We start from the raw sequence: 72,089 nt of genomic DNA, 5'->3' as shown, positions 1-72,089 counted from the left end.
TCTTTTTCCGTGGCTTCTTTCACGACGCCCTATTTACTCAGCTAGAAACTTATGGCGGCTAAACAAAAGCGGCCTAACAGACGAGGAACTACAGCATGGGGTGATATCACTATGGCAAAAGTACGTTTATTCCCGCCCAAGATACATAAGCGGAACTGAGTGGTGGATCAACGGTGCCAAGCCGAAAATCACTCAATTTTTAAAGGATTATATTTCGGCGAAGGTTCGATAGAGACGATCTGCTCAAAAGTATTATTTTTCAGCGCTCAGACAACTGTGTCAAGATTCTGACACACTGCAACAAAAGCAAGCACTTGTCACAAGATACAAGACTGCTGTTCTCCGTTTTTTTTTCTTTTTTCCTTTTTTTTGTCATCAGTCTTCCAACTGGTTTGATGCGGCCCGCCACGAATGTCTCTCCTGTGCCCCAGCCTCTTCACCTCAGAGTAACTCTTGTAACATACGTCCTCACTTATTTGCTGGATGCATTCCAATCTCTGTCTTCCTCTACGGTTTTTGCTCTCTGCAGCTCTCTCTAGTACGATGGAAGTCATTCCCTGATGTCTTAACAAATGTCCTATCATCCTATCCCTTCTCCTTGTCAGTGTTTTGCACATTTTCCTCTCCTCTCCGATTCTGCACGGAACCTCGTCATTCCTTGCCTTATCAGTCCACCCAGTTTTCAGAATTCGTCTGTAGCACCACACCTCTCTTGTGTTCTGATTTTCCCACAGTCCAGGTTTCATTACGATATGATGCTGCTCACCTTCTCAGAAATTTCTCCCTTAAATTAAGGTCTGTGTTTGATACTAGTACACTTCTCTTGGCCATGAATTCCCTTTTTGTCAGTTTTAGTCTGCTTTTGATGTTCTCCTTGCTCCGTCAATCATTGGTTGTTTTGTTGCCTAGGTAGTAGAATTCCTGAACTTCATCTACTTCGTGACCATCAATCCTGATGTTAAGTTTCTCGCTGTTCTCATTTCTGCTACTTCTTATGACTTTCGTCTTTCTTCGATTTACTTTGAATCCGTATTCTGTACTCATTAGACTGTTCATTCCATTCAGAAGATCTGTAATTCCTCTTCACTTTCACTCAGGATAGCAATGTCATCAGCGAATCGTACCGTTGGTATCCTTTCACCCTGAATTTTATTTCCACTCCTGAACCTTTCTTTTATTTACATCACTGCTTCTTCGATGTACAGATTGAACAGTAGGGTCGAAAACCACATCCATGTCTTACACCCTTTTTAATCCGAGCACTTCGTTCTTGATCGTCCACTCTTATTATTCCCTCTGGCTCTTGTACATGTTGTATATTACCCGTCTCTCCCTATAGCTTGCCCCTGTTTTTCTCAGAATTTCGAATATCATGCACAATTTTACAATGTCGAACGCTTTTTCCAGGTCGACAAATACTATGAACATGTCTTGATTTTTCTTTGGTCTTGCTTCCATTATCAACCGCAACGTCAGAATTGCCTCCCTGGTGCCTTTACTTTTCCTTAAGCCAAACTGATCGTCATATAACGCATCCTCAACTTTCCTTTCCATTCTTCTGTATATTAGTCTTCTCAACAACTTGGATGCATGAGTTGTTAAGCTGATAGTGCGATGATTGTCGCACTTGTCAGCTCTTACGATGTTCGTAATTGTATTGATGATATTTTTTTTTGAAAGCCTGATGGTCTGTCGCCAGACTCATTAATTCTACGCACTGCGTAGGTTAAGTTTGGTGATGGTGCTGCTGCATGGTGTAATGTTGCTATTGCAGATAACATTGAAAGTCCAATATGCCCAGAGTGGCTTCGGTAATCGAGTACTTAATAAATTGAGTCACGCACAAAGCGTACTGCGGTGTTTGGTTCCTGGGAACACGTGCCAGTCAAGCTAGAAAATGGCATTCAGCTATATAGTTATAATTAAAACCAATTTATTTCCTGCATTCGACCAACTTCTATTTTGGTCTCCGCAAATTAATCCTTGCCCGAGGGTCTCAGTAGAGAGCTCTGTAGAGAGAGTCTGGTGTTATAATGATGCTGCACAGCTTCCTATAGATCCAAGTGGATTTGACATCTGGAGACAGGAATTTTTGATGAACATTTCGCCAAACCCAGCTCCAGTCTATCGATGGGTAATGCGTGCAAAGGTGGTGTACTAGTTAGTCCTTGACAGCTTATAAGTACGTAAAAGCTGTGGAACGATGGAGGAATTCCTCGTCATTGCAACATGCCGTAATGAAATGCGACGGCACAGAAAGCGGCTGGGGTTCTATTTCAGGCATGAATATTGGCGGTGACGTGTTGACTAGCCTAAAGGTGACGAGCAGGGAATCAGACACAGAATTTCTACTGACTGATAAGAAACTGAAAATAGTTCTGGCGTAAGAGCATTGCGCAAACCCAAACCGCCTTCGGTAATGGATGTGGCTGTCGTTAGATGGAGTAACTTCAAGATGCTAGGCGACCAGATTGGCCGAGCAGTGGCTGCCATAATTGTTTTCGCTGTGTTGGCCGCAATGGGGTAAACTGATGAGACGTGGTTCAGCTTACGGAAAGTAATGGTATTAATGAAAAAGGGACCTTCGAAGTCTGTAAAATACCGTAGTCTGTGCTCTTGTAGTGGTATCCAAAATGACTGCATTTCATTCATCCAGCTTTTGCTTGACTGAGATGCTTATCCCCAGTTGGTTACGGAGCGTGACGTGTGGGAGACACTGCTATTGAGCATGGCTTGTTCGCTGCCCACCTGTAGCATAGCGGAATTAGCCTACAGCGGACAGCGCAGCTACCTTGTTTATATTTCTGCACGAATTGTTGTGCGAGGCGAAGATATTTTTCGCCAATAAGGATAGTTTGTTTATGCCTGCACTCCATATTTATGCTAGAGTACTGTGAAGCACTGGACGTTTGAAGGGAGGCATTGCATAAGTGGTTCAATGTTGCTGATAGCATCGATCACTATCGTAGACCTCTATGGAAGGTTATGTGAGATGCGTGGCACTCATAAATACTAATTCTTGTTTTGGTTTGTGAATAAAGGGCTGTAAGGCGTAAGGCTAGGACCCATCTACCATCATGTGTCATGTCCTCTTATTACCTTATTGAAATAAATATCTCTGAAACAGGTAGGCGTCTGGAAATCACAATTTCAGTTAATTACAACACAGACTGCGTAACATATTATATCTCAATTATACGGCAATAAAAACCTCCAAAACGAATATAATTAACAGAGCGATGTCATATGCAATGTTAACAAATCGCAGTGATCGCAACAGATCTATAAATATCAATGAGAAAATAACAGTTACAACGTCAAAATGCAAAACTTAACTGAAGTCCACGAATCGAAGATGAAGCCCGCCGTTTCCAAAGGGGCCCCAGAACACAGCACAGTGAAACTGGCTTCAACTCTCTCATCGCTGTGCCACGCCCTGAGCTGGCTCGCCAAGCTATGCACGAAGACGACATTCGAGGCCAGCCATAGATTCAAATCGGCTCACAAATTTGTCCAGCAACCACGCACTGGATTCCGTGCCCAAGACGCTTGCGCAAATGCCCGTCTTATTCGTGGGGCGGACCTCTCATACCGTCCTCCTCGCTTCGATACCACACGCCAACTCGCCACGCCACAACACACCCGGCACCATCAACAAACTTGGGCAAACATCTTAGTGGCCTCAAACCAGACGGACATTACACCACAGATCGAGCTATTGGCTCCAGTAACTCGAAAGACAACACCACAACCCCGCTACGGCTGAATCTGCAACATGTGTCTCATGACAGTCCGAACGAAATTGAACTAGAAGCTGTAATTCAGTAGACAGTGTCTCGATGCGATACTGTGGCCTAAAAATGCGAAAAGCAAGGAAGTGTTCGCATGCCGTGCAACTGATGCAACTCCTCTATGTAGTGTTAGACCCTCTCCCATGAATCGATCCGGTATCGCTAGATTGATCCTCTCCCATTGTTAGGTGGGGTAACTATCCGCATTTGTCCTTTAAGTTTCCGGGTAAACGGCTTGAAGTCAGCGTGTAAATAGGTGATGGCTAGATAATTCTATAAGATTCTCGGAGTGCTTTGCTTGGTTCTAAGGAAGGTGATTCCCCAGTGAATGTCTCCGTTAGGGGTACACCATTTGAAATTCGATTGGAGATCGGCAGGAGTTGTGGTCCAGTAAGTTCCAAAACCTCTTATGAAAGATCGTGGGAATACTCCTCCAGGTGCTTATTAGTTGGATCAAAATGGTTCAAATGGCTCTGAGCACTATGGGACTCAACTGCTGAGGTCATTAGTCCCCTAGAACTTAGAACTAGTTAAACCTAACTAACCTAAGGACATCACAAACATCCATGCCCGAGGCAGGATTCGAACCTGCGACCGTAGCGGTCTTGCGGTTCCAGACTGCAGCGCCTTTAACCGCACGGCCACTTCGGCCGGCTATTAGTTGGAGCGTGATGTAAAATTTGCGATCGTTCTTCTAGGTCTATGGGCTTGATAGTCTAGAGTTTGCGTCCTCCATAGTCTACATATGTTCAGAGGTTCGAGCAAGGGGCAACTGCCCTGGAGTACAGGTTTTTTACTGCTGCATTATGCATTCTTTAATTCCCTTTTGTGTGTTATGAATTTGAATCGCCAAGGGTGCGATGAATTGTTGTATGCCTGGATTGCATTACGTGGTATATGGTTTGGTTTGCTTAAACTATAACGCTGTGTTCCCTGATGTAATTGTATATCGTTCTGTAGGTGGAGAAGGAATGGGAGAGAGGAGAAAGACTAATTGAGTTCTGTAATAAATTTCAGCTTGTAACAGCGAATACTCTGTTCAGGAGTCACAGCAGGGGAGGTACACATGGAGGGCGTGAAACTGAATGAAATCTGGATTCCGGTGCTGAAGAGATGTGAACCAGTCTTCCACCATGGGATGATTACAGCGGACGACGACAGTCAATAACGGCCAGTTGCGCTCGGCTATTCAAAACATGTGGCTTCACGCGTTACTGCGCGGAAGCTCGCAGAAGTGGAATATTGCTGTAGACAGTAGTGAGCCAGTGTGTGAGTCGGACATTCAACAAAGCCACGATCCCCCTTGAAAATGTCCTCCGCAGATGGGGACGAAACGTCGGGTTTTGAAGCGAAATGCCTTAGACCACGGTATCAGCCCGGAACATTTTATTAGTTGTGACAACATACTAATCCCGGGGAACGGACGTTTTTCTTTTTTCCGTTTCAAACATCAAGAATTTTAATTTCAAGAATTAAGATTAAAAAAAGGAAATGAAGAACAGAAAAAAGGGAACAAATAATAAACAAATGGTAAACATTGTACAGCGTAAATCCAGAGCCCAGATATCGAATCAATTCCTTCATTTATTTTGTAAACTGCCTTTCGTCTGTCTGCTAAAATTATGGGACTAATGAAAGCTCAAAAATAATATATTTTAGTTTTTAACCCTACAGTAATAGCAAAATCTTCCATAAATATTTTCCTCGAAAGGACTCCCGACTGCCTGTCCTGATCATAGCAGTTTAGTATACTAGAGTGTTTCTCTCAATGCGATAAACATTGACTAAAATAGTCCTACTTACCTTCTCCTATGCTTAACTAGTTAAGACGGTTAAATTTTAATAAGCTCGACTACCTTTGCGTTATCTCAGACTGTGGCTTGTAGCAACTGATAATATCAACTAATCAAATGGCCATCATCTCACTGTCTATAATAAACTTGGTGTTATATATGGTTCGTGTGGAAGTACCTCTCAGTACTAAAATCGATGCACACTTACACAAAATAACAACTAAAATACAATATGCATAGTTATACAGGGTGAACCAGAACTCCATCGACTAACATTCAGCGACTGTTCAGGTTTACCTTCTGAGTGTTTTCATAAAAGGGGCCCACAGTTTCCGGCGACTTGTTACAGCGTATTACTGTAGTTGTGGATTACCCAGTTTGTTACCCCAGCTACCATTTTCCCTGGGTAATACTTACACAACACAAAAAAAGGCCTGCAGTATGATTTCACCAAAATGTCCGACCAAACAAACAAGATTAAGTTCTCATAGGCGACTACGTACAGTCGGTGAGAGAATTTGTGGGACTCCTCGTCTCATCGTTATGTTGAGTCGCACAACTTTACTGTCTATTAACACAGCATAGCGTGCAAGCAGACGAAGTGCTGCCAACATATTGTCTATAGACGTGAAGTCGAAAAACTATCCGAACACTGTCAGACTGTTTTAGATAATGTGGGAGACTGTAATCATGCTGATCATTTATCTCTTACGTTTATCTGATGTGTTTAATAAACTGACGAAAAGCCGCTGTTGTATGCACTGTCATAATACAAACGAATTACAACTTATCATGATAAGGGTGCAAAAGAAGTCTTTTTTGATAAAACAACCAATCCCAAACTGACACGAATTGGCTGGATAATACGCACTTTCGCTTCCCAACGGTCTGTCCCCATGTTCAGTCCACAGTCATACTGAAGTAGCGTTACTAGACTCCAAATGCAGCAGCAGTGACACATTCACAGCAAAATACAATTAACCAATGATTCATTGCCATAATTAACTCAACACAGTTGACAGAAGCAGGATAAGCAGGCACTAACCAGCGTGCAATTCAACTAGTTTTTCACCCTTAGATCTACAGGGTACAGCATCAAGGTAACGATAAAACTTCTGAAGGAGACTTTGTCTTGCGATTTCTTTAATGATTTTCGATCTGCTTGCTATTGGCTCTTTCACAGAAGAGGTAAAAATCTTGTCTCCAGTGAGATTACAGCCTGAAACTGACGCACTCTTTCACTTGAAGGTTGAATCCTTAATCACTAAACTAGCATACAGCTGCATCAAACTGCGCTATCTTGTTGCCCGAAGAATGGAAAAAAAACGGAGAATTCACGACTTAAATGGCGAAATAAGCATCAGTTTCTGTTGCAACGAGGTTTTTCGTGAAGTCAAAACCATAAATTTGCGACCACTATGTCATACGTTAAGTGAGAAAAATTCAGAATATTTAATCTAAACGACAAGAAAATATTCAGTGAATATACATGTATAATTCTGAACCAAATCAGCAAGTAAATCGGTCACATAATTGCCAAACGTATTCTACAACCGAGCGAGGTGGCGCAGTGGTTAGCACACTGGACTCGCATTCGGGAGGACGACGGTTCAATCCCGTCTCTGGCCATCCTGATTTAGGTTTTCCGTGATTTCCCTAAATCGTTTCAGGCAAATGCCGGGATGGTTCTATTGAAAGGGCACGGCCGATTTCCTTCCCAATCCTTCACTAACCCGAGCTTGCGCTCCGTCTCTAATGACCTCGTTGTCGACGGGACGTTAAACACTAACCACCACCACCGTATTCTACAACTCGTTGCCTTATAGAGGAATGGCAGCATCGTAGAAGTAAATCGGTCACATAGTTGGCAAACGTATCCTACGATGTTGCCTTTTCTCTATAAGACAACGAGTTGTAGAATACGTTTGGCAATTATGAGACTGATTTACTTCCTGGTTTGCTTCAAAATCATCCATGTATATTCATTCAATATTTTCTTGTCGTTTAGATTAAATATTCTGATTTATTCTCACTTAACTAATCGCTGTTTTACCAACTTGGCAGCCATTTTATACGCCGATATCTTGGATGCAGCTTGTAACTTTGAAATGGCAAGAAATAATGTAATGTATCAAACATAGAGAATTGCACGGGAAAACAATATGGCGTATCACACATAGAGGGAAAACAAAGGTGCCTTACATATAAGCATAACTTTATTCACACTCTAGATATGACTGAAATTTGTTCTGTGTATGTTACATAAAATCTGATGGATTCAGCACATGTCGAATGCATTGAGATCATCCTGATGTCAGGAGAGAGGAGCATCCATACTACCGCAGAGGATTACAGTCAATGCCAGCTTGACGGTGCGGTCGTGAAACTTCTCGGATATTCCGTAGAACTGACTGTGTCTCAGACGAACAGAGAGGTAGTCGATCGGAAACGGCTCTCGATGAAGCGACGTCACCGGTAACCCTGACACCGTCCAGTTCCCGCCGCATACTGTGATCAGCCGTACATTAGTAATGAGAATTTTGACCACCCATAAATTGCACCCCCAAAAATTGAAAATGTTACGATGTATCTCCGAGGACGATTTAGACCATCGGGATCAATTTGAACAAGTGGCGACTCGAATATTCTGTGGTAACCATCGTTTCAAATGGTTCAAATGGCTCTAAGCACTATGGGACTTAACATCTGAGGTCATCAGTCCCGTAGACTTAGAACTACTTAAACCTAACTAACCTAAGGACATCACGCACATCCATTCCCGAGGCAGGATTCGAACCTCAGACCGTAGCAGCAGCGCGGTACCGCACTGAAGCGCCTAGAACCGCTCGGTCACAACGATGGGCTACCAAATTTTTCTCCTCAGATCCGCGGTTTGCAGACGACGCAAAGGATCAGTAAACAGAATCATCTGAGGTCATCAGTCCCGTAGACTTAGAACTACTTAAACCTAATTAACCTAAGGACATCACGCACATCCATTCCCGAGGCAGAATTCGAACCTCAGACCGTAGCAGCAGCGAGGTACCGCAGTCTCATAATTGCCAAACGTATTCTACAACTCGTTGCCTTATAGAGGAATGGCAGCATCGTAGAAGTAAATCGGTCACATAGTTGGCAAACGTATCCTACGATGTTGCCTTTTCTCTATAAGACAACGAGTTGTAGAATACGTTTGGCAATTATGAGACTGATTTACTTCCTGGTTTGCTTCAAAATCATCCATGTATATTTATTCAATATTTTCTTGTCGTTTAGATTAAATATTCTGATTTATTCTCACTTAACTAATCGCTGTTTTACCAACTTGGCAGCCATTTTATACGCCGATATCTTGGATGCAGCTTGTAACTTTGAAATGGCAAGAAATAATGTAATGTATCAAACATAGAGAATTGCACGGGAAAACAATATGGCGTATCACACATAGAGGGAAAACAAAGGTGCCTTACATATAAGCATAACTTTATTCACACTCTAGATATGACTGAAATTTGTTCTGTGTATGTTACATAAAATCTGATGGATTCAGCACATGTCGAATGCATTGAGATCATCCTGATGTCAGGAGAGAGGAGCATCCATACTACCGCAGAGGATTACAGTCAATGCCAGCTTGACGGTGCGGTCGTGAAACTTCTCGGATATTCCGTAGAACTGACTGTGTCTCAGACGAACAGAGAGGTAGTCGATCGGAAACGGCTCTCGATGAAGCGACGTCACCGGTAACCCTGACACCGTCCAGTTCCCGCCGCATACTGTGATCAGCCGTACATTAGTAATGAGAATTTTGACCACCCATAAATTGCACCCCCAAAAATTGAAAATGTTACGATGTATCTCCGAGGACGATTTAGACCATCGGGATCAATTTGAACAAGTGGCGACTCGAATATTCTGTGGTAACCATCGTTTCAAATGGTTCAAATGGCTCTAAGCACTATGGGACTTAACATCTGAGGTCATCAGTCCCGTAGACTTAGAACTACTTAAACCTAACTAACCTAAGGACATCACGCACATCCATTCCCGAGGCAGGATTCGAACCTCAGACCGTAGCAGCAGCGCGGTACCGCACTGAAGCGCCTAGAACCGCTCGGTCACAACGATGGGCTACCAAATTTTTCTCCTCAGATCCGCGGTTTGCGGACGACGCAAAGGATCAGTAAACAGAATCATCTGAGGTCATCAGTCCCGTAGACTTAGAACTACTTAAACCTAATTAACCTAAGGACATCACGCACATCCATTCCCGAGGCAGAATTCGAACCTCAGACCGTAGCAGCAGCGAGGTACCGCACTGAAGCGCCTAGAACCGCTCGGTCACAACGATTGGCTACCAAATTTTTCTCCTCAGATCCGCGGTTTGCGGACGACGCAAAGGATCAGTAAACAGAATCATCTGAGGTCATCAGTTCCGTAGACTTAGAACTACTTAAACCTAATTAACCTAAGGACATCACGCACATCCATTCCCGAGGCAGGATTCGAACCTCAGACCGTAGCAGCAGCGCGGTACCGCACTGAAGCGCCTAGAACCGCTCGGTCACAACGATTGGCTACCAAATTTTTCTCCTCAGATCCGCGGTTTGCGGACGACGCAAAGGATCAGTAAACAGAATCATTGATTCTGGTCAGATGTCAAGCCTCACTGGAAGGATCCATCGAGGGTAACTGATAAGAGACAGTGCTGTACCTTAGAACACTTTTAGACAGTCGCCTTTAGCCAGCCCTGTAATGGAGGTTTAATATATTTTCTTATTCCACTTTGAAGCTATAGCATTACCGCTTGTAATAACGTGACATTTTCTTTATATTATGAATGTGATATCAAGACATTAAACGTTTTTTGAAAATATTTATTGGACCGTGCCTTTGGCAGTAACGTTACAAGAAAATTGAAACCTATTTTTACTTTTTTTTAAAGTCATTTACTTTCGTGAAAATCAAGAATGACAATAGCACTGTTAACTTTTACTAGAACTACAAAATAGCTACAGCTCACATTATCTTGGAACTAGTTCGTTTGGTATGCTAATGACCATGAAAATAAATGTTTACTACCGCAACAATTGCTCTCAGAAAAAGTATGGGACTTGGGGAAAAATAAATGACTGTACGTTCTAATGAATGTAATATGAAAATAGTAATTACATTCAGAATGGCTTTTGAAATAATCATGAACGAAACGAAAAGCTTCCGCATTTAATTTCCTCACTTTTTATGCATAAAATCTATTTTTTTCTTTTTATCCAAAATGAAAGAGGTTCTTCAAATAACACAACCGTGATATACACTTTATTTCTTATACTTTGATGAACATTCAATCTACACACGTAAATATAACTCACTTATAATAATACAGCTCAGCGACAGCGATCGAGAGAAAGCTAATTCCCAAAAAGACCAAACTGTAAGAGAACAAGATAGCAAGAGAGAGCTAAAGTACAAGAGAGCTTTTAACACTCGTACATGTCTGTTTATAATATTTTAACGGTGTTATCTTTGCATGATTCTTTCCACAGTATCAGTTTTTTTTTTTTTTTTTTTTTTGGTCATCAGTCTACTGACTGGTTTGATGCGGCCCGCCACGAATTCCTTTCTTGTGCTAATCTCTTCATCTCAGAGTAGCACTTGCAACCGACGTCCTCAATTATTTGCTTGACGTATTCCAATCTCTGTCTTCCTCTACAGTTTTTGCCCTCTACAGCTCCCTCTAGTACCATGGAAGTCATTCCCTCATGTCTTAGCAGATGTCCTATCATCCTGTCCCTTCTCCTTATCAGTGTTTTCCACATATTCCTTTCCTCTCCGATTCTGCGTAGAACCTCCTCATTCCTTACCTTATCAGTCCACCTAATTTTCAACATTCGTCTATAGCACCACATCTCAAATGCTTCGATTCTCTTCTGTTCCGGTTTTCCCACAGTCCATGTTTCACTACCATACAATGCTGTACTCCAGACGTACATCCTCAGAAATTTCTTCCTCAAATTAAGGCCGGTAGTTGATATTAGTAGACTTCTCTTGGCCAGAAATACCTTTTTTGCCATAGCGAGTCTGCTTTTGATGTCCTCCTTGCTCCGTCCGTCATTGGTTATTTTACTGCCTAGGTAGCAGAATTCCTTAACTTCATTGACTTCGTGACCATCAATCCTGATGTTAAGTTTCTCGCTGTTCTCATTTCTACTACTTCTCATTACCTTCGTCTTTCTCCGATTTACTCTCAAACCATACTGTGTACTCATCAGACTGTTCATTCCGTTCAGCAGATCTTCTTCACTTTCACTCAGGATAGCAATGTCATCAGCGAATCGTATCATTGATATCCTTTCACCTTGTATTTTAATTCCACTCCTGAACCTTTCTTTTATTTCCATCATTGCTTCCTCGATGTACAGATTGAAGAGTAGGGGCGAAAGGCTACAGCCTTGTCTTACACCCTTCTTAATACGAGCACTTCGTTCTTGATCGTCCACTCTTATTATACCCTCTTGGTTGTTGTACATGTTGTATATGACCCGTCTCTCCCTATAGCTTACCCCTACTTTTTTCAGAATCTCGAACAGCTTGCACCATTTTATATTGTCGAACGCTTTTTCCAGGTCGACAAATCCTATGAAAGTGTCTTGATTTTTCTTTAGTCTTGCTTCCATTATTAGCTGTAACGTCAGAATTGCCTCTCTCGTCCCTTTACTTCTCCTAAAGCCAAACTGATCGTCACCTAGCGCATTCTCAATTTTCTTTTCCATTCTTCTGTATATTATTCTTGTAAGCAGCTTCGATGCATGAGCTGTTAAGCTGATTGTCCGATGATTCTCGCACTTGTCAGCTCTTGCCGTCTTCGGAATTGTGTGGATGCTGCTTTTCCGAAAGTCAGATGGTATATCGCCACACTCATATATTCTACACACCAACGTGAATAGTCGTTTTGTTGCCACTTCCCCCAAGTATCAGTTACAAGGTTCATGCAGCGCTGTATTGCATAGATGTTTCAATTAGTAAAATTAAATAGTCTTTCACTTAAGCAGTCATTTAGTAATTATTTCTCTTGATATAGGGGAAAATTCGTTAAGTCTGGCTATGACGCCACAATGCGATGGCATTCACTTTGTGTGTGCTCCAGTGATTTTCTGAAATTATAAAAATACTCAAGAAAAGTAAGGATTTTCCAAATGTGAAAAACTGTTCCAAAGTACTAAATGATCGATTCAAATTTAAAAGTACTGCAGTCTAGAAAATTTTTCAGTACTGTATTTAATACTCTATGTGTTACATTGTTACTAACGGCTTTGCCACAGTGCTGGAGTGCACACAGAATAACATGGCCAGTAGACGTGCAGTTGGCAGGACATGCGTGGTGAGGGGGTGAGAGTGGCAGTGGTGGGGGTTGTGGGCAGGTGCTGTAGGGGAAAGGCCGAGTGCTGGAGGGAAAGTGTCATTCTAGACTGATTTCTACACTCACTGTTTTGGTAAATATTGATTGGAGCTCCTCCATACCCAAACTTGCAAGGTGACCATTCAAAAAGATCTACTGTCGCCTCTGCTTTGCTTAGTATCAAAACAATTTAGCAGAAAACGCAACAAAAGCAGCGATTTGTTATCGTCTGGCCTATTAACCATTTGTAGCTTTCAGAGAAGCGTCATAAGTGGCGAATTATGAGTAGAACCAACATTTCTCTTGTAGCCATGTTAACATTTGCTTCCCTTGCCAAAACTCTGTGGAGATTACACAACACCAACTCCCAAAAATTTTTTGCAAACGCAGTTGCGACAGGATTCTGAAACAGTGGTTTATTCAGTGAGGAACTAAGGAAAAGTAAGGTCAATGGCTTATGAAAAAGCACATCCTCAGTATAAAAAAATACTTGTAATATCTTCAGTCATGCTGTTCCAGAACCGACAGCATTTCTTGTTTCACCAGCTGTAGATGGCGCTCAAAAATTACATTCTTTCATCGAAAAAGTCTTTAGTGAGTGGAATAACACGGTAGATAACGAAATTGAGCATAATAACATTATGGCACAAGGTGCTATCATTAGCCAAAATCTTATTTCGACGTCTGAAAGATGAGGAATGTTGTGAATATTTCATTCTGGCTTTATCGCTGGTGCACGCGTTCGCAAATGAGTCTGCTACACAACATTAATTTTCTCTAAATTGATGACAGACAAAGATCTCCAATCAAGTCAAAAGAAAAATTCAATTCGCTAGCTAAATTTCATACACAGCAACATATTACAAGGTAATATGTACCAAGCGCAAAGTCATGGCCACACCTATTTTTCATTGCAAACTTTTTCGAATTTCGGGCAGTGTATTACTTGAATGCAAATATATAACTTTAACCATTAACGAAGTGATGGGCACGTCATCATGAAGCTGACATATAAAGCTATAAGTAACGCATAAACGAAATGTTTTTGCCAAATACACACATGCTCAAAGGATAATTGCAGAATGTGGTGCCACACAACGTGGCACTAGAAAAACTGGCGCTAATAGCATAGACACATAGAGGACACACATGACACAGAGATCTGTGTCATGTGTGTCCTCTATGTGTCTATGCTATTAGCGCCAGTTTTTCTAGTGCCACGTTGTGTGGCACCACATTCTGCAATTATCCTTTGAGCATGTGTGTATTTGGCAAAAACATTTCGTTTATGCGTTACTTATAGCTTTATATGTCAGCTTCATGATGACGTTGTAAGTAGGCTGTTTAGGTTTTTTTATTGATAACGCCACCTCAGTATGAAAATCACCGGCTGTGCCGTGTGCAGTCTGTGGCTGCTTTGCATTGTTGTAATACTCAACCATTGTAGTGTTAGGCAGCTGGCTGTGAACAGCGCGTAGCGTTGGGCAGTTGGAGGTGAGCCGCCAGCAGTGGTGGATGTGGGGAGAGAGATGGTGGAGTTTTGTAATTTGTCATATCAAGGTAAATACATTGTTTGTTCTCAATTAATATCTTTCATTTGCTAACTATCCCTATCAGTAGTTAGTGCCTTCCATAGTTTGAATCTTTTATTTAGCTGGCAGTAGTGGCGCTCGCTGTATTGCAGTAGCTTGAGCAGCGAAGATTTTTGGTGAGGTAAGTGATTTGTGAGACGTATAGTTTAATGTTAGTCAGGGCCATTCTCTTGTAGAGAATTTTGAAAGTCAGATTGCGTTGCGCTAACAAAATATTGTGTGTTGAAAGTCAGATTGCGTTGCGCTAAAAAATATTGTGCGTCAGTTTAAGCACAGTAGTGTAAAAATTGTTAGAAAGGGGACGTTTCATATGTCGACCCTTAGCCGAGGATACCTCACTGGAATCTTCTGATTTTTTTTCTTGTAGTTTGTGTAATTAGTGTAGATTTTGTTTATTGCTAGCGCGTAATTATAGAGAGAATTTCCATTGTAGTTGTAGTTTTTCATTGTTGTACAGTAAAACAGTTGTGGCATGCATGTAGATTTGCACCAAGTATTTCGCAGCTGCAATTAACTAGATATTATTTTCAGTGTTATGTTAATGTGTTCTCTTATTTTTGCTCTTCAAATTGTGTTTTTCTGTGTTGTCGTGTGAAATACTGTGACAATAATGGCGTGTGAAAAACGTAACACTAGGCTCCAAAATAAATTGAGAAATGACAGCGAAGACGAAAGCAGTATGTTAGCGCCGCAGAATAATGAATTAACTAATGTTAAAAGTAGTAATTTGGTAATTGCGCAATATACAAAAAAAAAAAAAAGAAAAAAAAACAAAAATTTAAAAAAAAAAAAAAAAAAAAGAAAGGGGGCAGAATAACTTCAGACGCAACAGTTCGGCGCGCACTTACGATTCCGGGAGAAATTCTCCACCACATGACCGACAAACAAGAAATTATGTAAACTACCGATATAACGACAGACCTGAATTTCATCAGAACTGGCGGGATTATAACAGAGCTGGGCCCTCTCGGCAAGGCGAATTTCTAGAGGTTCGGTCTCCGAATCCCATTAACGACGCGCGCCAACAGACAATGACCCGCACCGCAGGGAACCGCGTGCGCCGGCTGGCTCCGAGAAAAATATCATAGACGCTAACCTTGAGAAAAATTCCAGTATTCTTTACCGACGTATACCACACGATAATTGCATTCAAGTTCACACTCTGAGTACTAGGAAGAGTAAAGGTTTACACCACATTTCACACGTAAAACCGTTTATTGAGAGATAGTGTGCTTTTTTAACTTGAGATTTTAATGCAACATTTTGGTTTATTTGAAAATACATTCTGAAATTAAAGTACTTTCTGTGAGATACCAGATGACACAGAGGTTAGTTTATGTGACAGCTACACGATGTTATCACGACGCTACTGATGAGAGACAGTTTACAATGTTGCTTTTGCGCTGTTATCTGTTTTATATCTGCACAGCTTTCTGAATTCTTCTGGAAAGAAAAACATGTTTTAGTAGTAACTTTTGTGGTATAGCAACAATGAGACAGCCTTTTCCGTAGCACAACAATACGTTACAGTACAGTACTTTCTTCATCACAACAATAAGCGTAATAACTACGATATCTATACGCAAAGCATTTCACTTTTGTTTATCATGAGGTAAGTACATTGACTTCTGCAGAACTTAGCTTTCGGAGGACGATAAATACGAGACTTCCACAGAGATTATCTTACAACATGACGCACAGTTTAGCGCTACAGGACACGTATTTGAGTGATTAATTTTGTACTTAAAACATTTATTTTTCAAGATTTTTGAATTACAAAGAAAGTTTTCCGTGATACATTTCATTCCATTGCTGTAATCTGTAACTCCTGAGGGTATAATTACATTAATCCTCAGGGGGGTACACGCTTACTTTGTGTACCATGTGTTTGGCACGCACAAGGAGCCCTAGCTAATATGGTATTTGCTTATACAACTTTACACATCGGTACCATATTTCTCTAACACATAAATTACACAGCTATCTGATTATTTGACAGAGAAACAAACATTCTTTTTACTACATCAGTGACAGATGTTTACGTAATTACACAGTTGGATACCTTCACACTTACGAAATTGTATTTTGTCTATACTTTGTGAACTGTTCATATTTTTTTGGACCCATTGTGATACTATGAGAGCTTTGAATGATATATTTGGTAAGGGAGCATGATTTTAAAGTACGTTTGAGGTAGATGACACTACTGAAATGAGCAGAGAATTTTTCTAGGTTTTGAAATTATTGGAGGAAGCTACGACGATTTTGAGATTTGACTGAGGTGTTATGATGTTATTTTTTTACGACGACGATGTGTATTATGTTGTTGAGGTATGTTTATGATTAGTAAGCTAATGTTATATGAAGAATTTGATTATGCTATGTATCTAATGATGAAGTATTGAAGAAGTGTCGACGAATTTGTATATGTGTAATAAGGTAAGGAGTAATGAGTAGCGGTTAGGAACTCTGCCTTGTGAAGACGTATGTTGGAAACCGAGAATCGTACTTTTAGAATTATAAAATGTGTGTAAATGCGTGAATGTATCACAATGCCGACGAAAATTTTTTGGACACTGTTATATTCATGGGATTTTGTTTTTACAGGTTTGCAACGCTAATTCTTGACCTGTGAAATATTTTTATTTAAGACTGCCATTGTAGCGGAAACTGCTGTCGTAAATATTTCCGTACGAAAGTTAAGTGACCACCTGCACGTAATACGTCGTGGGCACACAGCTGTGTCAGACACCTGGGCGACAGCCGCCCGAACAAAAAAAAACCATTAGCCTTCCAGCGGCACAGGTAGAAGAAAAAAGAGGCCATTATAATCGCTATTGACGTTCCTTTGTAGAAAGCATCGCAACATTTCACGGCTATTGTCGTTCTAATTGAGAGAAATGCCATATGGCTAGTGAATGACGTTTCACGCCTTGCTTTGCCCATTTTGTTTAATATCTAGTTTCTAGCTGCACTGCAGCACTGGTTAAAATAAAATTTTATAGATGTACTAATATAAATATTTTCTGTCTGCAGATCTATTAAATAATAATTTTGTAATCCACATTCTTCGAAAAAGGAGCTCTTGGAATGGAAAGAACAATAAGAAGGGACTAATACCAGGAACTGCATACATAATTTTCTTTTCAACTACTGAGTAATTTTTTGTAGAATTAGTTTTTGTGGTGCACCACTTTAATTACTTAGACATTAAGATGTGAATATACATTTCCCTTGTCTGCATTGTTGTCTTTACTGTAATATTTTTTCTGCTTGAGCGTTGTCATGTTTAGATATAATTTATTGCTTTTGCTTCTGCTGTTTGCCAGGCATAGTGTTATTGAATTTGACTTTGTATTATTCTGTTAAGCCAGTTTTACTAATGATTTCTTGTTATTATTTGCTGCACAGTGCCTTATATTAGTTGTAATATTGCTGCTTGCTTTGCGAATTTGAATATTTTGTCATTGCTGTTTGTGTTAATTGTTTTCTGCTGCTGCATTGCCTCGTCCCTTGGTATATATATCTGAGCTCAGTAGATTTAAGTTAGCTTAAGAGGGGGTAGACTATATAAGAAACTAACTATGATGAATTGGAAGAAATGCATTGAGAAGCCGCAAGAAACAGATAGGGCCAACATGAGTATTGTACAATGAGCCATATTTATTTTGAAAGAATTATGGTTGGAATACAGAAAAGAGGTACAGATAGGACTTTTGGAAATAATGAGGAACGAAGGGAGATCTCCAAGAACAAAAAAAGTTTTGTTCGCAAGATACTGCAGTAAAAGAAACCCTGTCCTTTCCTTGTGTTTTCCCACTATGTGTTTGTGTTCCCTTGTGTATTTGTGTACTTCCTGTCTTTAGTTGTTTATCTGATAAGACCTATGTTGTAGAATTTTTCTAATACCATCTTATTTTCTTTGTAAACATGTTTAAACAGTATTTGTTCTGTTTTGTTTTAATGCTCATGTGGAAGTTGATATTCCAAAAGTTATTCTGATCTTTATGTATGTACTTATGTCGTTTTTTTGTAACACTGATGTATATGTTTATTTCTATTCTTTTGTAAAGCCCCTATTACCGCAACTGTTATTTGTATTGTTATGTTCTTGAATGATGTGTTTTGTACCTTTGTTATTGTGTTCTTATGTTATAAAATTGTAATTGACACCAGGTCATCAAATTAAGCAACTTGTAAGTTACATTTCACTGCACACGTTTTTGTTGGTCATAGTATATGGACAATATGTGACAAGTAGGGACTGTTAGTGTTTGCACGTGTGTTAATAATTCAGCAAGGGACTGGATAACAGCATTGCTTGTTCTAAGGACAATTCCAACAACTTTGTGAGTGCACAAGTGGTGGTTATGGACTTGTTATATTATCCGCAAGACTCTTCAATGGTGATTGTGTACCTGCACAGTCACAACAGATGGCTTCTGGCCATCTCTACAAGGACTACAGTGGGTCTGCGCCTCTGGTGGCCCACCAGTACCATTATATCTCTACAAGGACTGCAGTGGGTCTGCACCTTTGATGACTCACCAATACCATTATTTCTACAAGGACTGCAGTGGGTCTGCACCTCTGGTGGCCCACCAATACCATAATCTCTACCAGGACTACAGTGGGTCTGCTCTGTGATGACCTACCAAACGATATTCTTCAAAACTTCGATAGACTACGCTGTGGGTTTGCTCTGTTGTGGCCCATTACGTGTCAGCATGTCAAGAGTCAGCACTGTCTTTCCGTTGGAAGGACAACGATACTTCTTCAAGACTGCATGGAAATCCACTACGTCTATGTGCATTTTCTTCTACTGCTCAGACTTTGAGAAAAACACGGCAATTTTAGTGTGATCAACGATCAGGACTGTCTTTATGGACTGTGAGAAAATTTTAGCTTTTGACCAACATTGTATCAATAAGTGTGTGTATTTGATTTCTTTGTTATTGTAATTATGAAAAATTTTTTCAAATCTGTATTGGGCACTGCCCAACCCAATTTGTAAAATTTTTTGTGGGGAGCATGGGGGCTATGTAAGTAGGCTGTTTATGTTTTCTTATTGGCAACGTTACGTAGCGCTCTGTATGAAAATCACTGGCTGTGCTGTTTTATGTTTTCTTATTGGCAACGTTACGTAGCGCTCTGTATGAAAATCACTGGCTGTGCTGTGTGCAGTCTGTGGCTAGTTTGCATTGTGGTCTGCCGTTGTAGTGTTGGGCAGCTGGGTGCGAACAGCGCATAGCGTTGCGCAGTTGGAGGTGAGCCGCCAGCAGTGGTGGATGTGGGGAGAGAGATGGCGGAGTTTTGAAATTTGTAAGACTGGATGTCATGAACTGCCTCCGCCATCCGGTACGCCCTCTCGCGGGGTTTGTCTGTCAGCGCCCAGGATGTCGTTGCTACCCCACTCTCCATGCTCACTCCACTGAAGAGTCCTGCAGAGAAATTTCACCAAAGATAGAACACTCCCACAATGAAACAGTAACGAATTAAGGTAATACTATACTGCTCTGTATTAACTGCTCGGAATATTTTTAAAGGGCTAGACTGTGTTTGTCAGGCTATTATATCAGAACAGATACCTACCTTTTGAGAACAACAGTCTCTTGAGATCGGCCTCCCTCGGAAAATAGGAACATACTCTAATTTGTCCGAAATTTAAAAATAGAGACGGAGCACAAATCTCTTGATGTAAGAGGAAGTGGGTGTTAGTGAAAGCACCCACCCCAGCATTAACCACAAATGATTTAGGGAAATCGTCAATAGCCTAAATCAGACTGATCAGAAGGGGTATGATCTACTGCACGTCTAGGCCCTATACGAGTCCAGCTGCGGTGTCCACACTCCAAACCCAGTTTACTCGATATGGCAGTTCATGTTGAGTGAGGAGGGGCTAATGCTGTTTTCAAAAAAATTTCTGGATGTCGTAACGAAAACGTCTTGTCATAACATGAGTCACTTATTTTATAGCATTGATTGTAATTGCTCATTTAATGCAAAAGATTGTGTTTTATATTTAATAGAAATAACAGTTTTGATGTCTTTGAGGATGTAGTGAAATATAGTTAAGAAGGAGAAGTTCAAGAGCCTACTAGCTCAATCAGAAGCGACGCTCCTACTCGTTGTCGTTATAGATTGCGATAGCGTCGCGTTGAGGGGGACGTACATGAAATTCAGTTTTCAGTTTATTTTTTATTTATTATTAGAACTCATGGACAGTAAGTTCCCAAAGTTCCAATGCTGAAATCGCACCCGAATGCCCGAAAAATAATTAAATCTGTGACGCGACCTTCCTAACACGCCCACTTTTTGAAGCAACAACGATTCTGTGGATTACTTTCAAGCAAAATTGGACAGCTTACATCTAGACGGCTGTGATATTTACTCTTTGGTTTTATAGGTCATCTGTGACAGTGTTCTGTATGTTAGAAACAGTGACAGACCAACTCCTTTGCTTATGAAGAAGCTATTTTTGTTTTGCTCCTTGATACTGACGGAGATTTATGTACGTGTATCATGGTAAGGCTGTCAGGCAGAACCTATCCATTGTAAGTGACATGAAAAGTGCAGTATGGGCTACATATTTCCGCATGGTGTCAACAGATGAACATCCCAGTCTTCATCGGTGCCACGTTAGTTGGTGTAAATACACTACTGGCCATTAAAATTGCTACACCACGATGATGACGTGCTACAGACGCGAAATTTAACCGACAGGAAGAAGATGCTGTGATACGCAAATGATTAGCTTTTCAGAGCATTCACGCAAGGTTGGCGCAGGTGGTGAAACCTACAACGTGCTGACATGAGGAAAGTTTCCAACCGATTTCTCATACACAAACAGCAGTTGACAGCGTTGCCTGGTGAAACGTTGTTGTGATGCCTCGTGTAAGGAGGAGAAATGTGTACCATCTCGTTTCCGATTTTGATAAAGGTCGGATTGTAGCCTATCGCGATTGCTGTTTATCGTATCACGACATTGCTGCTCGCGTTGGTCGAGATCCAATGACTGTTAGCAGAATATGGAATCGGTGGGTTCAGGAGGGTAATACGGAACGCCGTGCTGGATCCCGACGGCCTCGTATCACTAGCAGTCGAGATGACAGGCATCTTACCGGCATGACTGTAACGAATCGTGCAGCCACGTCTCGATCCCTGAGCCAACTGATGGGGACGTTTGCAAGACAACAACCATCTGCACGAACAGTTCCACGACGTTTGCAGCAGCATGGACTATCAGGTCGGAGACCATGGCTGCGGTTATCCTTGACACTGCATCACAGACAGTAGCGCCTGCGATGGTGTACTCAACGACGAACCTGGGCTCCTTACTTAGCTTGCATTTATCGCGAATCTCTTGCCCAACGTAAAGTCCCGAGCAACTGGAAAAAAGCGCAGGTGACGCCTGTATATAAGAAGGGTAGAAGGACGGATCCTTAAAATTACAGACCAATATCCTTAACATCGGTTTGTTGCAGGATTCTCGAACATATTCTCAATTCGAATATAAAGAATTTCATTGAGACAGAGAAGTTGCTGTCCCTGAATCAGCACGGCTTTAGAAAGCATCGGTTCTGCGAAACGCAACTCGCCCTATTTTCACACGATATCTTGCGAACCATGGATGAAGTGTGTCAGACGGATGCCATATTCCTTGACTTCCGGAAAGAGTTTGACTCGTGCCCCACTGCAGACTCCTAACTAAGGTACGAGCGTATGAGATTGGTTCCCAAATATGTGAGTGGCTCGAAGACTTCTTAAGTAATAGAACCCAATACGTTGTCCTCGATGGTGAGTGTTCATCGGAGGTGAGAGTATCATCTGGAGTGCCCCAGGGAAGTGTGGTAGGTCCGCTGTTGTTTTCTATCTACATAAATGATCTTTTGAATAGCGTGGATAGCAATGTGCGGCTGTTTGCTGATGATGCTGTGGTGTACAGGAAGGTGTCGTCGTTGACTATAGGAGGATACAAGATGACTTGGACAGGATTTGTGATTGGTGGAGAGAATGGCAGCTAAGTCTAAATATACACTCCTGGAAATTGAAATAAGAACACCGTGAATTCATTGTCCCAGGAAGGGGAAACTTTATTGACACATTCCTGGGGTCAGATACATCACATGATCACACTGACAGAACCACAGGCACATAGACACAGGCAACAGAGCATGCACAATGTCGGCACTAGTACAGTGTATATCCACCTTTCGCAGCAATGCAGGCTGCTATTCTCCCATGGAGACGATCGTAGAGATGCTGGATGTAGTCCTGTGGAACGGCTTGCCATGCCATTTCCACCTGGCGCCTCAGTTGGACCAGCGTTCGTGCTGGACGTGCAGACCGCGTGAGACGACGCTTCATCCAGTCCCAAACATGCTCAATGGGGGACAGATCCGGAGATCTTGCTGGCCAGGGTAGTTGACTTACACCTTCTAGAGCACGTTGGGTGGCACGGGATACATGCGGACGTGCATTGTCCTGTTGGAACAGCAAGTTCCCTTGCCGGTCTAGGAATGGTAGAACGATGGGTTCGATGACGGTTTGGATGTACCGTGCACTATTCAGTGTCCCCTCGACGATCACCAGTGGTGTACGGCCAGTGTAGGAGATCGCTCCCCACACCATGATGCCGGGTGTTGGCCCTGTGTGCCTCGGTCGTATGCAGTCCTGATTGTGGCGCTCACCTGCACGGCGCCAAACACGCATACGACCATCATTGGCACCAAGGCAGAAGCGACTCTCATCGCTGAAGACGACACGTCTCCATTCGTCCCTCCATTCACGCCTGTCGCGACACCACTGGAGGCGGGCTGCACGATGTTGGGGCGTGAGCGGAAGACGGCCTAACGGTGTGCGGGACCGTAGCCCAGCTTGATGGAGACGGTTGCGAATGGTCCTCGCCGATACCCCAGGAGCAACAGTGTCCCTAATTTGCTGGGAAGTGGCGGTGCGGTCCCCTACGGCACTGCGTAGGATCCTACGGTCTTGGCGTGCATCCGTGCGTCGCTGCGGTTCGGTCCCAGGTCGACGGGCACGTGCACCTTCCGCCGACCACTGGCGACAACATCGATGTACTGTGGAGACCTCACGCCCCACGTGTTGAGCAATTCGGCGGTACGTCCACCCGGCCTCCCGCATGCCCACTATACGCCCTCGCTCAAAGTCCGTCAACTGCACATACGGTTCACGTCCACGCTGTCGCGGCATGCTACCAGTGTTAAAGACTGCGATGGAGCTCCGTATGCCACGGCAAACTGGCTGACACTGACGGCGGCGGTGCACAAATGCTGCGCAGCTAGCGCCATTCGACGGCCAACACCGCGGTTCCTGGTGTGTCCGCTGTGCCGTGCGTGTGATCATTGCTTGTACAGCCCTCTCGCAGTGTCCGGAGCAAGTATGGTGGGTCTGACACACCGGTGTCAATGTGTTCTTTTTTCCATTTCCAGGAGTGTAGATAAATGTAAATTAATGCAGATGAATAGGAAAAAGAATCCCGTAATGTTTGAATACTCCATTAGTAGTGTAGCGCTTGACACAGTCACGTCGATTAAATATTTGGGCGTAACATTGCAGAGCGATATGAAGTGGGACAAGCATGTAATGGCAGTTGTGGGGAAGGCGGATAGTCATCTTCGGTTCATTGGTAGAATTTTGGGAAGATGTGGTTCATCTGTAAAGGTGACCGCTTATAAAACACTAATACGACCTATTCTTGAGTACTGCTCGAGCGTTTGGGATCCCTATCAGGTCGGATTGAGGGAGGACATAGAAGCAATTCAGAGGCGGGCTGCTAGATTTGTTACTGGTAGGTTTGATCATCACGCGAGTGTTACGGAAATGCTTCAGGAACTCGGGTGGGATTCTCTAGAGGAAAGGAGGCGTTCTTTTCGTGAATCGCTACTGAGGGAATTTGGGGAACCAGCATTTTGAGGCTGACTGCAGTATAATTTAACTGCCGCCAACTTACATTGAGCGGAAAGACCACAAAGATAAGAGAGATTAGGGCTCGTACAGAGGCATATAGGCAGTCATTTTTCGCTCGTTCTGTTTGGGAGTGGAACAGGGAGACAAAATGCTAGTTGTGGTACGAGTACCCTCCGCCACGCACCGTATGGTGGATTGCGGAGTATGTATGTAGATGTAGAAAACAATCAAAAATGAAACTAGATAAATATACAACTTTCGACACTATGAATATAAAATAAAAAAAATTATTTTTGGAATCTGTTTGCACATTTCATTTATTAAACGCAGCACAGCAGTAATGTTTACAAAGTGTAATTAACTGTACCTGAAAGAATTGTCATAGTGATGTTCACTAAAGATCACTGTGATTTGCGTTAGAATCAAGATGATGATGATGATCATTTGTCATTATCGCTTGAGGGCATGGTATTGATGATAGCTTTATCGATGGCTGTTTCCATTATTCCATCGCGTGTTCAGCGCTCTTGATCCAACTGCTCCACTCTCCTGCAGTTGCCTTGTCAGTCCTGTGCATTAACTGAAGGGAAAGCAGCATTAACAAGAGTCTGCAATCTTTCCTTCGACATGTCACCAGCGACGTTGTTCTTCCTGAAACTGTGTTTTATTTTGGCCAATGCCAATTCTATCGGGTTTACGTCACAATTACACTGCTTTGTGGTGCCTGCTCTCAGCGATTTTATCCGCAATGTACACTTTCACAGCTAGTTTGTTTTCGTTTATTGTAGGTAACAATTCAGCCTTCCTCTCTGAGTCGTTGCAGTTTATTTGCCCGTCTTGCAACCGTCCTAACACCGTAATTCTGAGCTCGTATTTATTAGGCATTCTGTCGAAATTACTTCTGCGATATGGCGCATTATCCATACGGTCGCAGAATTATATGGAATATTACGAACGACCATATCTGTTAACCCGCCACCCTCCCGCCGACGTAGGCTAGTTTCATTAAATTCAGGAGGTTCGCAAGTTAGTGGAAACAATTACTTGCATAAAACTTCCTGACAAATTAAAACTCTGCTCCAGATCGCTTCCCAGGTTCGAGTCTCGGTCCGGCACACAGTTTTAATTCGTAAGGAAGTCCCAAATCAGCGTGCACTCCGTTGGAGGCGACAATTCATTTTAGTTTCTTGTATCTTGCTTGCAAGTACTTGCCGAATTTGCCTTTTGTCGAGGTTTTTCTCAAACTTACAAAAATTGTGACTGTTCTGTACCGGCGCGAAAATATTATTGTCGAAAAGGAGAATGGCACAAAGACAGATGGCCCAAAACAAACGTACCGTTGGAACCCCTAAAGACACATAATTGGTCCTACCAGTCAAGGAACTGCGAAATGAGTTTATCATTCAATTTGTTTCATCAGAATGGATAGTGGAATTTGTAAATACTGCTTGTAAAAATCGAATAGTAATCAGCAGGGAGTCTCTTGGTGAGATACTGAGCCGCATTTTTGTTTTCTGTTATCGAATACTTGATGATACAATAGACAAGACATGTTCGAAATTTACGTACGACTTCTCCAAAGTTTTTAATCTATGTGAAGTCCTCTGATTTTAGTTAACTGGAATAGCGTTGATTGGTGACAACAATATTTACTCCTCTTATATGTTTTTAAATTTTTTATTTTTGGATTTCGTCATGATTTTTATTCATTAATAATAATGTGACAACAGTGGCGACTGCTCTGGTTTTTAAGAATAGCTGCACTTCTGTAACAAGTACTTGCGGCGAGTCCCTGAATTAAACTTGTCCCAGTGACCTGAAGAAGTGAACTTGTGTAAGTTTTTGTTCCAATGTAAACGCCTCAGCAAGTGCTTAAGGAAGTTAGTTGCTAGTGGACGCAAGCCTTTTGTAATACTTCGCATCTACGGGCAGCCTGACGTTTGAAGCGCTAGGAGCAAATGAATATCTTTCAAGTAGCGCCGATTTTCTCCGCTTCTGGTAGCGCTAGCGAGATCGTCAAGTTATCGTGGCCATTAGAGAGAACAGACTCTAAGATAGGAAATTTCACTTAAGACATATTGAGAAGCACAGATTTACAACTTCTGTTTGCAGGTGAAAAGTCAATAGAAGATCTGCTAAAGGAAAGAAGACAGCAAACAAGAAATCAGAAGAGAAGCATTGAAGGGAAAGACGACCCTCAGTAAAAATCTGGGAACTTCTGAAGAGATGACATAAGAGAAAAGTTAGGTTGAACTTTGAATTGCATTTCCTGAAAATCATGTTTTTTGAGCTTTATGTACCCCTTTCTCAGAATATATTAAGGTTAGAGTTATGAAATGTTGTACACTTATTTCTATAAACGCAGTAAATGATGTCTCAAGAGCAAATTTTGCGATCTGTGTGTAGGCTAAGATAGGGGGCAAGGTGTTTGGAATTTTGCATGACTTTTATATTATAGTTATGAAATTATAATTAAAAATATTAAAATTCTCCTATTCGATATGCTCAAAAAAACCTCGTAAGTGAAGCTTACTACATGCAAAGAGCTGAAACAGAGAACCAGAGAACATTATGTAAAAATCTCTTCAAAATAGCCGGCCGCGGTGGCCGTGCGGTTCTAGGCACTTCAGTCCGGAACCGCGTGATTGCTACGGTCGCAGTTTCGAATCCTGCCTCGGGCATGGATATGTGTGATGTCCTTAGGTTAGTTGGGTTTAAGTAGTTCTAAGTTATAGGGGACTGATGACCTCAGATGTTGAGTACCATAGTGCTCAGAGCCATTTGAACCATTTTTTCTCTTCAATTGTTTCTGAGAAAAAAGTACATACCTTATTTTTTGAAAATTGTAGATTTGATTCGTCTTTTAAATAGTGCGTGCGTCTTTCATGAATGTCCCCCCTTTAACTGGTCAGTAAGCTACACTGTTGAATACGATATCTGATGCATGTGAAGAGCTTCATTTATATTGTTTTGTAGCACGGTATTTTTAAGGAAAGAGGGCGTATGTAGCACAATAACGTGAAGTTTTGTTCACTACACTTCGAGCCAAATCATTCTATAAATTCGAAAAATAGGAACCTGATATTAAATGCAGTGCGTGCATTATTTAATATACCAATAAGCCACCACAAACATCGACGAAGAGGAGGAGGAGGAGGAGGAGATTAGGGTTTAACGTCCTGTCGACAACGAGGTCATTAGAGACGGGACACAAGCCCGGGTTAGGGCTTTCAACGGAACCATCCCGGAATTCGCCTTAAGCGATTTAGGGAAATCACGGAAAACCAAAATCAAGACGGCCGGACGCCGGTCTGAACTGTCGTCCTCCCGAATGGGGAGTCCAGCGTGCTAACCGCTGCGCCAACTCGCTCGGTACGAAGAGGAAACTACTACATAAACAATGAAACTCTTTCCCGACACAGAGGTAACAAAACAGTATGGGGCGAGGGTTGCAGTAATTCATTCAAGTTTCACGGTGAACGAAGATATAGTTTTGAGATTTCACGACAATTGCCTCTAGTTGCTTTCGCTATTAGTCAGCACCCATTAGACGTTATAATTTTCCTGAAACTGATAACTGAATTGGTAGTTCCATAGTGAGTTAGGACACGAGTTCGGTTTGTAAAGAATTTTCTCTGCTACGGGCGGGGGCAGCCGCCATACGCTGTCACTCGTGGGCTAACGGTTCAAGAGAAATTGGACAGAAACCAGGTAATCTGGAAAACAAGATAATATGAGTTAATGATGGAATATTTTTGTATGGGAGTAAATGTACAGTGTAGTGCTGAAAAAGTCAAACACCGTCCTCTTATTACGGTTCGCCATTACGTTAAGTTTCGAGTTTAGATAAGAAATCACTCAAAAAAGTCCACTTGGCTGGTTTCTTAGTAAAATGCGGGGACTTTTTGTGTTCTTATGTTGCATACTGTAAGTTGGTATTGCCGCTATGAACCAAAAATAGACAACTATGTTCATAATTTTGTGGTAACTAATCGAAAAGAGTTTTGTGGTTAGCACAGTGTTAGGAATAAAAACAATAAACCTCCATCACAGTGGGACGTCTGCAAGTTCAGAAGACGTACCTCAGCCAAAAAATAAATGAATAAACCTGCGAACGTTTTAGTATTCGCAATGCAGGGAAATGCGCCAGGAGTATGAAAGTAACATTATCACGTCTAAATAAAACAGAAAATGTTATTTAAATATTATGGAAGACGTCATAAATAAAACGTAGAGATATTCTCAGTTTTTGGTTGAAGATGCTGAAATTAAGCGAAGATAGAGGAAATAAGATCGAGACCAAGAGCGAGGCAAAGAAAGAGATACACGTAATGGAGGTAATTCTACATTTGTGTGGCCATACTGTCCGTAGCTTGAAACGCGTATGTACTCGGTAGCAGCGATGGCGAGGCATGACAGAATCTCTGACCAGAGAGTTATTTATCGTTGCTAGTCTGCGCTTGACCGCGCGAGAGTTCAGTGCAGTTGCATGTAGGGAGTCGGTAGTTGCAGTTGCGAGGCAGTTGTACGTAGCGAGTCGCGAGAACATGTAGTAGCGCGCGAGAGTCAGTCGCAGTTGTGTGTGAGGAGTCGGCGGGCGTCGACATGGGGCTCTGGTCAAGGTTCGGAACGAGGTATATTTTTTAAATAAGGTAATGAAGCAGCATTGCGCTCATCTGATAATGTAATGTATCTTAACAGCAATTAATTTGTTCAAGAATCGCCCCAATAATAATTTGTTCTGAAAGCAATTTTTTAAGAAAATAATCATTACAATTGAAACAATACTTCCTATGCTTTTCCTGCCAGAATCAATTTATCAGATTTGCACAGGGCCTAAGGTCATCGCAGATGACCTTATAAAATTTATCAGGTTGATCATAACGTTAATTTTGTGGGAACTTAATATTTTTGCACATTGTTATTATCATTGAGTTTTACTACTGTGGGAAGCTAACATTTGGTACTATTTGCAATTCTTATTCAATTCTTTTCATTTTCATATTTTTGTGGGAAGGTTACACTAGGTTCTATTCCCATTAACATTTAATTATTGTCTTTTCAAAATTCTCCAAAGAAATTACATTAACATTATATTATTGTCCTTTTTTTCAAAATTCTCCGGTGAAATTAAACTAATATATATCTTATTTTCAAAAAGTTACAATTGGCGACATCCGGTCCAGGATCGTATTTCTTTGAGAATCTTCTGAAAAATAGTCAGATATTTGCTCTTATTTACTTAATATAATTAGCATTTGGCGCAACGCTTTTACTAATTTTATGACTTTCTTTCCTCAGATTATCGGCAATTCGTTGCTCTGTTGTATTTGTGTTTGTTGCTTTTTGCATTGTGCTTATTTCTTTTGTGAATAATTGTGACTATTGTAAAAATTCCGCGAAAGACTGTGAATAGTATATCACGAGGTATTATGAATGAAATTACCGACTTCAGCAACTTCACCGATAGTACTTGTGACACGCAGTGTAATGATGACAATCTTGCGTTCACTGACAATCAGTGCGTTCCAACCTCCAATAATGATGTAGACCTTAATGATGAACAAGCAAACTTAATTGTATCCTCTGTTAATTTGACGACAATTGAACTCGGGGAGCTCTATTGTAATGACCGCTGCCCAGCTTAACACACCCGGTTTGGAAAATTCAAATAACGTACAGACAAATTTTTTTAATGAAAATGGACAGGGTACTGAAAGTACGACGGATCCATTTAATTCCGAAATAGTGACCGACAGTGTACATTCGACTGGTAAACCTTTTTGTAAATCTCAGAATAACCAAATGGTTACAGAAAGCGAGACAACTCCAGATCCACCATTAAACAGCACAGTGAATAGAGTAGGTAATAATGGCTTGGATCAAATTATGGCAATATTGCTACAACAACTTAATGAAAATTTCAAACAACAGAATGAAAGACAAGACAAAAATCACAGACAACTTAGAGAACAGAACAAACAAGATAACGAAAATCTCAAACAACACTTTAATAAAAAATTAGACAACCTTAATGAAGATAACAAACAATTCAAAGAAGATTTCAAACAACTTAGTGAACAGAACAAACACCTTAATGAAAAATTAGACAACAATTCGAGACAGCTTAGTGAACAAATTAGAGCCGTTGCTGCGAAGTGCCATGATACTAAGGAACAATTACGCGAGGAAATTGAGGCTTGTTCAAGAAAAAGTAGCGAAGAAATTAGGTCTGTTGCTCAGGAATTAAGGGAAATGCAAACAGCTACAACAGAAACACTTAGAGAAGAAATTAGCGGAGTCGCTAAACAATGCTCTGAAAAGGCTACAGAATTACGCGACGAGTTTAAAGCAATGACGGCGGAACTTTCGCGCACAATGGATGCAAAGATAGACGCGAAATTCGACCAACAGAACACGCAGATTGACGAACGTTTTAATCACTACATACAAAACAGTGATACGCGTTTCCGCAAATTTATTCAGGATCAAAATAAAGTAAAACGACAAGTAATGGAAACAATCACAGCACAAAGACAAGAAGACAAACGTAAATTGTTCGCGAAAGCAAAGACATATGTGGACAGCAATATTGCTGCAGTGTCCGATGAAATTAATACCATCAAACAGTCGAACACAGAATTACGTGACGAAATTTCCGATCTTAAATCGAAAACAGACACATACACAACAGATTTTCAAACAGTGACCGACAGACTCGAACAATTAGAACTAACACAGGATTCCGATGTCGTCAAAGCTGATGTTAAAAAATTGAACGAAACCACACGTAAATTACAAAAACAGATTAATGCTTCTGACATTAAAACCGATGATCAGGTAAAAATACTGACTGAAAAATATGATGAATTGGCCAGTCGTATTGATGTTATTGAAAGTAATAATGACAACAAATCATACGATACTGCACCGATTTCATTTAACCAAACACCTGAATTCCAAAATTTACAGCAGACAATTAATGAGATCGATTCCTCTAATAACACGTTGCGTAGAAAATTGTCATGTTTACAGCAAGAGGTGACAGAGATAAAAAATGTTTCTGGGTTTAACACATCACAGCAGACGCCATTTGGCGAACATTTGTCAGACTCACGCAGCGCGTATAATTTGAGTAATCTACAGAGAGTACGGGACTTAGATTCAGAACAGATACAGACAAACAGATTCTCACACAAACCTGAACGTGTTCTCAAATTCAGTGACGAGAACGTTGATTATAAGCAATTTGCATTTGTAAAAAGATCTAAGGAATTTAATAATGACAGAGCACAGATACACGATTTGAACTGGATACGTCGATTTATTTTTGTATTTTTAATAGCATTGCCTGTAATGAAGAAACAATTAGCATGGATACAGCAATTTATTTCTGAATTTTTACCGCCATTGCCTATAACACGAAAGCTGAAATTTATTTGCAGCGCGTAAATGACCTCAGGGGATTCATTACGCTTTAATGAATATGTGCCGTAGCGTGCATAGGGCCCCGAGCTGTAGTAGTGCTGTTTCATCTTTAGTTTTCTGCACTGCTGCCGTCTCTTCTACTATCCTTTATATCTATCAAAACAGCTCTTTAACTATTGCTCTATCTAGGATTAAGAATGTATAATGAAAACCCGATAAGACAAGTTATACCGAAAGTGACGATTTTTCATTAGACGCTCAAGAAATGACAACCACGAGAATTTTAGTATCAGACAAAAATTTTATCATCAGTATGTGTAAAATTAACAGCAAACGCATTTTTTGGTAACAATAGACATTTTTCACCACAACAGCATGAAAGTCAGCCGCCTAGCATACCTAACCAACAATGGAATGCACAAGGTCAACCAGGCTTTAATGTTTCGCCGCGTGCACGTATAGTCCCTGGTACAGCAAATACACTCCTGGAAATGGAAAAAAGAACACATTGACACCGGTGTGTCAGACCCACCATACTTGCTCCGGACACTGCGAGAGGGCTGTACAAGCAATGATCACACGCACGGCACAGCGGACACACCAGGAACCGCGGTGTTGGCCGTCGAATGGCGCTAGCTGCGCAGCATTTGTGCACCGCCGCCGTCAGTGTCAGCCAGTTTGCTGTGGCATACGGAGCTCCATCGCAGTCTCTAACACTGGTAGCATGCCGCGACAGCGTGGACGTGAACCGTATGTGCAGTTGACGGACTTTGAGCGAGGGCGTATAGTGGGTATGCGGGAGGCCGGGTGGACGTACCGCCGAATTGCTCAACACGTGGGGCGTGAGGTCTCCACAGTACATCGATGTTGTCGCCAGTGGTCGGCGGAAGGTGCACGTGCCCGTCGACCTGGGACCGGACCGCAGCGACGCACGGATGCACGCCAAGACCGTAGGATCCTACGCAGTGCCGTAGGGGACCGCACCGCCACTTCCCAGCAAATTAGGGACACTGTTGCTCCTGGGGTATCGGCGAGGACCATTCGCAACCGTCTCCATCAAGCTGGGCTACGGTCCCGCACACCGTTAGGCCGTCTTCCGCTCACGCCCCAACATCGTGCAGCCCGCCTCCAGTGGTGTCGCGACAGGCGTGAATGGAGGGACGAATGGAGACGTGTCGTCTTCAGCGATGAGAGTCGCTTCTGCCTTGGTGCCAATGATGGTCGTATGCGTGTTTGGCGCCGTGCAGGTGAGCGCCACAATCAGGACTGCATACGACCGAGGCACACAGGGCCAACACCCGGCATCATGGTGTGGGGAGCGATCTCCTACACTGGCCGTACACCACTGGTGATCGTCGAGGGGACACTGAATAGTGCACGGTACATCCAAACCGTCATCGAACCCATCGTTCTACCATTCCTAGACCGGCAAGGGAACTTGCTGTTCCAACAGGACAATGCACGTCCGCATGTATCCCGTGCCACCCAACGTGCTCTAGAAGGTGTAAGTCAACTACCCTGGCCAGCAAGATCTCCGGATCTGTCCCCCATTGAGCATGTTTGGGACTGGATGAAGCGTCGTCTCACGCGGTCTGCACGTCCAGCACGAACGCTGGTCCAACTGAGGCGCCAGGTGGAAATGGCATGGCAAGCCGTTCCACAGGACTACATCCAGCATCTCTACGATCGTCTCCATGGGAGAATAGCAGCCTGCATTGCTGCGAAAGGTGGATATACACTGTACTAGTGCCGACATTGTGCATGCTCTGTTGCCTGTGTTTATGTGCCTGTGGTTCTGTCAGTGTGATCATGTGATGTATCTGACCCCAGGAATGTGTCAATAAAGTTTCCCCTTCCTGGGACAATGAATTCACGGTGTTCTTATTTCAATTTCCAGGAGTGTAGTAACGCACGGTAGCAAAGAAGCAACTACGTAGAGAAAACACAGTATTTTAATTCCTATCGCAATGCACCGTATAGGAATGACTATCACGACAGACATAAAAACAATGAGCACAATTATCAGCGTACGTATAATAACAGTCGGTCTTACCAGCAACAAAATGATCAGCAACAACATATTCTCGTGAATGAACCCGACAGCAGGTATCATCCAGAACGTAATACATCTGGAAGAAGTAATAGAACAGTTCAAGTAGTAGAAATGCCACAACATCCTCCTGATAATAATAACACGTCAGATAGAATTTGACTAGATACTGTACAGGTCGCATCTTCCCATAACACAAGCACTGGTTTAGACACGCAAAATGTTGTTCACGAAAATGTTATTACTTTTGACGACATCAGAGACACTCTTTTACAGGAATGACCAGTTGTTCAGAAAACCATTTCACATCCTGTCATCGAAATTAAAATAGGTTCATCGAAATTTTCAGCAGCAATCGATTCTGGATCACCTATGTCAGTTATAAATGAGGAGACTTTCAACGAGTGTAACAAAGAGAATATATATCCTACATTACCATTAGGCAAAATGAAAGTGAAAGGAGCAGTATCGAGTAAAGGTGTAGACGTTAAATTACAGACGCATTTATCATTTTGTATTGCAGGTCATACTTTTCACTCAAATTTTTGGATTGTTCCTTTATTGACAACAGACGTTATTTTAGGTACGAATTTTCTGGTACAACACGACGCAGTTATTGATTTTCAGAATTCTTATTTAATGTTAAAGGATGAAAATGTACAACTTGCTTTAGAATTTCAGCACTCACTATCTGCGGAAGAACAAACAATTAACCGCACAGAGGTCATTTCCGTATCACGTAACATAGACTGTAATCCCACATTGTTCACTGATACGTACGTACATAACTATAATACTCCAGACGAAGCTGACTACGACTTATTGCAGATGATTTGTGATAAAGTTAAACAAAGTAGTGCAAATACAGACGACGAACGCACGCAACTACACAAAATTCTTTTACAGCAAGCTCCAGTTTTCGACAACATTCCTGGTACTATGTCCGGTTTTATGTATGAATTTCAAGTTAAACAGCACGATACATTTAAAGCAAAGCATTATCCCATTCCATATATCCATAGAGAACAAGTTAAAAAAGAATTGCAAGCTATGCTTGACCAAGGAATTATTGAACCGGCAGTTGCGTCACATCAATGACATTATTATCAATGAAACAGATCGACCACAGACACTAGAGGAACTTCTACAGAAATTTCATGGTACGGCTATTTATTCCACACTAGATTTGAAATCGGGATTTTGGCAAATTCAACTTCATCCGAATTGCAGAAAGTACTCAGCATTTCTCTGTTTTGGCGACTGTTATCAATTTTGTAAATTACCATTCGGTTTAACTATTTCTTCTGCAGCTTTTATTCGCGGTTTCAACACTATACTTCCGACAGAACTTAAAGACAGAATCACGACGTACGTAGACGACATTCTTATCGCAGAAGCTAACTGGTCTGAACACAATATGATTCTAGAACACAATATGATTCTAGAACTTTTCATGCACAAGGACTCACAGTTAATCTCAGTAAATCGCATTTTGGTAAAACTTTTATAAAATTTCTTGGACACGTAATTTCAGCAGAAGGCATTGCGCCTGACCCGGAAAAACTTCAAGCTCTACGTGACATTACTGACGACGAAGAAGCAACTACGCAGTTTTTTGGGCTTAATTAACTTTTTTCGTAAATTTATTCATCATTCTGCTTTAGACACACCTAGATTATGCCAATTGACAGGTAAAAACACTATTTGGTCTTGGGATAAGCAAGCACACTCTGAATTTGTGAACCTGAAAGAAGCCTTGTTGAATGCTCCACTTTTATCGCACCCAGATCTTACCAGAAATTTTTCCATTGCCACCGACAGTTCCAACACAGCTTTAGGCGTACATATTTTTGAGGAAATTGAAGAAGATGGTTGTACAGTAATTAAAAACATCGCATTTGCAAGTCGCATTCTGTTCCCTGCTGAACGAAATTATTCTGTTACAGAACTGGAAACGTTATGTGTTGTATGGGCTTTTACGAGATTTCGGCACTTTCTTTATGGCAGACATACCACCGTCTACACAGATCACAGAGCGATACAATTCTTACTTTCGGCTAAATTCACTCACGACAGATTAAGCAGATGGAAGCTTTATTTACAGGAATTTAATTTCACAATTGTTCACATTCCCGGCACACAAAATTTTGTAGCAGACGCACTATCTCGTTCTCTCAGCAATAATCAGCAAGACATCGCAACCAACTTCTGCAAAGCAAATTTCAGCGTCATGTACATTCAGCAAGTTGCATTTGAAAATTTTATTTCGTCGTCATTACAGGACATAGCAAAAGAGCAAAATAAAGACAATGTGTGGAAAGAAATTAAACACCTTTGGCAAAATAAGAATAATGTTACGATTAGAAACCATTACACTGTACGCAATGACATTCTATTTCGTCGCTCTCATCCTGACAGCAATAATTGGTTATTATGCATTCCTGACGAACTGGTTAACAAATTGATCTGGTACACTCATTTAAGTTACGCACATTACGGAGCTAGAAAATGTTTTCTTATATTGAGACAGAACTGTTATTTTACCAACATGGAGAATCGTATACGACGAGTTTTAGCGTCATGTAAAATTTGCCAGAAAGCTAAGTCAGACACCACTTCACATATTCCTCCATTATATCCCATTGTACCTGTTAAATTAAGACATATGGCCGCTGTAGACATTTTTGGTCCGATTCCGAGAACTAACAGAGGTTTTTGCTACATCTTTGTCGCTGTTGAACTCACTTCAAAATTTGTTACTTTCACTCCGTTACGCAAAGCTACTGCTAAAACTGTTTCGAAAGCATTTGTAAAACATTTTCTATTTCATGTAGGGCATGTGATGAGAGTAATTTCCGATAATGGATCACAATTTCGTTCTGCTATATGGACACGCATGTTACGAGTTAGAAACATTTCTCCGATCTATGTATCCAAGTACCATGCTTCTTCGAACCCCTGTGAACGATTAATGAAAGAAATTGGTAAACTGTGTAGAATATACTGCCACAAAAGACATATTGATTGGGACACACACATATTCTCATTCCAAGATGTAATTAATTCCATACCAAATGAATCCACTATGCTATCTCCGTCTGTTATACTGAAAAACGTTGAACCACCTAACAAAATTACAGAATTAGTAAACTTTCCTACATCTCGTCGACTACGACACCATGAAATAATTGACATTGCACTGAACAACATCAAACGTGCCGCAGAGCGCCGGAGAAGACAGCAAAAACAGGTTTGTACACGCCGAGACTTTCACATTGGACAGAAGATATTAGTACGTACACACTATTTATCCAGCAGAATAAAAGGTAAGTGCAGTAAATTTGAACTTCTATACGCAGGTCCATATCGGATTCGCAGCATTCCTCACCCCAATGTTGTACACGTCGAAACTCTGAGAAGCAAAAAAAGTAAAGGCAACCACCATGTCTCTAACATTAAACCCTTTATTGAGTGAATACACTATATGATTTAACATGATATGATGCCATTTACACATTTTATGACCACTTATGCAATTATATTTATATGACTACTTACTGATGATTATCGTATTGTTTCTTGGCAAGTGCCCGGCAAGGTAAGGTTAGCAGGTCGCTCTTCTTGTCGTTACACATCAGACCGTGCATATTTTTTCAGATAAACTTACGTATCTTATGAATAATTATGCAATTTTGCCTAGTGACATATTAATTTTATTAAATTCTCTCTCCATTAAAGTCTTTAATTCTCGCTTCTATTAACTACACAACATACAAGCTGAACACAAAGAAGGTCATATTTCTTGTCATCATTTTTTTATGTATGTACGATTGTTTCATGTTTGTTGGTATGCACTATGAAATGGTTAAGATATAGCAAACACCAGTTGACTTTGACATTTTTTTGCCCTATGATATCTCAACATCGTGACTGTTTTACATTTTTTTTTTTTTGCTGCTGCATTGTGATATTCTGTGTACATTTTTGCATCTGAACACTGTCAATGTCTTTGACATATTACGTTTTCTGTCATGTTATGCTGTATGCTTAATTATGTTACCATAAACCAGTCATTATTTAGTGAGTATATGATGTAAATGCACGACATTAATCTTTGTTCATCATTTTCAGAAAGAAATAACGTGTAAAGGAAATAAATTAAACGGAAATGGGAATTTCACCTACGGAATAAACGAAAGAAGATGCAAAAACCTTATGAGGAAGAGTAAATGGATCAGAATTAACAAGCATTAACAAGAATATACTATACACATCGTAGAATAGCAGTCTTAACTAATTTTTTCTTTCAGAATACAAGGCGATTGATGCAGGCTGTCAGACAGAACTAGACATCTTAGTTTTAGTGATGGAATTTGCTAGAGATAAGGAATAGTTGTGTAATGAGTAATGAAGTGACTTTTTTGCAGATGATAATGAATGCTGATGAATAATGGTGAAGAATATGCTACTATGAATAATGAAGTTTTTCTTTACAGGTGATGATAATAATAGAGTTATGATAATATGGATAATGAAGTGATGAATAATGAAGTTTTTTTATCTTTACAGATGAGGATGATGTTGAAGTTTATGTATTTATGCTATGTAGTTATTTAAGTATATGGTGTAGTTTGTTTTGACAGTATGTTTTATATCGTATCGTATGATGACTGAAGGTTTTGGAAAGGACAGCTAGAGAACAAATATTTTTATACACATTTCACTACCTGTTAATTCGAAGTTCACTACTTTTCAGCATTAAATTCGTTTCTTCTTTCAGCTTAATAATCCATTTTTCTTATATATTTTTGCAGGAGAAATTATTTATGAAATTAATGTGCTATAAGCAGTTGTTCATTAAATCTATGTCATTTATGAATGTGATTACATATACTCTACTTGTTTCATAACGTTGCTACAGCTGACTCATGACAAATGACGTTACATATTTTCATTTACAGGAACAACCCAGAAGCAATTTCTTTTTTTCTTTTTCTTGCTTTCCCCTATAATTACCCAAAGCAATGTAATGCTAACGAAAAAAAAATGTGTTACCAGTCCCAAATAATGCTACCCATTTAAGAGAGTTCTTAATACTACTGATCAGCTCTGAATAGTATGTCAATTGAATACATAAATACTATGCGCATAATTTCAGTGAATAATACTTTTATTCTACTGTTCTGTGTAAAATGTTCTCTGTAAAGCGAATGACTTCTGATGATTTGTAATTAGGCAACGAATTTCAATGTAAAACGAATGACTTCTGATGATTTGTAATTAAGCAATCAATTTCAATGTTATCTGTAAAACGAATGACTTCTGATGATTTGTAATTAGGCAATGAATTTTAATGTAAAACGAATGACTTCTGATGATTTGTAATTAAGCAATCAATTTCAATGTTATCTGTAAAACGAATGACTTCTGATGATTTGTAATTAAGCAATCTATTTCAATGTTATCTGTAAAACGAATGACTTCTGATGATTTGTAATTAGGCAACGAATTTCAATGTAAAACGAATGACTTCTGATGATTTGTAATTAAGCAACGAATTTCAATGTTATCTGTAAAACGAATGATTTCTATGATTTATAATTAGGCAATGAGTGCCAATGTTGTCAGTAAAACGCCAAGCAATGAACATTATTCTGTAATACTACATAAATGGTACAGAAATGTTCAATAACTGGGCAATGAATGCCGCAAACTACTAATGTAATTTTCAGTGAAGACTAGTATGTGACTTAATGTCCTTCACCTTCTGGCCTAACTACCCTGAATTACTGCAATATCCATTTGTCCTGTATATCCTCATGATCATGGAGCACTATATTTGGTTTTTGCACTAATTCCACGTTGGTGTGCCTTGTAAGAGCGTGGTGTTGACACGACATGCTGTCCACCACCGTGAGCGATGAAGACGTTATTATGGTCCCACTGTTTGGTGTACCTGATGTACTGCCAAAATGATAACACGGAATATTACTACGACATTTCAGTGTCTTGGCTACGCTGATAAACACTTCTGGGAAAAGAACTTCAGTTTGTCTCACTTGGTGTTGTACTTCTGTGGAAAGATATGGACTTTCAGTGCAGCTGCGTGCAACCTAAGTGCTACAACCATGACGCAATCCTTCCTATTCCTTTCCTAATTCTTGTAAAATGAAAAAGTCATATACAATGCGTGTGCATTTCGTTTCATTTGTTAATCAGTTGTCCTGAAATTACTAAAGACTTCTATAGTGCATGTGGACTTTATTACACTCCTTGATTTGTTTGTTTGTTGTAGAAAAATACTAGAGAGTATTACAGTGTGTGTGCACTTTTGCCATTTGTTAATATGTTTTGTACTTAACTTCAGTGAGTGTACACTTCATGCCATTTGTACTCATTACATATACATTTGTGATTCCCTGATATGTTAACTACTTCAGTGCGTGTGCACTTTTGTCATTTGTCAATATGATTTGTACTCATTAGGTTTATTTGTCGTAAAAATATTAGAGAGTTTTACAGTACGTGTGCACTTTATGCCATTTGTACTCATTACGTATACATTTTGATTTGCTGATATGTTCTGAACTGCAGTGCATGTGCACTTATGTCACTTGTCAACATGATTTTTTTGTGAAGATGCTAAAGAGTTTTTCAGTGTGTGCACTTATGTCATATGTTCTGTACTCATTGTCATTGTCTGAAATGTTTTGTACTTGGTGCATGTGCACCACATTTAATTCATGTTCTACATATGAATACTCTGTGAATCGTAAAAGTTAATTAGTTACAAAAAATTTGTTGCTCATGGCAAGTCCAAATGACTCACCATCGCTGCCAAATTTTTGCCCCCCCCCCCCCCCCCCCCAGTGGAGGGTTATGAAACGCGTATGTACTCGGTAGCAGCGATGGCGAGGCATGACAGAATCTCTGACCAGAGAGTTATTTATCGTTGCTAGTCTGCGCTTGACCGCGCGAGAGTTCAGTGCAGTTGCATGTAGGGAGTCGGTAGTTGCAGTTGCGAGGCAGTTGTTGTACGTAGCGAGTCGCGAGAACATGTAGTAGCGCGCGAGAGTCAGTCGCAGTTGTGTGTGAGGAGTCGGCGGGCGTCGACATGGGGCTCTGGTCAAGGTTCGGAACGAGGTATATTTTTTAAATAAGGTAATGAAGCAGCATTGCGCTCATCTGATAATGTAATGTATCTTAACAGCAATTAATTTGTTCAAGAATCGCCCCAATAATAATTTTGTTCTGAAAGCAATTTTTTAAGAAAATAATCATTACAATTGAAACAATACTTCCTATGCTTTTCCTGCCAGAATCAATTTATCAGATTTGCACAGGGCCTAAGGTCATCGCAGATGACCTTATAAAATTTATCAGGTTGATCATAACGTTAATTTTGTGGGGACTTAATATTTTTGCACATTGTTATTATCATTGAGTTTTACTACTGTGGGAAGCTAACATTTGGTACTATTTGCAATTCTTATTCAATTCTTTTCATTTTCATATTTTTGTGGGAAGGTTACACTAGGTTCTATTCCCATTAACATTTAATTATTGTCTTTTCAAAATTCTCCAAAGAAATTACATTAACATTATATTATTGTCCTTTTTTTCAAAATTCTCCGGTGAAATTAAACTAATATATATCTTATTTTCAAAATTTTCCGGGGAAGTTACAAGCTGCTTTATAGTTCTTGAGCATATTTTCGTTAAGTTGCAGCGACAGAACGAAAATACCCTCAAGAACTAATGGCGGTAATTTTAAAAGAAATAATTCTTACAGATAAGACTGAAGGTGCACCGAAGAATATTCACAAGAATATGTTAATGGAACTCCTTGGTATTTCACATAACAGATTACGGAAAGTCTATCAGTTGTTATTTCAGAATACTATCCCTGAAGGCACCTGGAGAACAACAGCAGTTTCAGTGGTGTTCCTGGAAATAATAGTTTACGAATCGTTTATCATAGTCTAAAACTTGAAATTGGAGACACCCATTACGGCAGAAAACACAAAAAATATTTGGATGTTGGTTTAAATGTCACAAAACTTCATGAGATATTCATTAATAGCAACTCTGACTTCAAAAAATATAGCCAAGTACTCTTTCCACTATTAATTAAAATAATCAGCAACCAGTTCCAGAAGAGAAATTTTATTTCCTTTGTCGGTTTCAGGCACCTAGTGCCGTTCTTCATAAGACGATAACTACCGCATTATTTGCGAGTGGCAAAAATAAACATGCATTTAACATATTGCTGTGGTCATGTGGTTCATAGTTCCAGTACAAAAATGGTTTAAGGAGGCTAACCAACAAGTGCAAACATCATGCCAGAACTGGAGGTAATCAGCTTTGCTGTTAGATCCAATTCTGTCATAATGTTTGCACTTGGTGTTTGACTTCCTTATACAATTTTTGTACAGGCACTAAGAACCTCATCACCACAGCACTATACTGAAAACATAGTATTTTTTACACTCACAAATAACTCGATAATTATAACCTTCTGAAGAAGAGTACGAAGTGCCTGAAACCGGAAAGGAAATAAAATTTCTCTTCTGCAGCTGGTTGCTGATGATTTCAGTTAAAAGAAAGATAGTTGCACAAGATAGATGAAATACACTGACGGAAAAAACCACAAGCCAAGGAGGAGCTATGCCACATAAACGAAAATTGGTAATCGGGTTTCTACGTCTGATAGATGATGTCTCCAGAATGAGATTTTCACTCTGCAGCGGAGAGTGCACTGATGTGAAACTTCCAGGCAGATTAAAGCTGTGTGCCGGACCGACACTCGAACTCGAGACCTTTGCATTTCGCGGGCAAGTGCTCTACCAACTGAGCTACCCAAGCACGACTCACGCCCCGTCCTCACAGCTCTACTTTATGTGTGTGTGTGTGTGTGTGTGTGTGTATGTATGTAGAAATACAGTCAAATATATATAAATATACAGTCATATATATGTGACGTTATTGTTTCACTTGGTTTCTAGATTATGTTGAAGATGTACAAATACAACTTGGGAGTAATGATTACATGCTTATTTTAAATCAGCAGCCATAGTAGTTCTTGGGAAATGATAAACTTGTCAGTTGGTCTAGGGATGAGAATTCTCTGATGGCGAACTTAGTTATACCTCTTCTGTGATATAAGGTAAGAGAATGTGGGCAATGCACATAAAGATATGATCGCTAACAATTTGTTGGTCATAACGATTAACGACATCTTTTCAAGTTCTGAACGGCTATTAATCCATTTTTCTAAAGCATCAGCATGAGTCATAGCTTTTAAATTTCCAAAGATATGAAGATTGGTTGTGAAAACCTGCATTTCTAGAGAAGATTTAAATTTTGTGTACATGAGGCAGTGACTAGTGGTTACTCAGTACTTAGAATTTACTCCATAGTTAGAACATGAAGGTAAAAATCCACTTTTATGACTACTATGATGTATCAGAGAGAGTTGGTGTACAGCACTTCAATTCTTACTTTAATGTTTTGACTGATAGTGCTTTGTTGAAGGACACTTATCAACTCTCTTCGAGAGACTGTGAAGGAAAATACAAATTAGCCATCAAGTTCACCAAAAAAGGTTTATAAAAAATGAAAGTGAACGCTGAAGTTTGCATGTTGAGTGACGCAGTGGCTGCTAAAATTGAGACACTCGTTGCTTGTGGCACAGTACTGCCACCTGCTAGTGATACTGCAGACGTTTAACAAAAAGTTGACGATATTTATGGAACTTTGTTGCAAGTTATTCAGAAAATTTGAAGATATTAATGGCATTGGAACGAAGCATATAATCCAGGAAATTTACGCATTCTTATGGGAAAGGTTTTTCTCTAGTATTAAATAATAAACAAAGCGAAAATAATCCCAAAACATAAGAAAGGTAGTACTAAAGATGTACAGAACTCGCATTATCAGCCATCTGTCCGTAGTTTTTACTAGAATTTTTACTTCCAGGTCGAGCACTACACTTGATGTGGTTCAACCCACTGAGCTACCTGTGTTCCGTCCAGCTTGTAGTAAAATTGATCATATCCTCACTCTACGCAAACAATTAGCAGAACAAATGAGTGCCATCTTCTTCTTTGCTTGCCTTTATTGATTTTGAACAGACATTCGGTTCGATCAGTCACTCAGCTGTTTCTGAGGCTCTAACAGAAAAAGAAATAGAACATGGTTATATTAAGGACTTATACAACATATGCAAAACCTTCACAGCGTTTGTGAATGTTGTTGAGGAAACAAATGAATTTCCCATTTAAAATGTTGTAAAACAAAGTGACTCTATACCTCCAAAACTATTTTCAGTAGTTCTAGAAAAAGCAATGTCTGAATTGCAAAATAATATCCCTGATATTGTTCAGTTTCTAAATAGAAATACTTCAGACGTTAGTTAGCAAATTTGTATTATTCTTATCTGAAGTGGTCTAAAAAGAAATATGATAAAACCAAGACCATGATGAATAAATGGACACCACAGGGACGTATACCTGGAAATAATCACAGAATATGTCTGTCTGGGTCAACTTGAAGTATGAAAGGCTACCTAAAAACAGGAACAGTCAACGTACTGAATTAGGGTGACAAGCTTATGGAAGATACTCTTCAGGTTTGAATTCTAAGATATCGGTTGAGCTGAAGGAAACAGTTTTTGACCAGTCTATACTGCCAATAATAACTTATGGCTGTGAGACAAGGACATTAAATGAGTTCATTGTTAGAAAACTAATAGTAACACAAAGTGGAATGGAAAGATCAATGCCGGGCTACACGAAGAAACAGGGAAAGAGACCAGTTGATATCAGACGTACAAAAGATCAGTAGCTTAGTGGAAGGAGTGAATGCCTTGCAACAACAGTGGGCTGGTCATTTCGCTCGAATAAAAGACGGTAGACGGTCAAATGAAGTACTAGCTTTGAATTCAGCTTACCAAAAGAACAGAAGGGACAGACCTAAGAAAGAAGCCAGACTAAATGGCAACGGAAAGCTCAAGATTGGCAGATAAGGAAGGATCTGCTTGCATCCTAGTCAACTCAAACAGGTCACATCACCAAGTGATCGAACTGGCTGACACCGACGATGATGACGACGATATTGATGATGATAGAGCCTTCTAAGCAAACCGTTAGCCATTAAAATTTCAACATGCAACAACCGTCAAGCGCTACATGTTTCGGTATGCAAGTGATTGTACACTGAATGACGAAAATCATGGGATAGCGATATGTGCATATACAGATGGTGCTAGTATCGCATGCGCAACGTATAAAAAGGCAGCGCAATAGCGAAGATGTCATTCGTACTACTGCGATTCAAGTGAAAAGGTGTCCGACGTGTTCATGGCCGCACGATGGGAATTAACAGACTTTGAACGCAGAATGGTAGGTGGACCTAGACGCATGGGACATTTCGAAAATCATTAAGGAATCCAATATTCGGAGGTCTACAGTGTCAAGAGTGAGCAGAGAATACTAAATTTCAGACATTACCACTCACCACGAACAATGCAGTCCCGTCGGCCTTCACTTAACGACCGAGAGCAGCGGCGTTTGATTAGTGTTGTCAGCCCTAACAGGCAAGCAAAACCGTGTGAAATAACAGGCAGAAATCAATATGGGACGTACAATGAACGTATGCGTTAGGACAGTGTGGCGAAACTGGCATTAATGGTCTATGGCAGCAGATGACCGACGCGAGTGCCTTTGGTAAAAGCACGACATCGCCTGCAGCGCCTCTCCTGGGTTGTGCCTTGGACGACTGGAAAACCGTGGCCTGGAAAGATGAGTCCTGTTTTAATTGGTAAGAGCTGATGGTTGTGTTCGAGTGTGGCGCAGATCCCACGAAGTCGAGTTATCAACAAGGCAAAGTGCAAACTGGTGGTGGTTCCATAATGGTGTGGGTTGCGTTTACATGGAATGGACTGGGCCTCTGGCCCAACTAAACTGATCATTGACTGGAAATTGTTATGTTCGGCTACTTGGAGATCATTTGCAGCCATTCATGGACAATAGTAATTTGAAAGTTGAACTTTTGGCAATGGGATTCCTAATCATTTGAGGAGAGGAGGAGAGAAAGATTTCTGGTATTGCCTTTTGTTATTTTTCTGCTCCCTACAATACAGTCACAATATTCCGGACTACTGGAAGCGCTTTGGCTTAGTTAACACCAGAACACTATTTGATATACAATATACACTACTGGCCATTAAAATTGCTGCACCACGAAGATGACGTGCTACAGACGCGAAATTTAACCGACAGGAAGAAGATGCTGTGATATACAAATGATTAGCTTTTCAGAGCATTCACACAAGGTTGGAGCCGGTAGCGACACCTGCAGCGTGCTGACATGAGGAAAGTTTCCAAACGATTTCTCATACACAAACAGCAGTTGACCGGCGTTGCCTGGTGAAACATTGTTGTGATGCCTCGTGTAAGGAGGAGAAATGCGTACCATCACGTTCCCGACTTTGATAAAGGTCGGATTGTAGCCTACCGCGATTGCGGTTTATCGTATCGCGACATTGCTGCTCGCGTTGGTCGAGATCCAATGACTGTTAGCAGAATATGGAGTCGGCGGGTTCAGAAGGGTAATACGGAATGCCGTGCTGGATCCCAACGGCCTCGTATCACTAGCAGTCGAGAGGACAGGCATCTTATCAGCATGGCTGTAACAGATCGTGCAACCACGTATCGATCCCTGAGTCAACAGATGGGGACGTTTGCAAGACAACAACCATCTGCACGAACAGTTCGACGACGTTTGCAGCAGCATGGACTATCAGCTCGGAGACCAGGGCTGCAGTTACACTTGACGCTGCATCATAGACAGGAGCGCCTGCAATGATGTACTCGACGACGAACCTGGGTGCACGAATGGGAAAAAGTCATTTTTTCGGATGAATACAGGGTCTGTTTACAGCATCATGATGGTCGCATCCGTGTTTGGCGACATCGCGGTGAACGCATATTGGAAGCGTGTATTCGTCATCGCCATACTGGCGTATCATCCGGCACGATGGTATGGGGTGCCATTGGTTGCACGTCTCGGCCACCTCTTCTACGCATTGACGGCACTTTGAACAGTGGACGTTACATTTCAGATGTGTTACGACCCGTGACTCTACCCTTCATTCGATCCCTGCGAAAGCCTACATTTCAGTAGGATAATGCACGACCGCATGTTGCAGGTCCTGTACGGGCCTTTCTGGATACAGAAAATGTTCGAGTGCTGTCCTGGCCAGCACGTTCTCCAGATCTCTCACCAACTGAAAACGTCTGGTCAATGGTGGCCGAGTAACTGGCTCGTCACAATACGCCAGTCACTACTCTTGATGAACTGTGGTATCGTGTTGAAGCTGCATGGGCAGTTGTACCTGTGCACGCCATCCAAGCTCTGTTTGGCTCAATGCCTAGGAGTATCGAGGCAGTTATTACGGCCAGAGGTGGTTGTTCTGGTTACTGATTTCTCAGGATCTATGCACCCAAATTGCGTGAAAATGTAATCACATGTCAGTTCTAGTATAATATATTTGTCCAATGAATACCCGTTTTTCATCTGCATTTCTTCTTGGTGTAGCAATTTGAACTCTGAAATTCAGGACGAAGTGCATAACAAATTCGGGAAACAGATCTGCAATCACGCTAATCTAGCTAAGTCAAGTACTCCACATGAACACCGATAGCATGATTAAAATTATTACGTCACTCGTTTGAGAGCTCAAACACAAACCTAAATAGAGTAAAGAAGTGGTTGGAGATTCAAAGATGAGGTTAAAGAGAAGAAGATGCACTGCATAGAAGCATCCTTATAAAAACAAAGACAGGAACTATGAAAAACAAAGAGAGAATGATATAAATTCCGTCAAATGAAGTGATATATTTTCTTTTCGTATCTTGTTTCGGAGTACTACAGTTCTTGATTGATTACATCTGGCTTATAGGCCTGATAGCTCAGGAAGTACTCACCCTTGGTGGCCGGCGAGAGGAAGAGATGTGACGTGGAGCCGCCACCCGCACTTTCCCCAAATATGACAACGCTGCTAGGATCTCCGCCGAAGGCTGCGATGTTCCTCTGCACCCACTGTAGCGCCAGCACCTGGTCCTTGAAACCCGCATTTCCCGGGATGTCGTCGTTCAACAGGCTCAGGAAACCTGCGACATGCCGACAAGATGTAAATTCTCCACACACACAAACTGTCAGATGTCAACTGCCGTGTTCACTCGGCATACAAGTCACTTAACTTCCATTGTCTAATTTTTCTGCTCTGAAACAAGAAAAAACACTATCCATCATAACAGACAGAACTGAACAGGATACTAATTATAGCGGTTCTGTAATCCGTATTTTGAGGATGGCTCTTTAATTTTATTATTTACTGTACTCAGAGTCATCAATATAAAAAAAATGGTTCAAATGGTTCTGAGCACTATGGGACTCAACATCTGAGGTCATCAGTCCCCTAGAACGTAGAACTAATTAAACCTAACTAACCTAAGGACATCACACACATCCATGCCCGAGGCAGGACTCGAACCTGCGACCGTAGCGGTCGCGCGGTTCCAGAATGAAACGCCTAGAACCACTTGGCCACACTGCCCGGCGTCATCAATATCAGTTTCCTAAAGCCGTTCCCTAAAGTACAAAGTGAAATGTGAACTTTTAGAAACAAGTGGTTAGACTTATTGCTTTGTACAAGCCATTGAACTTTTAAATGTAGTTTCAGTTTTCGGTCAAGAAAGGGAACAGTGTACTCCTTCGTGTATGGGACGCTTCGCCAGGCGTCACTGTTCTACGGACGAAAAAGTCAAAGAAATCATGATTTGTTAATTTGTCTTTAAAGATTGATCAGTGTATGTTAAAACAAAATGCACGTCAAACCATATCTGAAAATACTACACAGTCATACTGAATGAATCCATACCCATTCTAGACCGTGTGTGGAGCAGTTCATTCAAGTGCTGGCAGAAACCTGAAGTTACATGCAAGTCTTTCATGTCAAAATGGAAGAAAATGTATCTACTTGGGTATTCTAGTAAATTATACTACTGCCCTTAGATAGACGAAAGATGTTATTACTGTTAATATTATTATCTGACATAGAAGGTAAGGTGTTAAAAAAGTTAGAAAATTTTGCTACACAACAGAACTCTAAGGTACTACTCAGATATACACATTACAGTGTGAAACATAACAGATGATAAATGTTTTCTTTCAGCACCAAGGCTGCTGGTACAATGTATGGCCGTTAAATTATTTGGCTCTTGGTTGTCTAAAGGAGGGAAGTTCCACTTGCACTCTAGTTCAACTCAAGTTCAAAGTTTCTGCTTTCAACACCAATGATTAATAACATATAGGAGGTGGGCGATCAATAACTATAGGCGACACACGAGATTGTGAGTAATGTTCTGTCTGGTTAGTAACATTGCACAGAGCGAGTACCTGAGTATATAGCCCAGCCGAAGATAGCATTAGTGTGAGTTTACCTTCCAGATTTACGCTATAGTGTTTTGCCAAATACTTCCTCTGATATCCACACTCTAAAGCTGAACACTATTACCAACTGAACAGAAAAAATCAGAGTTCCTTCGATTCATTGTAAATCGCTAAAGTTCATTGCTACCGCACGAAAATTTTGCTATGCCCGAAACTTGTGCTTTCGGACCGAACTGAACAAAGTTCAATGCTGCATCGTTCCAGTGTCTGTCTCTGTAACTTGTACTAAGATTTGCGAGTGAAATAATACGTGATTTCCACTCAGATAATCCGTGGTTGACACACTGTCCCTTGCTCAATATTCCTACTTCTTCTATGTATACTCGCATCCCCCACTCTGCCTCCGAATCTCGTAATTTTACTGCCCAGATTCCGAAAAATGAAGATCATAACTACTTCTTATAATACACATTAAAACTATTTGCACCACAGTGTACTACATCCACTAGAATCAATCACGGTTGTGTATGATGGTATTGTTTGGCATCAGTATTCATTTACTAAATTTATGTTGTCATGAGATAACTTGATTTTGATTAATTTTAAAAAAATCATTAAAATTAAATATGAGCTCATTCATTTCCAAAGGATTTTTCCTGTTATTTTCACTGGGGTTGACCATTTGTTCCTAAGTTTAAAAATTCTTAACACTATTCCGTCCGGCGACACCACAGTGGTGTGCGCGAAATAGCGGTCAACGGCCGGCGACAACACAGTGGTGTCGTGAGCATAGTACCGCTCAATGGCCGGCGACAACACATTGGTGTCGTGAGCATAGTACCGCTCAATGGCCGGCGACAACACTTTAGTATCTTTTGCATTCTGTTGGTGTTTTGTTTAGGTAACAGTAAGTTACACACGTCAACAAGTACGTGTCCTTTCATCATGGCAGACGAAAGAGACGATACGATAGATGAATGCGCGGACGTATTGTCTGACGTTTCGGACGACTTGGCCGAGTGGGAAGAAGACATTGAATATAAAAAATATGAAGGTGAAGCAGAATCGTCGGAAGATAGTGAAATACGTCCAAGAAGAATTCGGCGAACGCTACGGTTGCCAACTCTTTCGGATGAATCAGAAGAAGACGACAGTGCACAGAGGTCAGACTTTGATTTACCGGGGACCAATAATAAATTTGAAGGATCTCCAGGTTCAAACATATTTCCCAAAGATACACAGTACGTCGAGGATATCGTAGAATTGTATATTGGGAACGATCTATTTGAATATATTAGCAACGAAACCAACAAGTACTACAGTCAAAATTGCAATAGAAAAAAGTGGATAAAAATGCCAAATTTGTCGACGTTACGGGACCCGAACTTAGAAAATGGTTTGGGCTTGCTATCCTTATGGAAATTGTAAAAAAAAGCAAGGACCGATGATTATTGGTCAACGAGTCCGTTCGCAAAACGACGTCCCGCAACCGATTCAGACAAATATTATCATTTTTACGTTTTTCCGACAACAACAATAAACCGGATAATGCCGACAGGCTTTTCAAAGTGCAGTTCGTAATTGATTATTTTTCCAAATAGTTTAAAGAAACCTTTAATCCAAGTCAAAACATCTCAACTGATGAGGAAATGATACTGTGGAGTGGGCGGTTAAATTTTAAAGCTTACATTCCGTCGAAAATTACGAAATATGGCATACTCATTCGGATTCTGTGTGATGTCGAGCACGGGATACATTTCCTCATTCAAGATATGTAGCGGTGCTGGACAGCCTTTAGCAAAAATAGTGATAGAACTATTGACACCTTCTTATGAAAAGTGGCGTCACCTCTACATGGATAATTATTATAACAATGTAGAACTTGCAGAGAAGTTACTTGAAAAGAAAATTCGAGTTTGTGGAACGATACGGCAAAATATAGGATTTCCGGAAAAATTAAAGTGCGTAAAAGTCAATGTGTTTGAAGCTTGTCATTAACGGAAAGGTGAAGTACTCTCACAGGTATGTAGAGCTTCGAAAACTAAAACGATACGAATGATCGCTACAGTACATAATGCCACTTCGAGTGACACTCAAAGAAAATGTAGAAAAACCAACTGCGCAATAGAAAAACCCGAAAGTGTATCAGACTACAACAAATACATGAAAGGAGTGGATCGGGCAGACCAATATTTGAGTTGTTACCCCATATACAGAAAAACTATAAAATGGTCAAAAAAGGTTTGCATGTCCCTCTTTAATTGCGCATTATTCAATGCATTTCGTACATGGCACTATTTTAATACAGACAACAAGAGTCTCCGATTTCACGATTTTTTATTGAAAGTGTCTGATTCGTGGATAAAAGACCATGTACCTGCTTCTGAGCAAAACTTGGGGGTTGTCACGACATCGCGTACCAGCTAATACTTATTTCCGAAACGAATAAACGAAAACGAAGGAACTGCCTCGTATGTTCCAAAAACAAAAAAGGAGAACAACAAACTTAATGTGCAAGTCTTGTGTAAAATTTGCGGTGCATCTTGGAGACTGTTTTGCTGCATATCATACGAAAGAGAAGTACTAAGTACCAAAGACAATACAAATAAACAAATATATGAAACAAACACAATTTCTATTTATTTACGTATGTATATCTTCGAAATTTTATGAATGTAGGGGAACAGGGTTGTGAACGTATGAGAACCAACGACGAGATTAATAAAACTTAACAATTTATAATCTCCCGATAATGTCAAGAACGGCCGGCGACAAGCCAAGTGATCCGAACTAGCGCTGCCGGCGCCAAGCGAATACATCTGTACGAGACGTGCGGACCTCAAAGTGTTAATTTTCAAATCAATTATATCTAAGACTTACAGTCGATTAATTCTATGAAACACACATCACCTAGTTTTCAATAGATATATAGTGTTTACTATTATCTACGACGACCTACAATTTCCTGTCGTAATGAGTTATTAGTTTACTCTAATGTCAGATACTTAATTATACTTACAACTATGTAAAATAAATACTTGAATTTTGTTGTGTCGTTGTTGTTGTGGTCTTCAGCCGGAATATTGGTTTGATGCAGCTCTCTATGCTACTCTGTCCTGTGCAAGCCTCTTCATCTCTAAATAACTACTGCAACCTACATCTTCCTGAATCTGCCTGCTGTATAGATCTCTTGGTCTCCCCCCCCCCCCCCCCACCACACACACTTCCCTCAAATACTAAATTGATGGTCCCTTGATGTCTCGGAATGTGTCCTATCAACCGATTCCGTCTTTTGGTCAAATTGTGGCACAAAATTTCTAGTCTCCCCAATTCTATTCAGTATTTCCTCATTAGGTGATCGACCCATCTAATCCTCAGCACTCTTCTGTAGCACCACATTTCGAAAGCTTCTATTCTCTTTTTATCTAAACTGTTTAACGTCCACGTTTCACTTCCGTACATGACTACAATCCAGACAAATACCTTCTGGAAAGACTTCCGATGTTAGCAAATTTCTCTTCTTTAGATATGCTTTTCTTGCCATTGCCAGTCTATATTTTATATCCTTTCTACTTCGGTCATGATCAGTTTTTTTGATGCCCAAATAGCAAACCCCATCTACTACTTTACGTGACTCGTTTACTAATCTGATTCCCTCAGCATTCGACTACATTCCATTATCCTTTTTTCACTTTTCGATGTTCATCATATATCCTCTTTTTAAAACACTGTCTATTCTGTACAACCGCTCTTCCAAGTCCCTAGTTGCGTCAGACAGAATTACAATGTCGTCAGCAAACCTCAAAGTTTTTATTTCTTCTCCATGAACTTTAATTCCTACTCCACATTTTTCTTGGTTTCCTGTACAGCTTGCTCAATGTACAGATTGAATAACATTGGGGATAGGCGACGACTTTGTCTCACTCTTTTCACAACCACTGCCTCCATTTCATACCCCTCGACTCTTTTTCAGTCAACATTGTCAAAAGCTTTCCCTAAGTCTACAAACGCTACAAATGTAGATTTGCCTTTGCTTAATCTATCTTCTAAGATAAATCGTAGTCTCAGTACTAGTTCGCGTGTTCCTACATTTCCTCGAAATCCAAAGATCACCCCCGACGTCTGCTTCTATCAGTTTTTTCATTTTGCTGTTAAGAATTAGGGTTAGTATTTTGCAACCATGACTTACTTAAATGTTAGTGCGATAATTTTCACACCTGACAGCAGCTTCTTTCTTTTGGAATTGGAATTATCACATTCTTCTTGAAGTCTGAGGGTATTTTGCCTGTCTCATACATCTTGCACACCTGATTGAAGAGTTTTGTCATGGCTGGCTCTCCCAAAGCTATCAGTAGTTCTGACGGAATGCCGTCTACTGTTGGGGCACTGTTTCGACTTAGATCTTTCAGAGCTTTGTGAAATTCTTCTCGTAGTGTCATATCTCCCATCTCATCTTCATCTACGTCCGCTTCCCCTTCTATAATATTGCTTTCAAGTTCATCTCCTTTGTATAGACTCTCTATACACCCCTTCCACCTTTCATCTTTCCCTTCTTTGCTTAGGGCTGGTTTACCATCTGAGGTCTTGATATACATACAGGTGCTTCTCTTTTTCACAAAGGCCTCTCAAATTTTCCTGTAGGCGATATCTATCTTTCCCCTAGTGAAATATGTTTGTAAATCCTCAAATTCGTCCTATAGCCACTCCTGCTTAGCAGTTTTGAACTTCTTGTCAGTCTCATTTCCTGAAAGTTTGTGTTCGCTTTCTCCTGCTTCAGATGCTGCATTTTTGTATTTTCTCCTTTCATCAGTTAAATTCAATATATTTTGTGCTACACAAGGATTCCTATTGGGCCTTGCCTTTCTACCTATTTGATCCTCTTCTAACTTCACTATTTTATCTCCTAAAGCTATCCATTCGTATTCTACTGTATTCCACTCCCATGCTCTAGTCTACTGTTCCCTGATGCTCCCTCTCAAGCTCTCAACAACCTCTGATTCTTTCAACTTATCCAAGTCCCATCTCCTTAATTTCCTACCCTTTTCCAGTTTCTTCAGTTTTAATCTACAGTACATAAGCAACAAATTTTGGTCAGGGTCTACATCTGCCGCTGGAAATGCCTTATGATTTAAAATCTGGTTCCTAAATCTCTGTCTAAGCATTACTTAATCAATCTAAAACCTTCTCTTGTCTCCAAATCTATTCCATTTATACAATCTTCTTTTGTTGTTGTGGTCTTCAGTCCAGAGACTAGTTTGATGCAGCTCTCCATGCTTCTCTATCCTGAGCAAGCTTCTTCATCTCCCAGTACCTACTGCAACCTACATCCTTCTGAATCTGTTTAGTGAATACATCTCTTGGTCTCCCTCTACCATTTTTACCCTCCACGCTGCCCTCCAATACTAAATTGGTGATCCCTTGATGCCTCAGAATATTCCCTACCTTCCGATCCCTTCTTCTAGTCAAGTTGTGCCACAAATTTCTCTTCTCTCCAATTCTGTTCAATACCTCCTCATTAGTTATGTGATCTACCCATCTAATCTTCAGCATTCTTATGTAGCACCACATTTCGAAAGCTTCTATTCTCTTCTTCTGTAAACTATTTATCGTCCACGTTTCACATCCATACATGGCTATACTTCATACAAATACTTTCAGAAACGACTTTCTGACACTTAAATCTATACTCGACGTTAACAAATTTCTCTTCTTCAGAAACACTTTCCTTGCCATTGCCAGTCTACATTTCATATCCTCTCTACTTCGACCATCATCATTTATTTTGCTCCCCAAATAGCAAAATTCATTTACTACTTTAAGTGTCTCAATACCTAATCTAATACCCGCAGCATCACCCGATAGAATTCGACTACATTCCATTATCCTCGTTTTGCTTTTGTTGATGTTCGTCTTATATTCTCCTTTCAAGACCCTGTCCATTCCGTTCAGCTGCTCTTCCAGGTCCTTTGCAATGTCATCGGCGAACCTCAAAGTTTTTATTTCTTCTCCGTGGATTTTAATTCCTACTCCGAATTTTTCTTTTGTTTCCTTTACTGCTTGCTCAATATACAGATTGAATAACATTGCGGGTAGGCTACAACCCTGTCTCACTCCATTCCCAACCACTGCTTTTTCAGAATTTGAAAGAGAGTATTCCAGTTAACATTGGCAAAAGCTTTCTCTAAGTCTAAAAATGCTATAAACGTAGGTTTGCCTTTCCTTAATCTATTTTCTGAGATAAGTCGTAGGGTCAGTATTGCCTCACGTGTTCCAACATTTCTATGGAATCCAAACTGATCTTCCCCGAGGTCGGCTTCTACCATTTTTTCCATTCGTCTGTAAGGAATTCATGTTAGTATTTTGCAGCCGTGGCTTATTAAACTGATAGTTCGGTAATTTTCACATCTGTCAATATCTGCTTTCTTTGGGATTGGATTTATTATATTTTTCTTGACGTCTGAGGGTATTTCGCCTGTGTCATACATCTTGCTCACTAGCTGGTCGAGTTTTGCTAGGCCTGGCTCTTCCAAGGCTGTCAGTAGTTCTAATGGAATGTTGTCTGCTCCTGGGGCCTTGTTTCCACTTAGGTCTTTCAGTGCTCTGTGAAATTCTTCATTCTTTACGCAGTATCATATCTCCCATTTCATCTTCATCTACGTCCCATTTCCATGATATTAGCCTTAAGTACATTGCCCTTGTATAGACCCTTTATATACTCCTTCCGCCTTTCTGCTTTCCCTTCTTTGCTTAGAACCGGTTTTCCACATGAGCTCTTGATATTCATACAGGTAGTTCTCTTTTCTCCAAAGGTCTCCTTAATTTTCCTGTAGGGTGTATCTATCATAGCCGTAATGATAAATGCCTCTACATCCTTACATTTGTCCTCTAGCCATCCCTGCGTAGCCATTTTGCACTTCCTGTCGATCTCATTTTTGAGACGTTTGTATTCCTTTCTGCCTGCTTCATTTATTGCATTTTTATATTTTCACCTTCCATCAGGTAAATTCAATATCTCTTCTGTTACCCAAGGATTTCTATTAGCCCTTGTCTTTTTACCTACTCGATCCTCTGCTACCTTCACTATTTCATCTCTCAAAGCTACCCGTTCTTCTTCTACTGTATTTCTTTCCCCCATTCTTGTCAATCGTTCCCTAATGCTCTCTCTGAAGCTCTCTACAACCTCTGGTTCTTTCAGTTTATCCAAGTCCCGTCTTCTCAAATTATCACCTTTTTGCTGTTTCTTCACTTTTAATCTACATTTCATAACCAATAGATTGTGGTGAGAGTCCACATCTGCCTCTGGAAATGTCTTACAATTTAAAACATGGTTCCTGAAGCTCTGTCTTACCATTATATAAGCTATCTGTGACCTTCTTTTATGATTATTAATCCAAGTATTAGCTATTATTAAATTATGCTTCCACTGCATCTACTGCAGTAATAGCCCTTGGGCGGCCCTCGATCTAATAGGTTGTTTACATCTTTGGGTGGGTTTAGTGACATCTCTGAACAGTCAAAGGGACTGTGTCTGTGATACAATATCCACAGTCAACGTCTATCTTCAGGAGTTCTGGGAACAGGTGTGATGCAAAACTTTTTTTGACGTGTGTAGTGCGCTTGGATCTATATCGGCATGGGACTATTCCACGTTGCATTAATTTCGCTTGGTGTTTGCCCTTGGTTCGAAAATCTAGATTTCTTTCAAATTTTCTCATCTAACACGTCACGCTAAATGGAATCTCAAAAAAAGCGAAAATGAAGTGATATACTTACCAAGGGCTCCGAGACGGTAGGCGATTGTGACTAGCACAACGCCCTTCTCCACGAAGCTGTGCGGAGTTGAACTCGAAGAACTACCACCCTTGAAGGCTCCACCGTGGATGTAGACCATGACGGGGTAAGGACCACTCGCCGCAGCCGGCGCGTAGACGTTGAGGTAGAGACAGTCTTCGGAGCCGGTAGTGATAGGTATCAGGCCGAAAAAGAGGGGCTGAGCGCAAGCATCCGCGAAGGACAGCGCGTCTCGAACCTCGGACCAGGAGGCTGCCGGCTGTGGGGCCTGGGAACGCCAACAGACGCTCAAGTGGCTTGCGTATTACCAGTCGCCACAACCACACATGCTCACGGATCATTATACGATTTAGTTTTGGAAACGAAACATTTACAATGAGATGACAAATCTTATGGAATATCTTTGATATCGTGTCGGACCTCCTTTTGTCTGGTGTAGTGCAGCCTCTCAACTTGGCATGGACTAAAAATGTCGTTGGAAGTACCCTGCAGAAATACGGAGCCATACTACTCCTATAGCCGTCCATAATTGCGAAATTGTTGCTGTGCAGGATTTTGTGCACGAACTGACCTCTCGATTATGTCTCATAAATGTTCAATGAGATTCGTGTTGGCCGAATCATTCGTTCGAATTGTCCACAAAGATCTACAAATCAATCGCAAACAACTGTGGCCCAGTGACATGGCAGACTGTCATCCACAAAAATTCCATCGTGTTTTGGGAACATGATGTCCTTGAGTGGCTACATAATCATGATAATCAACGATCGGTTCACTTGGGCCAGATGACCCAGTCCATTCCATTTAAACATAGCCCACACCGCTATGCCTGATTGTTACTTGGGTCCATGACTTCGTGGGGGTCTGCGCCATACTCTAAACCTACCGTCAGCCCTTACCAACTGAAATCGGGACTCATCCGATCAGGTATCGGTCTTCCAGTCGTCTGGTGGCCAGCCGATGGGGTCACGAGCCCAGGAGAGGCGCTGCAGGCGATGCCGTAATGTTAGCAAAGACACTTGCGTCGGTCGTCATAGCCCATTGGCGCCAAATTCCGCCGCACTATCCTAACGGATACGTTTGTCGTGTGTACTACATTGATTTCTGTAGTTATTTCACGCAGTGTTGCTTTTCTATTATCACTGGCAACTCTACGCAAATGCCCTTGCTTTCGATCGTTAAGTGAAGGTCACCGGGCACTGCGTAGTCCGCGGTGAGAGGTAATGCCTGAAATGCAATATTACCGGCACACTCTTGACACTGTGGGTTGAACTTTCTAACGACTTCCGAAATGGACTGTCCCATGTGTTTAGCCCCAGCTACCATTCCGCATTCAGAGTCGTGTGGCCATAATCACATTGCAGACCTTTTCACGTGAATCACCTGAGCACAAATGAGAGCTCCGCCAACGCACTGCCCTTTTACACCTTGTGTACGCGACACTTCAGCCACCTGTGTATGTGATATCGCTACCCCATGACTTTTGTCACCTCTGTGTACTTTGGATCAGCTGGATATGGCATATCTGAAGAAACTTGTTTCTCCTGCATCCAGTTAAGGCCATTATCAAGCGATGAGGCGATGTTATAAAGCGTCAGACTGATGTCTCCTGTGGTTCACTAATACTGGTCTGGTGTGCTTATACAGGGTGAGTTTTCCACCGTATACAAAGTCTAGCGATTGATCGATGGGAGGATAAGGAACAAAAAAGTTCTAATGAACTTATGTCCGGAAACGCATGGTTTCAATGCTAGAGACCATTTATTCAATCAGATATTGTGATGTTTGTTAACATCGAATATAGATTTAAATGTCAGGAAGTAGTTTCCGAAAGTATTTGTATGGAGTGTAGCCATGTATGGAAGTGAAACGTGGATGATAAATAGTTTAGACAAGAAGAGAATAGAAGCTTTAGAAATGTGGTGCTACAGAAGAATGTTCTAAGACATCGAGGGATCACCAATTTAGTATTGGAGGGCAGCGTGGAGGGTAAAAATCGTAGAGGGAGACCAAGAGATGAATACACTAAACAGATTCAGAAGGATGTAGGCTGCAGTAGGTACTGGGAGATGAAGAAGCTTGCACAGGATAGAGTAGCATGGAGAGCTGCATCAACAACAACAACATTGTGATGTTTAAAGCTTTCCCGGCGTACTGATTGTTCCATAAAACCACGGGAGAACTGCCGGATGTCAGTAACGTCCTGCCACGATATTTCAGCGCAGAGTCTTCTGGCCATCTTCAGGCGAGTGCCACTGTAGTAGTACTGGCGAGTACGCTTTTTTTTTTTCCTTTATTGTATTTCAATTCCCCATCGGGGCGGGCTGGCAGCAGCATAGGCGCTGCTCTTCAGCCGAAAGACATAGAACAAAACAATAGAAGACATTTAAAAACAGCAAAGGAGAGAATAAGGTGAACATAGATATAAAAAAGGGGAACATCATGGAAGGCAATAGACACAAAACGGGGTGACTGTAAAATGGAGAGAAAAAACTGTTTAAAAGTAGCACACATAAAAAGCCACACACTGCGACGGTTAAAAGAACACAAGGCACAGTAAGACTGGAGCATAAAGGGAGCGACGGACGGCATAGCGCATAACGTAACACTGGCGGCGAACCTCAAGGCAGGACACAAGTAAAACACACCTCTTGACGCACACGAGAAACAGCACTAAACAACACTGATGTGGCACACTGATGAAGAGCAACACAGAGGATCTGCCAGGCGCTAGGAGATGAGGGAGACCTGGAGAAGGGAGGGAGGGGAAGAGATGGGGGAGGTGAGCGGGGGCGCGCGGAAGAGGGCCAGGTAGGGTGGGATGTGGGAAGGAGAGAGGCAAGTATGGGGTGCAGGGTCTCAGGGGAGGGGGAGACGGAGGAAAATCCGCTCTGGGAGAAGGAGGAAAGAGGAAAAAGGGGGCCCTGGGGAGGGGGGGGGGAACAAGGCCAGGCTATAGTTGGAAGGAAGGGTAGATGTCACGGCGAAGTTCGTCATCCGAGAGGGGGAGGCGTTGGAAATTGCCCTGATGAAGGAGATGGAGGGTGTGGAGGTGGAGAGAGGGAGGGATACAGCGATAGAGGCGCGGCAACGGGCGGGGGGTGGAGAGGAAGGAGGAAACCAGAGGGTGGGGGGGGGATCAAGCCTGCGAACAATGTAAAGGATGCGGAGATGTTGGAGGAACAGGAGGAGGTGGGGGAAGGGGATCAGTTCATACAGGAGCCGTGTGGGGGAAGGAAGGCGGATACGGAAGGCAAGGCGGAGCGCATGGCGTTCAAGGATTTGGAGGGCCTTGTAAAAGCGGGTGGGGGCGGAGATCCAGGCAACGCTGGCATAACAGAGGATAGGACGGATGAGGGAGGATGGAGGTGTGGAGGATGGTAGAAGGATGCAAGCCCCATGTCCGGCCAGACAGGAGTTTCAGAAGGCGGAGGCGGGAATGGGCTTTCTGCTGGATGGTCAGGAGATGAGGGGTCCAGGTGAGGTGGCGGTCAAGGGTGAGGCCAAGGTATTTCAGGGTGGAGGTGAGTTGGATAGGACGACCATAAAGGGTGAGGTAGAAATCATGGAGGCGGAAGGAGCGAGTGGTGCGGCCTATGATGATTGCCTGGGTTTTGGAGGGGTTGAGACGGAGGAACCACTGGTTACACCAAGTGGTGAACTGGTTAAGGTGGGTTTGGAGGGTACATTGAGACCGTTGAAGGGTAGGATAGAGAGCCAGGAAGGCGGTGTCATCAGCATACTGGAGAAGGTGGACTGGTGGGGGTGGCTTGGGCATATCAGCTGTATACAAGAGATAGAGGAGAGGGGAGAGGACAGAACCTTGGGGGACGCCAGCCGTGGGATAAAAGATACGGGAGTTGGTGTTGTGGAGGGTGACATAGGAAGGACGGTGCGAGAGGAAGGAAGCGACCAGATGGACAAAATTGATAGGCAGGGCGTAGGTTTGGAGTTTAAAGAGGAGACCGGGATGCCATACACGGTCATAGGCATTTTGGAGGTCAAGGGAAACAACAATGGCGGAGCGACGGTAGTTGAGCTGGAGGGACAGAAGGTGAACAAGGTTGAGGAGTTGGTCGTCAGCAGAGAAGGAGGGTCGGAAGCCACACTGGGTAAGGGGGAGGAGGTGGTGTTGAGCAAGGTGCTGATGGATACGGCGGGAGAGGATGGATTCAAAGACCTTACTGAAGACGGAGGTGAGGCAGATGGGACGATAGGAAGAGGTGGCAGAAGGGGGTTTGTTGGGTTTGAGGAATAAGAGGACGTGGGAGGTCTTCCACAGGTCAGGGTAGAAGCCAGTAGAGAGGACGACATTATAGAGATGGGCGAGGACAGTCAGGAAGGAATAGGGGCTTTCGCGAAGGTGCCGGTAGGTGACACAGTCGTGACCAGGGGCCGTGTTGCGTTTGGACCGGAGGATAAGTTTAATGTCTTGTGCTGTGATGGGAGTGTTTATGTCGGAGGGGGGCAACTGCCCCAAGTACTGGAGACTAGGAGCAAGAGGAGCGACCGAGGTATCGGCACGTTCCATGACCGTGGGGAAAAGAGAATAATCAAAGTGGGGATCATCGGGGAAGGAGAAGACCTCGGAAAGGTGGGAAGCGAAGTGGTTGGCCTTACTGAGGTTGTCAGGTAGGGGGCGATCGTTATGGAGAAGGGGGTAGTGGGGAGCGGAAAGGGAACCAGTAAGGCGATGGAAGGCGGACCAGTACTTGGAGGAGTTGATAGGGAGGGTGGCGTTGAGTCGTGTGCAGGTCTGGCGCCAGTCGCGGCGTTTCGTTGCTGTAATAAGGTTCCGTACGTGTCGCTGTATTTGCCGGTGGCGTTGGAGTGTATCCCTGTCACGAGTGCGCAGGAAGGAGCGATAGAGGCGGCGGGATTCACGGAGGAGGAGGACAGCCCGCGGAGGGAGAGTGGGACGGTGTGGGTGGATGGTTTTAGTAGGAACATGGGCCTCCACGGCGTCAGTAATTACCTGCTGAAGGAAGGACGAGGCGTGGTTGATGTCGTCAGGATGGTGATAGGTAAGAGGGTGGCTTTTGACCTGGGCGGAGATGGAGTCCCGGTAGGCATCCCAGTTGGCACGGCGATAGTCATGGACGGCCTTGGGAGGGGGTGCAGGGTGCGGAGCCGGAGGGGGGCGGTTTGCAGATGTGATGGTGAGAAGGACAGGGAGGTGATCGCTACCTGTGGGGTCAAGGACGGCGACAGTGATACGCCCAAGGAGGTTGGCGGAGGCAATGACAACATCGGGGGTGGTGTTACTTTCAGGTCGGGTGTGCTGGGGAAGAGGAACAAGGTCACCTTGAAGTGTGGAGAGGAACTGATGCCACCGCCGAAGGGCAGCAGGAGTGCGGCTATGGATGTTGAGGTCGGCGGCAATCACATAGGTGGAGAAGGTGTGGTCAATGTGTGAGATGAAGTCATAAGGAAGAGGAGCAGTGGAGCGGACATAGATGGTGGCACAGGTAATGGTGAGGGAGGGGAAGAAGACGCTAAGGATAAGGTGTTCAGTGGGGTCATTGAGGAGAGGTTGTGGCCGGACAGGGATATGCTTAAGGTGGCCAATCGCGACTCCACCCTGCGCACGAGGACAAGGAGCGTCAGTGCGGTGGAGGATATAGGGGGAGGTGCGGATAGAATGGTGGGGCTGGAGAAAGGTTTCGTTCAAGAGGAAGGTGTCGACCTGGTGGTGGGAGAGGGTGTGCATGAGGAGGTATTTGTTGGAGCGGAAGGAGCGAATGTTCTGGAAGAGGATGCGAGACTCGTGCCGCGCCATGACGGGAAGGAGGGGGGGGGAAGAGAGGGAAGGGAAGAGACTTAAACTAGGGTGTCGAGGCGGGTGAAGGTGAAGTGGGCTTGGTTGTGGGAGTAAGTGGCGAAGGCGTTCAGGTGGAAAACAGAGCGAGCAGCAAGGGATATTTGTTGGAAGGTGTGGGGGTGCTGAAAAGGGTGAATGTTTTGGAGGACAACGGTAATGAACCGGATGATGTCCTCGGCCGTGGGGGGTGGACGGAAGGAATTGTTGGGATGGACAGGGGGATCGACGGGACGAACTGGGACCGTAAGTTCAGGGGTGGCTGGAGGGGGTTTAGCTTTACATTTGTGGGAGTATGTGGGATGGGGGCCATTGCAGGTATTACAGGAAGGAGGAGCAGCGAGGTTGGGGCAGTTCTTAAGAAAGTGGGAGGCCTTGCAATGGGGACAGGTGGGGGGGTTTTTGCAGTTGGGAGTCAGGTGGTCATTGTACATCAGGCACCGCTGGCAACGGTAGGATTGGGGAGGGGATTTGGAGGATTCAACAGGGTGGCGACGGTGGTATATCAGGGCACCCTGGGTGAGGAGATGGTCTATGGATGGGGTGGATTCAGAGAATACCCGCATGAGGTAGGTGGGACCAGAGGCATTGTGGATACGGCGGGCAGAGCGGATTTCCAAGTCCAGGTGGGAGTTCAGTTCTACCAACACTTCATCCTCTGTGATCACCGGGCTGAGCTTGGTGATCACAGCGGTGTAGGTGGGGGGGCGACGGGGAGGCTGGGGCTGACGAGGAGTGGAAGCGGAAAGGAAGGGTGTCAGAGAGGCGTGGGGGCCAAACATAACTCGTGGGAGTTTTCGCAGGAGGTCTGTGTGAAAGGATGGGGACGGGGACTTGATAAGGACTGAGTCCCTGCGGGGAATGAGTTGGGAAATGGGAGCACCAGGTAAGTACTTTCGTATTTCCTTGGTGAGGGTATGAGCGTCGAGGAACTTAGGATCGGGAGTTGACAGGACAAAGGTGTGGAGGGTGGGGGCCAAGGTATGGGTGGCAGGAGGAGGGGTGGTGTCCATGGTGACGGCAGGGGGAGGGGGAGGTGGTGTTGATTTTTTGTGGGAAGTGGCGGGAGCAGAATCGGTAAGGACGCGCTTTTGGGGTTTTTTGGAGACTGGAGGCTGGGAGGAGGGGAGAGGGACGGGGAGGAGAGGGAGGTGGCGGGTGGCAGATCCCTGTGGCGTAGCGGAGGCACCGGGAGAAGCAGCTGGTTCAGTGGTGGCGATGGTGGCTCGGCGCGACGTGATGCGTGCGGGAGATGCAGAAGACGAAGCGACGGGGTCGGTGAGAGAGGGGAAGCCAACCACCTGAGGGGCGGCAGCAGAGGCGGCAACAGAGGCGTACGTGAGGGCGGGGGTAGGAGTGGGAGCTGTTGAGGGTGTGGAAAGCTGGAGGAAGGGTGTAGAGGTGTGGGTATACAGCAGGGGAGGAGATAGGGGGATGTGTGAGCGGGGGGAAGGGTAGGGGAGGCGGAAGGAGGGAGGCCAGGGGCGGCACTCCAGGAAGTGACTGTGGGAGAAGGGGAGGGGGAGGTGTAGATGACGGTGGAGGTGGGAGTACTCATTGCAGACGAACGGCGACGGACAGACGGACGTGCAGCAGGCAGCGGCAGCGTCGGCGTCGGCGTCGGCGATGGTCGGCGGCGAACGGACGGACGAACAGCAGGCGGCGGTAGCGGCGGCGGCAGCGGCAGCGGGTACGACGACGACGGCGATGGACAGCGAGCAGGCAGGCGGGCAGGCGGGCAGGCGGACGGACGGACGAACGAACGAACGAACAGCGACAGCAGCAAGCGGCGGGCACACAGACAGACAAACAATCTTCGAAGACGGAGATTCCACCCTGAGAGTAGCCCAGGCTTTGCAATCTGACGCTTTCGAAGGAGGGGATCCAACCCTCTAGTTGGCGAGTACGCGTTGAGCTCTCCTATTTAAAGCCATACCGAGGTGACATTGCGCATGCGCTGCTCAGCGTGCGCCTTCATAACAACTCCGTGCGCCGCGCCTCGCGCCGTCCACGGTGAAAGCTTGGCGTAGCGATATCAGGTTGGTTTTCATCTTTATGCAGATAACTACGTCGACTATGAAGTTTCTCTATAACAGGATTCCAAGCAGAGGTTAGCTGATAACCCCTATCTCGATTGATGAGAGTCTCGTTGTCAGACAGTCTCATTTCCACAGATTCATTCATAATCGAGCTCCAAAAGTTTGATGTATGGGCCAAAATTTTTGTGTCGTTGTTCTTCATGGAGTGGTCTGTGGAGATACAATGTTCGGCAATTGCGGACTTGGTGGGTTGGAGAAGGCGAGTATGCCGTTGGTGTTCCACAATGCGTTCCTGCACAGTTCGTGTTGTTTGCCCTATATACACTCCTGGAAATTGAAATAAGAACACCGTGAATTCATTGTCCCAGGAAGGGGAAACTTTATTGACACATTCCTGGGGTCAGATACATCACATGATCACACTGACAGAACCACAGGCACATAGACACAGGCAACAGAGCATGCACAATGTCGGCACTACTACAGTGTATATCCACCTTTCGCAGCAATGCAGGCTGCTATTCTCCCATGGAGACGATCGTAGAGATGCTGGATGTAGTCCTGTGGAACGGCTTGCCATGCCATTTCCACCTGGCGCCTCAGTTGGACCAGCGTTCGTGCTGGACGTGCAGACCGCGTGAGACGACGCTTCATCCAGTCCCAAACATGCTCAATGGGGGACAGATCCGGAGATCTTGCTGGCCAGGGTAGTTGACTTACACCTTCTAGAGCACGTTGGGTGGCACGGGATACACGCGGACGTGCATTGTCCTGTTGGAACAGCAAGTTCCCTTGCCGGTCTAGGAATGGTAGAACAATGGGTTCGATGACGGTTTGGATGTACCGTGCACTATTCAGTGTCCCCTCGACGATCACCAGTGGTGTACGGCCAGTGTAGGAGATCGCTCCCCACACCATGATGCCGGGTGTTGGCCCTGTGTGCCTCGGTCGTATGCAGTCCTGATTGTGGCGCTCACCTGCACGGCGCCAAACACGCATACGACCATCATTGGCACCAAGGCAGAAGCGACTCTCATCGCTGAAGACGACACGTCTCCATTCGTCCCTCCATTCACGCCTGTCGCGACACCACTGGAGGCGGGCTGCACGATGTTGGGGCGTGAGCGGAAGACGGCCTAACGGTGTGCGGAACCGTAGCCCAGCTTGATGGAGACGGTTGCGAATGGTCCTCGCCGATACCCCAGGAGCAACAGTGTCCCTAATTTGCTGGGAAGTGGCGGTGCGGTCCCCTACGGCACTGCGTAGGATCCTACGGTCTTGGCGTGCATCCGTGCGTCGCTGCGGTCCGGTCCCAGGTCGACGGGCACGTGCACCTTCCGCCGACCACTGGCGACAACATCGATGTACTGTGGAGACCTCACGCCCCACGTGTTGAGCAATTCGGCGGTACGTCCACCCGGCCTCCCGCATGCCCACTATACGCCCTCGCTCAAAGTCCGTCAACTGCACATACGGTTCACGTCCACGCTGTCGCGGCATGCTACCAGTGTTAAAGACTGCGATGGAGCTCCGTATGCCACGGCAAACTGGCTGACACTGACGGCGGCGGTGCACAAATGCTGCGCAGCTAGCGCCATTCGACGGCCAACACCGCGGTTCCTGGTGTGTCCGCTGTGCCGTGCGTGTGATCATTGCTTGTACAGGCCTCTCGCAGTGTCCGGAGCAAGTATGGTGGGTCTGACACACCGGTGTCAATGTGTTCTTTTTTCCATTTCCAGGAGTGTATGATTTGGCGCATATATTGTTACATAGACTGCGATCTAATGCGCGTTGTACTATGCAGCCACAGTTACAGTATGTGTTGAAAATGGTTTTCATGTGCCTCAACGCATGTGCACGCGCTGTAGCATGTTGTGTCTCGCACGTTCGCATCTTCCAGGCTGCATCCAGTGCCTCCACATCTAGAATGGGCTCTGCATACACGATAATTTTGATATGGCCCCAAATCGCACGTGTTGAGATCCGATGAACGAGCAGGCTATGTAACTGAATCCCCTCGTATGATCCATTGACCAGGGAAGATACGATTGAGATGCGTCCGGACGTTAGTGGCGAAGTGGGCTGGAACACCATCATGTATCAGTCACATCACGCCTCGAATCATCAATGGTACTTCTTGCAGAGGGGAGGCAAAGTCACCCGCAAGAAATACCAATAGTTACGGGCTGTTAGGCGCCGTGGAAGGAAAAACTGGTCCCTAAATACGGTCACCAATTATGTCGGCCCATACATTCCCGCTGCACTAATGCTGATGATTCGCTGCGACCATACCATGGGGAAATTTGGAAGTTTGTGGTAAGGTCATATGGGACCAAACTCCTGAGGTCATCGCTCCCTAAGCCTACACACTACTTAATCTAACTTAAACTAACTTACGCTATGGACAACACTTACATCCATGCCCGAGTAAGCTTTGAAAGGTAAACATACGTCAGAAAAAAAACACAATAAAATTACGTTAAAAAGAAATACTTCTCTAACTATGCTTCAAATTCCAATGAATATCTCTCACAAATTAAAGAAAATCCTGGTTTGCATATAACATTTAAGCGAAAGGAAATTTCGGTATCAACCACTGCCTTGTCATACCACAAATAATATTTCTGTATTGCTTGAAGCTAGTAAACTGAAAATTATTCTCGCATTACATAAGGAAGAAAAAAAAACACATCACAATGGAGAATCGTATTTCCAATGCCCCCCGCTGTTCCGTCATCCGCGTATGTCTTCTCATAAGTACAACGTATCCACCGATTCTTATCTTCCGTTCATGCTTTCTTCGCATCGATAATTTAACTTCTCCTACCCTGGACGTTCCAGCTATACGGGGGCTTTTGAAACGCACTCCATAGGAAGTTAGAGAAATACTGTCGGCATTTCGGATTGTTCACGATCTTTAGACGTCGTTCCAGTAGAAAAGTCCAGAAGTCCATTACATTCTTTGGGCCAGCTCTGAACAAATAGAGCACCGTCTGGCCTCGAAACCACGTTACTGCATTCGTTTTGGTGTATGGGTAGTAAGTCCCGTCCGGAAAGAATATAATCCCTCGTTCAATGTTGTTTTATCCCATTCGGAGAAAGAAAGCGATCATTCGTGTCGCCAAACGCCACACTTCTGCCGAGGGGCCGCATATGAGGCGGTGTTCATCGTTGACCAGTCTGGCACACAGGGCACAACGGTGAATCGTTCATATGAATCGCATGGAGTCTGGATCGGGTGACATTTTTACCATTTACTGTTAGGCACCAAGTTTCACGTGTCGCTGTGTCTAAGGAAACGTGGTGTATCGATCGCCTTACTGCTTGCCAATTGATATGTGGATGCTTCCTCTCAATAGGATGGCTGTGTCGTCCGGTCGTTAGTATCCGATATATGTCACGCACCGTTGCAGGTCTGGTTCCCTGCAGAGCTGTCTGAACGTAGCTGTACTCTATAAAAAAAGTGCGTATATGCTGGAGTGACTGGGAGATGTGCTGGACCGTCACTGGCGCCATTCGAGACACTGGTGCTAGTTCATCTATTACGATTCCTGTCCGACAAGTCTGACGTCTACTCCACAGTTTTAACATTGTGCTGATATATAGTGCCACCGCTCGATCACGAACATGCACAATACCAAGTCCATCCTACTAAGAGGGAGGTAAGGGCGTCGTATCTTACTTTAAACAGTAGACCTGCACTCACAAAGGAACCGAACACCGCCAGTAATCGTCGTGCTGTCGTCACCGGCATTGGGAGTACTTGAGCGAAATGCGGAATTTGTGACGCCAGGTAGGTGTAAACATACGTGACCCGCTGAATCACATCTAACGCCAGTGTGATGTTCCCTCTAACGCCCGTTCGGACACAGGCAACAGAGCATGCACAATGTCGGCACTACTACAGTGTATATCCACCTTTCGCAGCAATGCAGGCAGCTATTCTCCCATGGAGACGATCGTAGAGATGCTGGATGTAGTCCTGTGGAACGGCTTGCCATGCCATTTCCACCTGGCGCCTCAGTTGGACCAGCGTTCGTGCTGGACGTGCAGACCGCGTGAGACGACGCTTCATCCAGTCCCAAACATGCTCAATGGGGGACAGATCCGGAGATCTTGCTGGCCAGGGTAGTTGACTTACACCTTCTAGAGCACGTTGGGTGGCACGGGATACACGCGGACGTGCATTGTCCTGTTGGAACAGCAAGTTCCCTTGCCGGTCTAGGAATGGTAGAACGATGGGTTCGATGACGGTTTGGATGTACCGTGCACTATTCAGTGTCCCCTCGACGATCACCAGTGGTGTACGGCCAGTGTAGGAGATCGCTCCCCACACTATGATGCCGGGTGTTGGCCCTGTGTGCCTCGGTCGTATGCAGTCCTGATTGTGGCGCTCACCTGCACGGCGCCAAACACGCATACGACCATCATTGGCACCAAGGCAGAAGCGACTCTCATCGCTGAAGACGACACGTCTCCATTCGTCCCTCCATTCACGCCTGTCGCGACACCACTGGAGGCGGGCTGCACGATGTTGGGGCGTGAGCGGAAGACGGCCTAACGGTGTGCGGGACCGTAGCCCAGCTTCATGGAGACGGTTGCGAATGGTCCTCGCCGATACCCCAGGAGCAACAGTGTCCCTAATTTGCTGGGAAGTGGCGGTGCGGTCCCCTACGGCACTGCGTAGGATCCTACGGTCTTGGCGTGCATCCGTGCGTCGCTGCGGTCCGGTCCCAGGTCGACGGGCACGTGCACCTTCCGCCGACCACTGGCGACAACATCGATGTACTGTGGAGACCTCACGCCCCACGTGTTGAGCAATTCGGCGGTACGTCCACCCGGCCTCCCGCATGCCCACTATACGCCCTCGCTCAAAGTCCGTCAACTGCACATACGGTTCACGTCCACGCTGTCGCGGCATGCTACCAGTGTTAAAGACTGCGATGGAGCTCCGTATGCCACGGCAAACTGGCTGACACTGACGGCGGCGGTGCACAAATGCTGCGCAGCTAGCGCCATTCGACGGCCAACACCGCGGTTCCTGGTGTGTCCGCTGTGCCGTGCGTGTGATCATTGCTTGTACAGGCCTCTCGCAGTGTCCGGAGCAAGTATGGTGGGTCTGACACACCGGTGTCAATGTGTTCTTTTTTTCCATTTCCAGGAGTGTATGTCACGCACCGTTGCAGGTCTGGTTCCCTGCAGAGCTGTCTGAACGTAGCTGTACTCTATAAAAAACGTGCGTATATGCTGGAGTGACTGGGAGATGTGCTGGACCGTCACTGGCGCCATTCGAGTCACTGGTGCTAGTTCATCTATTACGATTCCTGTCCGACAAGTCTGACGTCTACTCCACAGTTTTAACATTGTGCTGATATATAGTGCCACCGCTCGATCACGAACATGCACAAGACCAAGTCGATCCTACTAAGAGGGAGGGTAAGGGCGTCGTATCTTACTTTAAACAGTAGACCTGCACTCACAAAGGAACCGAACACCGCCAGTAATCGTCGTGCTGTCGTCACCGGCTTTGGGAGTACTTGAGCGAAATGCGGAATTTGTGACGCCAGGTAGGTGTAAACATACGTGACCCGCTGGATCACATCTAACGCCAGTGTGATGTTCCCTCTAACGCCCGTTCGGACTGACTGTAGTAGTCTCTTATAGATGTACGCTGCTGTGCGACATATGTCGTTGGTAAAAACAGTACCTAGGCATTTCAAGGTATCCATGAGCCGTAAGGGTGCTACACTTTCTTCCGTTAGTCCAACACCAATATTCATCGCTACAGACTTGTCCATATTTATAAGGCTGCCAGTGGCAGTTCCACATTTGCGTACCCAATCTGAAGCCACACTCATATCGTTTTCATTCCGTGCTATCAGCACCAGGTCAGCCGCATTTGACTTGCACGTAAAAGTATATCTTCACAAAGTCAGTGCTGCCGAATGGATACCATCTGGTCCAGGTTACATTTTTTTTTTTTTTTTTTTTTGCTCTGAGATTGCAAGCGTAACCTCTTCTTGCGCAAAAGGGCAGGTAACTGTGGCAGTGTTGTATGGTGTGTATAGGTCTTCTCTTAGAGTTGAGTTGCATGATATTATGTATCTGTATAGATGACGTCGTCAGGGAACAGTTTGTACAGCAGAAACACCTCTGTATTCCCACATCCCCACGTCACCGTGCCGTCATCCTGCCTTAGCGTTTCCAGAGCTAGTAGGGTTTTTATCTTCTGTGTCAGTATATTGTATGGTCCCTCCCAAAGTATTTTGCTCTGTTTGTCTAGTTATAAATCGTTCCCAGTGTTGCTTTCGAGTGTTGTACAGGATCTGTCTGCATAAGTCTTGTGCATGCCTATATGCCTCAAGTCTTACGCGTTTGTCTCTACCTAGTATTGCTGTTTGGTATAATTTTGTTTCGCTCTGGCATCTTATCTGAGTCTTGTGAGTTCGTTGATCCATAATATTGGTGATAGTTTTGTGTTCCTTGCCGTCGATATTGATGTGGTTTATGCCTGTTGTATTACGTGCTTTAGTTTGTGTGCTCTGTAATCGATCTCTCCATTGATGTTTTCTAGACCGTGTTGTTCGATAGTTTCTGTTAATTTGTTCCAGTCTGCTTTGTGGAACAATAAGTGCAGTGGTGTGTGTTTTTGATACTTCTGTTCTGAGTGTGTGTTAGTATGAATTTTTATAATATTGTGTTCACTACTGTTTATATTGTCGCGTACGGTCTAATTTGTTACGTAAGCCATTGCTGCAGTATTTGGTAGCGCAAAGCCGATATTACTGCTCGTAGCATCGTAGTCTGTGTTCATTACATGTAATTGTGTTCCTTGTATTAGGTGAGCAGTTATTCGTCCCCTGTCATCAAAATGGTTGGCTCTGAGCATTATGGGACGTAACATCTGAGGTCATCAGTCCCCTAGAACTTAGAACTACTTAAAGCTAACTAACCTAAGGACATCACACACATCCATGCCCGAGGCAGGATGCGAACCTGCGACCG

At 43.1% G+C, this 72,089-nt stretch overlaps 1 protein-coding gene across 1 annotated transcript; it reads right to left on the bottom strand.

Moving 5' to 3' along the window:
• Positions 1-19,365: 19,365 nt before the first annotated feature.
• LOC126226608 (juvenile hormone esterase-like) lies at positions 19,366-57,495 on the bottom strand (the record flags this gene model as incomplete). Its single annotated transcript, XM_049942230.1, has 3 exons — positions 19,366-20,013; positions 47,969-48,154; positions 57,210-57,495. Coding segments are annotated over 3 exons (774 nt in total), but the record flags the coding sequence as incomplete, so codon positions are not given.
• Between the last annotated feature and the right edge of the window lie 14,594 nt (positions 57,496-72,089).

This window comes from Schistocerca nitens, unplaced genomic scaffold, assembly GCF_023898315.1.
Source record: "Schistocerca nitens isolate TAMUIC-IGC-003100 unplaced genomic scaffold, iqSchNite1.1 HiC_scaffold_330, whole genome shotgun sequence".
Lineage (NCBI taxonomy): Eukaryota > Metazoa > Arthropoda > Insecta > Orthoptera > Acrididae > Schistocerca > Schistocerca nitens.
The sequence above is the reverse complement of the archived record's forward strand: the minus strand, read 5'-3'. Positions and strand labels throughout refer to the sequence as shown.